The following is a 72089-nucleotide window of genomic DNA, read 5'->3' as shown; positions in this document are numbered from 1 at the left end:
ACATGAGGTCTTGTACTTTGAAACCTGTTAGTAGACAAACAACGTGGGGCTCTTGCCTCATCCAGTCTTTTGAATTATTTGTGAAAATGACATATGTGGGTTGTTCTAAGTATGTCTCTGAGAGAAATATCTCAGTCAAGGTCATGTGAACCCACAGAGGACGTTCCGATTGTCTAATGACAAAGTGTTTGGTGGGAAAGGCTGAATCGGGACGAGATGAGTTTAGTCTGCTTCCTGCAAATTTTTCTACTTAGTGAGTCTTGGGTGGCAGGAATCTTAGAGCTCTGGATCTTTCACTTTTAATTTTTTATTCATTTTACATACCAACCAAAGTCCCCCCCCCCTTCCACCTCTCTTCCTGCTCCCCTCCCTGCCTCCACCCAACCCACCCACCTCATCCACTCCTCTGAAAGGTTAAGGTCTTTCATGAGGAATCAACAAAGTCTGGCACATCAAGTTCAGGTAGAACCAAGCTCCTCCCCGCCCCACCCCCTGCATTAAAGCTGAGCATAGCATTCCACCATAGAGAATGGGTTCTAACAGGCCAGCTCATGCACGTGGGATAGATCCTGGTCCCACTGCCAGAGGCCCCTCACACAGACTGATAAAAATATGAAGACATGCTCAATGACTCAAAAAGACATCTGGGAAACCATATCCCCCATTAGGGTATACCATCAAAACAGCATACTCAGAAAATTAAAGAGACAGATACTTACAAATGTAAAATGGTAGAGAACATAAAATGATAGGGCTGCAATAAGGGTGTAAGAGTGTGGTGGTTCCTACAGGCTTCACACAGAATTACCATATGTTCTAGCAAGCTGCTTATTGTTAGCAAAACAACTGAGAGAATTAACATATGAGAGGACAATGTTATTAACTCATAATTCTGTAAGTTGACATCCAAGATCAGGTGCTCACATTGCTTTGCCCTCAGGTGGATGTGTCCCATGGTAGGGAGCAAAGTGTTCACCTCATAGCCAGGAAGAAAAAGCGAAGAGAAAGGCAAGAGTCCCAGCACCCTGAGGAACTTCCGCCAGGTCTGTCCCCTAAGACCCCATCACCTACATGTTGGTTGGAATGAGAAATGAACTCCACTCCCAGCCTTGGGCTCTTGAACACTTGGTCCCCAGTGGTGCTGTTCGGGGAAGTTAAGCACATCACTGGATTCAGGCTTTGAGATAAGCCTTTCACCATTTCCAGTTTGCTCCACCTACTTTGTGCCTGTGGTTCAGAGTGTGAGTTCACAGACCCCTGCCACCTGCTGCCTGCCACCTGCTTCCCGCTTCCTGTGCCTATGCCATGCTTCCTTGCCTTCGTGGACTCCGATCCTCTAGAACCACAAACCAAAATAAACTTGTTTGAGTTGTCTTAGTCACAGTGTTATATCACAGCAAGTAACTAACACATCCTCTCAATAGAACCACCCTCAGAAACAGACAGACAGACAAACAAACAAACAAAAAGCCTTTAACACATGGACCTGGGGGGGTGGTTATAGGAACCATAGCACTGTGTGGTCTGGAGAATCTACTTCTGGGAATATCTGACTGACTCAAGGAGGCTCACCAAGAGGTGTTTTACATCTACAAGCATAGCATCATTACCACATAGACAACAGACTGCCATCCCAATCATCCATCTACAAAAGAGGAAGCAAAGTATGAAACATGCCTGCAATGCAATAATATTTAGTATTAAAAGGGAAGGAAATTCCAGTATGTACTACAACATGTCTGAATCTTGGGACATTACACTAAGCAATACGAGCCAATCATAAGCAGACAAATATTGTATGATTCCATTTATAAACAAGTACTGAGATAGTTCACATGAACTCAACAAAGGACTACTAGCATCTAGAACATATCAAGTAAACAGTAAAATAAACAACCCAATTAGGACATGGAAAAAAGATGTGAATAGATTTTCACTGGTGAGGATGGATCTCCAAATGAAAAATAGCACATGAAACGATATTCAGTATCATTACCCATACTAAAAATTAAAACCGCAGTTACATGCCTTTACACGCCTATCAGAACGGCTAGAACAAAGACTAGTGAAAACACCAACAGGGTGCTGAAGTTTGGTTAGCTGCTGGCAGGAATATAAAATGGTCCAACCACACTGAAAATATTTTGATAATTTTCTATAAAATTAAACTTTATGATCCAGCAATTGTACTCTTAGGCATTTATTTTGAAAGAATGGCAACTTGTGTTTACACACACACACACACACACACACACACACACACACACACACAAAGGTGAATATGCATAGCATTTTTCTTCCAAAGAGGCAGAAAATTGGATGTGTAGATAGTTCAATGAACCACAGTATATTCACACCAGGGAATTCTACGCATATACAAAGCCACTTGGATGACTCCATGAAATTACACCAAATGAAGAAGGGCCAACTCCAAAACATTATTCATCATGTACTTCCATTTATGTAACATTTTAAAAATGACTAGGTTTTAGGAATGGAAGACTGATTAGTCATTGCCAAAGCCAGAGGACAAGGAGGGACTCAAGAGAGGAAAAATATTTGGGGAGTACAAAACTTCCTTGTGCCCAGCTCAAACTTTGCTTAGGCTAGGGTCTCTGGAGATGCTGGAACCTCTATAAGGTGCAGGGCAGCCTTGAGGAGGTGCATGGTGCCTAATGATTAATTTTGGCACTTTCAGATCAGACAAGGGGTTGGGAGTGTTGTTTTCTACACACCTATCTTCAGAGGTTCCTCAAATTTCCACATATTGTCAGAGAAGGTTTGAAGGGTGATGCGCTTAACAGCTCCTGTCCACAGCTAGCATCCAGTAATCACTGCACGGGAATGCAAGCGGTGCTATTCACCAATTGCTACCTGATGAGACCGTAAGTACTGCAAAGATTTCTCCAGCGACCCAAGCAAATCCCTCATATGCCACTGAAAGCACCCTGCTCTGGCCGTCCGCCCTTCAATGTTATTTATGAAATAAAGACATGGTCTTTGGTCTAGAGATTTGCAATGTTGGTTTCGTCCTCGACACAACTGTATTCCATCATTCCCGGTTGTCACCATTTTGAGACTATCTGGAGGCCACTACTAAGGATCTGTGAAATGCTCTCTTTCTGAAAGGCCACAGGATACTTGACCCTGGACTTGTATGTTTACAGAACCCCAAGTGCAGCTATTAAAGCACATTGCTGCCCATTCATACACTGACATTGTTTTGGTTTTTGCCCACATGTATATTTAACCTCTGTTCCCTATGCAGAGAAAAAAGAATACTTTCCCTTTTCTTATTGAAATTTCAATTGCTCCCACAGAGATATCTCTCTGAGAAGTCAGAGGGAATAAAGGCAAAGTAACTCTTACCCAGTTGTTCTCACTGTCTATTCTGAATGTACATGAATTCTGATCTTTTTTTCTCTCTATAATCTGGATTGACTGAAGATGATAAGCAGTTGCCAGGTAACAGGAAAATCAGAGGCTGTACTCCCTTACACCTCTCCCACATCTTCATCAAAGATACTCAGAGTTTAAAATCTAAAATTCAAGATCACATTTAAAATTCTGAAATCAATATCATACTGCTGTTTTGTTCAGTGCTGCTTATTTATTTATCTACCTTTTCAATTTTTTAGACAGAATCCTACTATGTAACCCTGGCTAGCCTGTTTTTATATAATCATCAAACACATGCCTCAGGGCTTTCTTTGAAAACAAGTATTACTGGCCTATGTCCAAGGAAAACGTGCGTGTTCGCAGATACATAACTTTTTCCTTTATGGTTTCAGGGAGTCTCAGACTGGCTAAACTGCCTCAGCCAACCTGGGGACAGTAGCTGTGTGAGTTAGAAGTAAAGCATTAGGTGGTCAAGAGAAGGAAATAGTCAACTAAATATGCAAAACAAAGAAGTTTCTGTCTTGTGCCCCGAATTTCTAGACATTGCAAAAGATGATTTAAAAATATTTACCCCAATATAGAAATAAAAATTAATTCCAGCAAACTCCTGACTGGATTTTTTTTTTCAGAAAGATGAAAGTCAGAAAGAGTCACAGAAAGGTACAGGCCCAGACATGCCCACTCACATGTATGTAATGAATTTGCTGATAAAAGGCACAGGCCCAGACATATTGTATACTCACATGTATGTAATGGGGTTGCTGCAGAAAGGCACAGGGCCCGACATGCTGCACATTCACATGTATGTAATGAGGTTGCTGAGGAAAGGCACAGGGCACAGACATGCACAGAACCCTGCACCCACAGCTGCTGCAGGAGGACCTGGAAGCCTCCAGCAAGGTGATTTTCAGGGCTGGGAGGAAGAGGAGCCGAGCTGGTTATGGACTTCTGGGTTTTGTCCAGTGCCGTGAATCAGACATCAACAATGGTAGTGTTCCCAGGTAGGAGAGAGTGGAGAGGCCTGGCTGTGTAATCTACACAGGACCAGGCAGCTGGTGGTGCCCTCGAGATGGAAGAGCATCCTCTTTGGAGTACTGCACCTCACTTCACAGGCAGTCAAGGAAGGGAGATTAGATGTTTTTGTTTGTTTATTTGTGTGTTTTTGTTTGTTTGTTTGTTTGTTTGTTTTTGAGACAGGGTTTCTCAATATTGCTTTGGAGCCTGTCCTGGAACTAGCTCTGTAGACCAGGCTGGCTTTGAACTCACAGATGGGATTAAAGGCCTACACCACCAATGCCTGGCTGAGATTGGATGCTTTTAAACCAAGGGTTATCAATGTCAAAAATCCAAGGAAAAATCCAAACAGCAGAATTATCTCCAGAATTAATGTTTTGGAACAAATAGAATTTGAAATTATTATTAAGACTTAGTTAGGCCTGGCAGTGGTGGCACATGCCTTGAATCCCAGCACTTGGGAGGCAGAGGCAGGCAGATCTCTGTGAATTTGAGGCCAGCCTGGTCTACAAAGAGAGTTTTATGACAGCCAGAGCTATTACAAATAGAACCCCTTCTTGAGAAAACAAAACAAAACAAACAAACAAACAAAGAATTAGAAATAATATTCACAGATCCTCAGGAAAATCCAAAAGCAGAAGGAAAAAACAAAGAAGAGATAATTGGGCAAAAACTATTTTTGTAGACCAATATAAAAGGATATTCTGAAAATATCCATGAGTTGTAACCAAAGCAAAGAAAAAAATTAAGCCAGGCATTTTAAGCACACGAGCAGTGGTGGCACATGCCTTTAATCCCAGCACTTGGGAGGCAGAGGCAGGAGGATCTCTGTGAGTTTGAAGCCAGCCTGATCTACATAGCAAGTTTCAAGACAGGCTCCAAAGCAATTCAGAGAAACCCTGTCTCAAAAAGAAAAAAAAAAAGAAAAGAAAAGAAAAGAAAAGAAAAGGAAATGAAAGAAAAAAAAAAGAAAGAAAGAAAGGAAAGGAAGGGGAAGGACGGAAAAAAAATTAAACAGACAAAAACTAAAACATAAATATAATTCTTAAGAGGGAAAATTAATCTAATTTAATCAGTTCTTGGGCATCTATTTACCACCTCACCACTAAGGAACAAAAGGGAAGTCAGCCTGCTCCTGGGTAAACCAAAGAATAGTCCCGAACCACATTCGGTCTCAGAGAGTATGGACTGCCAGAGATGGTCTACAGCGACCACAGACATTTCTCTGACCAAAAAGTCACAAGTCGAAAACAAACTATAAACTGATCTCAACCTTGACTTCTGCTTCCCTATGAACAGTTATTTCTGTTAGGATTTGTTTCTAATGTACAAAAGAACAAAAGAAAAAAAAAAAAAGAATAGACCAGACATTCCTAAAGATTCAGGTATCACCAATTGTTAAAGAGAAAAGGGAATGTTTTTTTAAAAAATACTACGTCCCAAGCACATGCTGGGAACTTTAATGTCCCATCAGGGATGGATGGGAAACAGACACAGAGAAGTTAATCTTCATACTTGATGTTACAGTTCTGGCAGATGGCAGAGGGGCTCCAGGTCTCCTGGACTAGAGTGTGGCTCTTTTAATCACTCTGTATTAGTATTTCAAGTTTATTGAATGCTGTGACTCCAGGCCTGCTGCAGGAAACACTACCGACACAGTATTGCCTTTCTGAAGATGAAACTTGGTGGGAGAAGCCAAGAAGATTTGAATTGCATAGCAGTGGCTCCTAGTCCATTGAGAGTTAAGTAGTTTAGCTCAGTAGATAAGGAAAAAAAAAAAAAAAAAAAAAAAAAAAAAACTCTACAGGGGCTGGAGAGATGATGGCTCAGCAGTTAAGGGCACCTACCATTTCCAGGAGACCCAGATCTGCATCTACATGAAGGCTCATGAGTGGCTGTCACTCAAGTCCCAGGGTATCTGATGCCCTCTTCTGGCCTCCATAGATAACAGCACGCATATGGTGCAGGCAAAATTTTACCTGCAGGCAAAATACGATATTCATAAAACTAATAAATAGATGTATTTTCTAGATGGGAAAAATAAAAGAACCTACAATCTGTACAATCTACAAATGCAACAAGAAGAGCCTGGACTAGAAACCAAAAAAAGAAACAAAGAGGAGTGGTCATCTCCACCATGAGACAGGCGGCTTATGTGGTGAAGAATTGTCTGACCTGGGTCCCTTGCTCCCAAGAAGTGGTCTCTAAGCCTTTGGAATACCCCATGGCAGAAGGTCTTTGCTTACCTGCATACCTTTGGTAGCAGTAGACAGCCACATGGTTTCGGCTCGACTTCTGGAAGGACTGAAAACTAAAAGTCAACCATGTGGGCAGTTGACCATATCTCCGTGTTCAATTCACAGGCCCAGCTCTGGACTCGCAGACTACTGAGCAGCCTGCTCAGTGTTCTGTGCAGTGTTTAGTGAATGCTGCCACACACTGTTCCGGGGCAGGTCAGCCCAGTCCACAGCATCCCAGGTAGCTCCCCAGGGCAACTCTCGTGGCCTACACAGTGCTTGGCAGTTTCTAATCTGTAGTTTTTCACTGTAATGACCCATAACCATTAGGATACCTGCCAGGATTTCATGAGTCCCCTCAATCTCAGGAAGCTTTTGAATTTGAGAGTGGGGTTTTAATACTCTTTTTATACATGCTGCACAGGGATGTGCACTTCAATGACTTTGTAGTTCTATTGACTCATTCTGGAAAATATGCCTTCCTTGACTTCAGATTAATTCTTGTGAAGGATGGGGACATAATCTAGCCCTCCCATGGGGAACAGTACACAGGATAATACAACTGAGACAGTAAATCAATAGACCTGTTATCATTGGTTGCATGCTATCTATTGTGAGGAGTTCAGGGGAGGTTAACGCTTCGCTTATCTATAGAGGGTAACAATTCAGCCCTTGAACACTGCCAGACATATACAGCTTTGATTTCTATGTCTGCTAATTACTAAGGTTTGGGGCAGATTTAATCTCTAAGCTTTATGATGAATTTTATAAAATAATATTTAGGTTACATAGTTGATACAAACATTAAATAAGACTCCATTTAACTCATTACCATTGATTAGTTTTCACTGACATTGGTTTTTACTATCAATCAACTGTGCAAGCGTGAAGAGGGGGTTAGCATATTTTTGCATTCCATTAATCTTTTCATTTCTACTATGGCAGATTATTAAGTGGCTAACCATATTAACACAGTATAGCTTTAAAACCTTAGCTTTCTACCTGTCCTTAATTAGGATGGCATTTACCTTGTTTTTTCTCTGTTTAAACACATATCAACTAATTGGTTGGTGGCTGGCTGATTAAGTCACTCATATGCATGCTACTAATCAAAAATGGACCATAAGAAGAATCCCATGTACCTCACCTTGATGTCATCTGCCACAAGCTCCTCATAACTGTGTCCTGCTGTTTGGACTTTCAGCCTCTTGGACTACTAACTAGCTAAACAAGCATTTGCTTCATAAGTTTCAGTTTCTGATATTTTGTTACAGTAATGAAAATGGATGAACACACGCCTTACGTGTGCTTCTTACAGGGAATAGACTGCATGACACAAAGGCCCCTGGTTTGTTTTTGTACCCAGTCTTTAAAGATGGCAGTATTTCTAGGGCTGTGTGTCCATAATGGCACTTCAGTTGTATCTGTAAACGATCGTAACCATATTGTGTAAAGTCAGGAATTTTGAGATGGTGCTCTCGATGATATGATATGAGTGGGTTGCCCAGTCATCTGCCCACACTTACGCTACTTCTCTGTGAAGTGGGTTCAGGGTGGTTACTATGTTCTGTGGAAACTTATACAGGTCAAGAATTCTGTAAGGCCCCAAAAGGTGGTGCTGACTGTGGCTCTGAGAGGTAAAAGGGTAATTATATACCCTGCACAGATCTTTTCCCCACATAGCCTAACTCCCAACCCTTCTAGAATAGAAAGGGCCTAGTTTCTTGCCATCAAGTGATGGGTTGACCTCAACGTAGCGTGTCATTCGGGCTGGCCTCTGACGATGGCAGGTTAGACATTTTTAAATGGCAGGGGTGCTAGAAATGACATTATGGGGGCCATGGGTAGCCTTTGTCTCGGCAACAGTTCTCTTCTCGTCTGGTTGTATTGATTCCTGTATCGGTTGGGATAGATGCGAGGGACACCACTACGATCATGGAGGAGGCCCCGGGGTCATGAGAGTGGGAGAGCTAGCCCTGTCAGCTGCAGCAAACAAGAACAGGCTCTGCACACTGGGCAGCACACTAGAGCTCACCTTGTCAGGAATGCAGGGGAACTAGTCCTGAGGGTGTGAGAGCAGGACAGCTGACCCTGCCCCTCCCATCTTCCAGGTGGTGGTGGCATGGGTGAGGGGAAGATACCCTCCCACTTTCACCCCTTGCTATCTGTGGGAGGTGACAGAGCTGGCCCTGGGGTCAAGAGAATAGAGAAACTAGCCCTGCCCCTTACTGGATGCAGCCAACAAGAGAGTGAACCCTGCACCCCACCTAGGTAGCACACTAGAGTTGACCCTGTTGTCAGGGGTCACAGGTGAGCCAGCCCTGAGGGCATGGGAGCAGACACCCACCTGTATGCTCCCCTACCCCCCCCCAAAGCAATCAGGAGAAAGGGCCCTGAGCCTTGCCTGGGTGAGACAGTAGGGCTGGCACAAGTGGACTGGATCTAAGGGCCTCAGAGCAGAACTGGCCCTGCTCCCTGCTGTAGGCTGCACTGGGTGAGCTAACCCTGCCAGTGCGGGAGAGCTAGCCCGGTAGTAATGATGAGGGAACGCGTTCCAGCTTACCAACCCAGCTACCAGCTAGGCCCGGAACCAGGACTGTGAGTTGGCCCACCCCACCTCATCTATGAACTGATGGAGCATGTGAAGGGGACAAAACGACAGATCCAAAACTGCAGAATCTCCACGACACAGGACAACAACAGGCTATCCAAGATGAGACCTAGAGAGAGCCCATTTTTGGTGGTGTAGCAGAAGCCAGAGGCCTTGAGCCAGACCAGTAACTTGTGGAAATGAACACTTGCAAGTAAAAATGGACTAAAGGGTTAACTGTGTGACTAAACAGGCCATGCTACAGCTTCCATGACTAGATTCTTCTCTCTTTCCCCCCCCCCACCTCTTTTTGGTTTGGTATTTGGTTTTTCTTTTAAATTAGGTTTTGTTTGGGGAGTCTCTAGCAAGGCAGGGGCAAATGAAAGGGAACGGAGAGATACATGGGAGTGGAATGCATGATATAAAATCCACAAGGAATCAATAAAAATACAAAACAAACAAACAAGCACAGGGGGCTCTGGCATCTTACTGGTGGTCTCTGATCTGGCTTGGTTTTGTCCAAGGCACCTCATTACTGATGCTGGTCTATTCTGGGTAATGACTTGGCTCAGAGAAATCCCAGTTCATAATGTGCAATCCTAGATGCATGGTCATTTGGTGCCTCTAAGGAAGCACATTATCACGCCGGAAGTAACGTTTTCATAAGGAACTGAATTCTCTGCTGCAAATGGGATGGCCTTGTTCCAGATATCCAAAGGTTTAAACCTTTCCCATGTTTGCTTGCCACATTACAGCTTTCCCCATCAGTGACATCTGTGATGTCACGGGGCCTCTTGTATCACACAGGGCCTAGCAGCAGAGCTCAGTAGCTTACAGTAGTATTCTGACCCCTAGTCAGAGCCAGCAGTGTTGTGTTGTTCTGTGGACTAGAAAAGTTTACTAGATAGGGAATGGGCCACTTTGGGACCTTAGATGGCTCACCAAGTACATGTGTCTCTACTTTTGTTAGAAAGGAAGCACAAATCACAAATTCATCTTTTTCTTAGGAGAGGATGCCCTCGCTGTCTCCGGACCACTGTACTTCTGCAACTTTACTCAAGTACTGATTTCTGGGTTTGTTTCTCATACTGGGGACAGTTGCCTCCCCAAGGCTCTACCTGCCTCATACCCACAGTACCCATTCAGTATGATGTCTTCAGTGTGATGGACCAGTGCATTTTCCTGTTAGATGTCATAAATTCTAAGAGTATGATGAGGATAAAAGGATAGAGCTGAGTGAAAGCTGCAAATGAAGATTCTTGTTAGTTAGGGTATTTCTCACCAGGCAGAAACCATGTGGTACTACAATCTTTCCTGCCTAAACAAAGGCCACACTGGCCATGTTGGATGGAATGCAAGGATCTGTGTACATGCACACATCACACATATATCTACATACATCCAGAGAGGTTTTTTTTTTTTTTTTTTTTTTTTTTTTTTTTTTCCCAACACTCATTTCCAAGAGCCAGAATCACTTTATGGCTGGTGGTGCTGTGTTCTAGCAACAGAATCTGGTCTGCTCAGAACCTTGTAGAGCCTCAGCACAGGGCTGAGTGAGCGAGCACTGGCCACCCCCAGGCTTCTCACAGGAGGCTAGCCTGCTGAGAACAAAAACTATTCTCACCATGCCAAGACTGGAACAATTAAGGGCTCTGCTTTAGGTTTTTTGTTTTGTTTTGTTTTGAAATAACCACCAATCAGAGGAGGGAGTTCTACAAGCAAAAGTCAAAACATTTTACTGTGCCTCCAAGCAGTTCTGAAGTATGGGAATTACAGACTAAGTTTAGCTGTGTGTCAAGAATTATTGGACTGACTGAGTGATAAAAATATTGTGGGTTTTTTCCCATGCTTTGTATGATTGACAATTGCATAATTAAAAACATCCCATCTGTTTGTAACAATTTTATCAGCTCCTAACTTTGGAGCTCTGGCTCTTTTTATCTGTTTTGATCAGGAGCTCATGTCCAGTGTCTAGAACAATCCCTCCCTATTCAATGATTGTTTAATTGTCAGCTTGGTATACCTTACTGCCTTTAAACAGAGATTCCAACTGTCCGTTTCCTCCTGCCCAGTGTACATATGGACTTCACTGTGGGGCTGTGCTCTTGACCTGCCATGGACTGTAAGGTGAGGTGTTTCTGCACTGAGTTTTCCATTCCTCATGAGAAACCTTAGCAAGTGCCCATTGACACAGCAGTGACAAAGGAGGTCAGGGTCAGGGACACTGCAGAGGAGCACAGCACAGTGAGTGCACTGGGCTCACCCTGGGCCTGTCCCCAACCTCCTTTTCAGAGTGTTGCCAACATATTTGTGCATGGATCACCACCTGTACTCTTTACAAAACATCTCAAGTCTTTAAAAGAATGTTATTTCCTAGCCAGGGCTCGCCAAAACTTTTGCAGCTCTTGTGGATTAGGGCACAGGTATAATATTAAATTACTCTGGGATTAATTACTCTTGTCCCTTATGCAAATATATATATAATAGCCATTGTTCTTATTTGCTGAGTGTTTACTAAAACAAAAAGCATTCACATACAGCATCTCACAGAAATCTTACAATCCCATTGAAAATGAGAAATTGGGCTGGGGATGTAGATTGATTGGTGGAATGTGGAGTAGAAGTATGATTCATAGGACACTGAGTTCTAAGTCCCTGAGTGGTGATAAATGGAGATACTGAGCTATTCTGCTGTGGAAAACAGAACAGCGGTGTGCTACGCATGCCCGCCCCCAATTCCTACATTAAAGCCCCTTTCCAAGTGGACACAGGCATGGGCATTTAGAAGGTAGATCATGAGGCTGAACCCCTCATGAACAGAACCCACACCCTTGTAATGAGAGAGATTCTCTCTTTGGCATCTGAACAAGCAGCTAAGCAGCCTATATGCAAACAAAGGGCTCTCAGCAGGAACAGATGTAGCCAACTCATTGATCTTAGAATTAATGCCTTGATGGCTGTAAGAAGTGAATTTCTGATGTTTAAGCTACCCACTTTACCACATTCTTAAGAACAGCCCACACTGATTGAGACAAGGTAGTAACTAAAGGGGGAAAAGATCTGTATTTCTCTTCACTGACTGCAGACAATTCTGGGGGCCTCTTTCCTCTCTGTCTTGCAGAACCACCTCTGTTCTGAACCCCCTTCAAGAACATTTGTGACGAAGTCTTAGATGATATTTTTCCTTAGATCAAAAGACAGATGTATTTACTCTCCAGTAAACAAGATGTCTCCATCTGGAACAAAGGCCAGGTGGACTTACTGGGCCTTTTCAAAAATGTAGGTTCCCTAAGCTCGGGGTTCTTTTCCTACAGCACTCTACTGCCACCAGGAATTGGGATTCAGAGAATCAAGACAGGTATGCCGATGCACACGTGTTCTGTAAATGATAAAGTTCAAACAATAAATCAAACAGCTTAGCCAATCAAGGAGCCCTGGACAACACTGAACTTGGGCTAGACCTACCACACAGCAGTGCAATATATGCTCTTAAGCACCCATGAAGATTCCTTTACTAGAAGCCATTTTTGACACCACGAAACAAACTCCAACATGGTCAAAAAGATGGGAAAACTGACTTTCTTAATCAGGATTTAATGAGCTTAGAAATTAACAGCAGAGGAACCAGGTGTGGTGGTGTACATCCTTAGTCCCAGCACTTGGGAGGCAGACTCAGGAGGATCTGTGTGTTCGAGGTCAGTGGGTTAAAAAAGAAAGCCATAAGGGGACTCTTCCAGATGATTAAAAATGAAGATATAAACACTCAGACTTGTGGAAAGCCATCCCAGTAATCCTTCAAGGGAAATTAATGTCTGTAAATGCCTGCATTAAGAATAAAATCTCATCTACACCAACAAAAACCACCCAAACCACCTCACATCAGTGGAGTACTTTAAGGCGTATAAGAGAAAACTAAATTCACACTAGAAGAAATAGTAAAGGTAAGAGTGGAAATTAATGATGCTGAGAATGGATAACCAACAAGTCTGAAAGTTGGTTCATTGAAAAGAGTCCCAACAGTCACCATTTTTTTAGCTGATTAAAACAAAAAAAAAAAAAAAAGAAGAAGAAGAAGAAGAAGACTTGAATGGCTAAAACAGGTGATGACCTGTTAACCCTAGGGAGCACAAGGAAGATGCACTGGAATGACGTTGCCAGCTTTTCCTGAGTCAAACTGAACACAGCCTTCCCTTTCTAGCACACACTGAGCCATGGGAGAGACACACGGAAAAATCTAACCGAGGCATTGCCGAAATGTTCGCACTTACTAGTCTTTTCAATTGTTGAACTTCAGCATGGATGCTTACCTAACCAAGAAGTTTCCCTATCTGTAGGAGGAAAGAAGTTGGTGCTAACAGACTGGAGAGCCAGAAGAAAAACAGTAACAATGTGGCAATTCTGTAGAACACAACATTCTATAGGCACAAATATCTATAAAAATGACATCACATTGATCATTTCAAGGATAGCAGCGATTGAAACCATGACCCTCATGGGCTGGTGCTGACGACGAAAATAACTGTTCAGCCTGAGAATGATGGAAGCTCTGCTTTCTGCCCATAGCACTTTGGTTATTTTGTAGCATTCAGCAGCAGTTACATGCTTTTCCAGTAAACTCCAGCAAGTGGCTCATTTTTGATTCTGAGAACTCTATTTGGGAACCCTTAGGTATTTACTTAGGAAAATACAGCTGTAAAACCATACATTAGGGACCTATAGGGATGAGTCCCCTGATTGAAAGGGGTCCTCAGATGCCATGAGTGCTTGGCAAGTCTTGCTTTAAGGGCTGTCTGTGGTCCATCATTTGATTGCCTAAGTGTACAGCACCGCCATAGGGGCCCACTTTTAGTTCATTTTGTGAGGAATGGCAAAAATCAACCTAAGCCCCATGCTGTCTAGTTTTGTGTCAACTTGACTCAAGCTAGTTGTCTGAAAGGAGGGAACCTCAACTGAGAAAACACCTCCCTAAGATTTAACTGTAGGGCATTTTAATCAGTGATTAAAGGAGGCTCAGCTGACTGTAGTTGGGGCCATCTCTAGGCTGGTGGTCCCGGGTTCTCTAAGAAAGCAGGCTAAGCAAGCCATGAGGAGCAAGCCAGTAAGCAGCACCCTTCCATGGCCTCTGCTTCAGCTCCTGCCCAGCCTGAGTTCCTGTCCTGACTTCCTTCAATGATGGACTATGATGTGCAAGAGTAAGCCAAACAAACCCTTTTATCCCCAACTTGCTTTTGGTTATAGTGTTTCAACACAGCAACTGAAACCTGACTAGGACAGCCCCATTCATGGTCTTCTGGAAATCCAAACCCCTTCTCTAATTTCTGTCTATACAGGGGCTGCATGCAGTGTTCAGGTTCAGTCTCACGAACACTTTCTTCCTGCGATATCTTCAGGCAATGCAGAGCCGAAATTCCCCAAAGCAAAGTCTTGTGAAGACTTAAGATGACAGAGAAGTGGCACCAAGTGACACAAATAATGGCAAACAAATACGCTTCCTGCTCATAAATAACTTTCATTTGCTATTCTTCTTGAGTCTCAACTTCCTGTCCTAGTTTTACCTATGCTCCATCTTGTTTGATTGTTACTAAGTGTCAAGTATTCTTCTCACACCTGTTTAGGAAAATAACCCTAACTCTTCTGAAGACATTGGCAACTATGACTCTCAGGCATTTAGGGTCCAGCCTTCAACCTTCAACTTATCCATGCAGGATTTTTGCCTTGAAAAACACCTGTGTCTGGAATGTAAGAGATGGTGAGTTACAGAGATGAGATGAGGAGTTACCCATCTTTTGAGTGGCAGCCATCCCTGAAGATGTTTTCACACAACTAGCTTGTGTCAATTTGACATAAAGCTAGTCAGCATGGGGCTTAGGTTTATTTTGCTATTCCTCATATGTGTATGTCCATTAAATATTCACTAAGGTTGAACCAACTAAAAGCAAGTTAAGGGAGAGGATGACTAATTATCTCTAGGTTGGGTCATGGGAAAAGATGAAAAACTTGTGTGAAGAGAGTCCTTTTTAGGAGAAAAGACGTCTCTCCCTGGGATAGTATGAAAAGTGACAGGCGCAGCTGTAGGCGGCTGGAGGGTCAGAAAGTCATTTACTGTGCAATGACTCCCATTTGCTCAGTAAAATCAGAAACACAGTCCTTTGCTAAACAGGGGCAGGGTTAGGAGGCACTTTTGCCATGTGGTTGATGATGATCTTTTCCAATATAACTCACCTTTGTGTAAGACCAGAGGAGAAATAGGGTAGTGTGGATCCTTGGCTGTGGTTTTGAGGACATAACAGAACACAAACACATGAAGACAAAAATTCAAGTGACAGAATAAGAGGGAGCGATAGGGCTCTTAAGTATTCTACACTGTAAGGACACATTTGTATTTCATGTTGTAGGAAGGAATTTGCACATACATGTTGTTCACAGCTTAGCATGTGCACACTGTACTGGTTTGTTCTGCACTACTCCCCGGCCCCAGATCCACATGGTCTTGGAGAAGTACAAGGTTGACACTAGCAGACAGCAAATTCAGCCTGGATGTTCAGAGGATGAGAGAAAGAAGCCAGGAAGGAGGAATCAACACAACAAAGGACATGGCTGGTCACCTGACCAGATGGGAGGCCGGCTCTGAAATGATCAACTGCTTTTTATGTCCAGCTCTCCCAGGAACAGCTACTGCCTTGGAGATGCAGTTCTTTTAAGGTCTTAATCCACTTCCTTCTCAAAACTGCCAGCGCTCTGAGTAAAAGACAACTTTCAAGATTTAATTTTGTGTCTGTTTCACTGGTGTTTGTAGTGACAGTACCAATCCCAGCGTTTTTGTTAAACAGAAGCAGAGCAATGTACCAGCTAAGTGGATATAGAAAACTGGGCACTTCAAAGTGGATATGGATAAATTGGAGGTATTAGGAGTAAGATATTACACAAGAATACAAAGTTGCCAACTAAGAGCACACTGTTCATGTTTGAGCTATTATTCAGAAACAAGCTTTAAATCCTAAGGTGAGCAGAGCAGGGTAGATCTAAGTATTTCACATGGTTTGCCTGTATTATGATAGACACCATAATACATCCTAGCATATGAGCTGTGTGAATTGTTTCTGTGGTCTGAAAACATGACACAAAAAGCATGAGGAACCCTGAAGCTACAATATCTGATTAATGATCTACAGGGACAGTTTGGAATTTCCACTGTGGCCAGCTAGGGAAACTGAGGAAAGCTAAGAGTCACAGGCTTTTTGAGAGAGTGACATCCAGGAGGCAGGAATGTGGTGTGACAAAGTTTTGGGAAATACTTAAATATTTTTCACTGCAGACAATTTTAATTCTAACACTGATATCAACATTTACTTCCAATAAACACCACAAATCATTCATGTTAAAAAAAGAATCATTCCTTTTTCTGGTGTAGTTAGAGAAAATGTAGAGATACTGACAACCAGGAGACAGGAAATGTGAATGTAACCTCAGTGTTTGTCTTTGATGGCTCAAAATGAACAAGATTTGATACTAAAGCCTCAAGTGCTGCTGTGTGTATATGTTGGACAGCTGTGACAGTTAGGTTTGAGGACACCTTCAGGGGCTAGTTCTCACCTCCTAACTTGAGACAGCCTCTTGACTGCTGATACATGACCAAGTTTTCTTCCTGTATTAAAAATTTACAGTGGTGACGGGATAAATCTGTTAATAGATATGCTGTGTAGAACAATGTAAAGCACCAGTAACATGTTCTTTCTAGAGGACACACTGTCCATTTGGGGAAAAGGATAATGCCTCTAATCTGTCACCGTGTCTAGCTTTACTTTATAAAAATTAGCCTTTACAAAGAACTGCATATCCATCTAAAGAGATGCACCCATCAATGATTAAGAAAATTGTGTTTGCTTTTCTTTCTGTCTGAATGGGAAATTTTCTTAAGCTACATTATTATGGCCTAACTGGGGAAAAAAAAAAAAAAGGTGAATATTTACAGGTGTCTGGAACAAAGCCTGAGAAAGGAAGTATTCTTTAAAAAGAAGTCATCCTAAGATGATAGACAAAATTGATACTTCTTAAGCAGCAAGGGTTAAACCAATACCAGCATCACTTAAATGAGCAAACACTAAGCTTTTCTCAAATAAAGTCTCTCATGATGAACTAGAAATCATCTAGTCATTTATTTTTTGTTATATACCAGAGATATAATGAACACATTAAAAAAGAAAAAGAATTTTCATACCAACATATTTTTATTGTGTTTCTACTTCTGGACTCTATTTTCAGAAAATAGAAACTGCCTTTTCATTAAGCTATGGTTCCTTTCCCTTTAACCTAAGCTTAGTTTAAGGAAAACTTCATTTATACAATTATGTAATTAACTTTAATCTACACACAGCAATTAAATTATTCAAAGCCTCAATACAGTAGCTAACTTTTTGAAAATGATTTTTGTACCCAGTCTACTTTGCAAAGTAAAAAATGTTATGTGCTATTAACAATCACCTTCTTTGAAATTTCTCTATGCAAGTATCAAAACATATTTATTTCTTTCAATTTTCACTTTCTATTTTTGAGTATGCATTAGAAAAGTAAAAATTACATATAAACAGTGTCAACTATTAAATTTCTAAAGTAAAAATAATTGATTATCACCTATGTGTTTAATTTCTGCAATGACTAATTTTTTTAAACTCAAAATTGCTAGCCATGTAATTTAAAAACTGCACTGTGAAGTACCTATTTATGGGTGGCAACAACATAAAGGCTAAAATGAATGTATAGAACATGAAAACTATAAAATGGCATGGTTCCATAAATACAAAAAGAGCTGCATTCTACCTGTCTCCAAATGCAGACTAATAGTATCTGTAAATGACTCAAGTGTCAAAGCAGAGCCAGATGACTAGGACACGGGGCCAGAAGCAGATGTGTGGGAACTAGGGCACACTTCGGCTCATGATGCTCACCCCACAGAACTACTGACACAAAACACACATGCCAGAAATGAACATCATAGATGGAAAGGCGGTCTCAACAGTGCACACTGCTGTATCCCTACGTTCAATTACATCTAGAAGAATAAAATGTTAACATTTCAGAGAACTCAACATCTTTGGTTTTCAAAGAAATATAATGCTTTTAAAATTAAAAATACATCAATCTGCTTTAACAAGTCATACTCAGGCTAAAAGAAGTTTTACTCAACAGCCGAAGGTCAAGATCCTAAGCATGCAGAACTATCTTCAGAAAACTTGGAATGTAACATGCTTAGTTCAGCTTAGATATCATCAATATCTTCATCATCATCTCCAATATCATCAAACTGGATTTCATCATCATCCCCTGGACCAAATGTGTCTGTTTCATTGATTTTAGCATGTTCTGGAAGTTCTCCATATGCCTTCAGACTTCTCGCTTCATCTGCATTATACTTCAAGATTACATCAGCTTTGTTATCTTGATAGTCTCGTAGACCAATCAATATAATGTCTGAGGTATTTATCCAAACCTTTTTTCTCAACTTTCCTCTGATGTGGCATAGCCTTCTTACACCATCGAAACACATTGCTTCCAACCGTCCATTTCCCAGCATTTTGATCACCTGTGCATATTCTTGCCCATCTTCTTTAAACACCAACTCTCTTTTTTCAGATTCATTCTCATTTTTACCTCTGCGCCTGTTTTTGCCTCCTTTACCTTTATTCTTCGGCATGATGGTAAGGGCAACTACAGGAGTCGGAGTGGGAGAAGGCTCGGATTGTTGGCTGTGACTCCTTCCCAGGAGCTACTACTAGGATGGGCAGCAGGAAGTATCTAACAGTGGAGATCTGAAGCAACTGTGTAGCTGCTGGAGAGCTCTGGTAAATTGTAAGTATAGAAGATCCACAGGCAGAAAACAGTGTTCCAGAGTCCTGGCTTCTGCTAGCTGCAAAAACAAAAATACTTTTATTAGTAAAAGTTCCATGTAAATATTAAGTCACTGTGGAGAACAGGCAGGCCGGGCCAGTTCTGGATTGCACTATGTTGTTTGGAATATTGACTTCCAACCTCTGCCCACCCATGGCTTGCTCTGTCTAATGAAGCAATAGCCTTGACCTGAGCTACTCCATTTTCAGTGTAAGTGCCAAGAAAAAAATGGCACCACATCTTGTTTACACAAGTAAACACCATCATCTGCTAGCACAAATGAAACACAAACTGATATTTTGTGCCAACAAATAATGAAACCTATCAGAGTACAAGACACATGAGCTTACCAAGCACAAAGATGGAACTGCCCTTCCTGGGATTGAACCAGAAGGTGCACCCAGAGGCCAAATGTAGCAGCATCATGACTAACCCCTTGGTCACCTGTCACAACTAATCCAGGACACCAGCTCCAGCACAGCTTCTCCTAGCTGACACTCGACCACTTCAAATGCCTCCTGAATGGCCTGCCTCCCAGAGCTGTATCTGCTGTTCTCACACTGTGGTCTGGCGCCCCCTTTAGGCCTGTCCTGCAGTAGCTCTCTGCTTTCAGGACAGCCTCTCTGAACCTTCCTTAACGAAGATTCCGCAACCCATTCAGATATAGTGAGGAACAGAGTGTGATCTGGGAGTTAATATTAGTAATTAAGGTTGGAATAAAAGAAACTAATAATTATCCGTGATCAGCTATCAAGCAAATCTGAATTTCTTACATCAAATAAAACTAATGTGGGCTATTTATTGTATTCAATAAATTCTGACATTGTATAATGACATAAACATGCCCATCTCTGCTTCTGACAAAATACCCAGAACAGATATTCTTGACAGTTTATTAAAAATTTAAATATTGTCTCCTTTTGATAAATTTATGCTTTTGTTTCAGGTTTGAATACTTTTATGTGTCTGTGTACATGTATTTGTGTGTTAAGAGGCAACACATGCACATACAAACATGTTCATGTGGAGGCCAGAGGTCACCACTGGATGTCTTCCTCAATCCCTCTCCATCTCTCACTGAACCTGAAGCTCATGGATTCAGCAGGAAAAGCTTGTGAGCATGTCCCAGGGATCCTCTTCTTGTCTCTGCTCCCCAGTGCCAGGCATGCTGGGAGAGTAAGCCCAAAGTGCTGGGGATGGAGCTCAAGGCCTTATGCTTGCATAGAAAACACTTTCCCAAATGAGCTATCTCCCCAGCCTCTGGGGATTTTCCAGTTCTTTAGGGGACTTTACATACAATGCCTGCCTCCTCCCACCTTTTCAGTCTGGGTCTTGCTATGTAGTTAAGGCTTGCCTGGAACTTATGATCCTCCTGCCTCATTCTCACTAATACTAGTTTATATGTATAATAGAGGTTTAAGTTTCATTCTATTCTCCATACTGAAGTAATTTGTCCCTATATCAATCTATTTGAATGTAGCTTTATGACACATCTTGAGATGTGTAGTCCGTGTCCTCAGAATCTTGTTTTCTTCTGTGAGATTCACCTGGCTAGTTTAGAATTCTGCAGCACTACATACATTTTAAAATCAGACTGCCAATTTCCACAAATAGAAAACCTACTGAAATATTGACTGGAATCAAATGCCATTCACAGACCAACTGGATAGGATTAACATTTAATTTAATCTAAATGTCTTCAAATGTTAGATTACTCCCTTTATGTAGAGATATTTTAAAGTTCTCATTTGATTTTTTTGCATTTTATTTCTAGATTTTTTTATTATTTGCATTACCCAAAAATGTCATTTAAATATTTGAGTATTCTGATATTTATATAGAGATGTCCAGTACTTTTACTAAACTCAAAATTCCTATTGGTAGTGGGTTTAGGGAGGACGACAAAGAAGTTTGGGTTTTACAAATAAAATCTATAGATAATTTTCTCACTGGCTTTTCAAGCTCTGTACTTTATTTCTTCTTCCCAAAGTTATATTGGTGAATTTTCTGTCATCTGTTTTTAATCCCAAACAAATTTTCCTGCTTCCTTTTTATGGTTTACAATTATTGAAAAACAAATTGTGTGTTACCAATTCCTAGAAATTCGTTGTCTGACTTTATGGCCTAGTACATTTGTGCAAGAACATTTTCTCTGTTACTACTTAATTCAGCTGCTGATTTAAGGCACATACCACAATGTACAGAGCCTCCTATAGGCATGCTTCCTCAGAATCACATCAACAGTCTCTTCCACTTTTAGCACTTCAACTGCTTCATGGAGATGGAACCCATGTGAGATTAGTGAAACCTGGGTGTGATACACTGGCCCTTTGCTATTAAGTATACCTCCATTCTGTGATTCAGGGTAGTATCCCACTCATTTCCTCAAAGTGCCCTTTCATTACCATAAGCAATCACATGCATATGAGGGTTAATTGGTGCTATATAATCCTTACAACTCTGTAGTTAGATCCTAAGCATAGTGCTCAGTCATACTGTCCTACAACTACAGCAATAAAATATATTTATAGCCATGGCTATTCATGAAGTCTGGCTGTTTCTTGTCTCCTTTTCTCTACTTATGCTCTCTAGGGTACCATCAGAATAACCCACACAAGATGATATCAAGTCCCACAGCTACTTGATTTCTTAATACCTTGTCATTCCAGGTCATCAGTAGTGACAGTTGAGCAACAGTGCCCATTTCTCCCTATATTCCTCAAATATTGCACAACACAATCTAGGGTCTGATGCTGTTTCAAAGATTCTGCTTTGATTTCTGGAGCTAATCAAAGTATCAAATTCCCCTAATTCACTAAGGGAAAAGACAGTGTAGTCAAATTGAGTAAATTAGAAGAGAAGGAACATTTATAAACATTCAATAGCAAACTACACCATAAAGAATAGTGCAGTACTCTGTGAGGTGGTGGCGGTGTATGCCTGTAACACTTGGGGGGCAGAGACAGGTGGGAGTTTGATGCCAGCCTAGCCTATAGAGTGAATTCCAGGACAGCCAAGAGAAGAGTACCATTCTCTAGGACTATAAGCAATAGAATTTTGTATTTAGTGAAAGTGGGAACAATAACTGGTGCAAGGTTAAGATGTTTGGGAAGAAATTCTGACACCCTTGTTGACACTTCTGTTTTTGGCCTAACTGCCTGTAACTGTGAAGTTTCAATCTCAGCCTCTGAATTCTGGGCTCTCTGTGGATTCGTAAGTCTATCCTGATGCCAGTACCACACGCTGTGTAAATTTCTGCAGTAAATTTAAAAATTATGAGGTGTGACACTAAATTTTATTGTTGAGGTTTTTGTTTCCTTTTTTGCTGTTTGAGATCTTTCCATATTCATATGATTGATCCATCTGTCAATTTCTACAAAGGAAACTGAAACCTTGGTACAAATGCATTTGATATACAGCTAATGATTTAAGCTTTTTTCATATATACACAATATGTAGATCTCTAGGCCCCACACGAGGTTATGTCTACCATTATTCACATTATTATTTGTGACATTATGAACAAAATTTTTTAGTATCACATTGTTGGAAAGTGACTACAATGGAAAACCAATCAATGGTGTGATCATTTCCCAATTTTCTTTTCATGGTATCATGCTATTTCTAATAAAAACATGTTCACATTAGGGATGTAAACTTATTGTCTCTGACTTGCTGTCATAGTACTCTACACATTGTCCATATTATCCCATGCCTTGGTGTCTGCTTTATGTTATGGGAACTCTCTGCACAACTGTGTGTGACTTGGGACAGAAATGTTTGTTTCTTATGTCTCCACTTGGCAATGGGAAGGACTATGATAGCTAAATAGAGAACTTTGTTTTATCTTTGACCCTTAGCATTCAGAACATTTGCTTGTGCAGTTTATCCCCTCAACTAGTGTGGAGGAACCTAAGGGGCAAAGACCAGAGTCTTATTCAATTTGTTCGTCCAGGGATCAAGAAGAGCCAAGTAAACACATCTTGAGAAAATAAGGACATCATACTGTTCACAGCAACAACACTGAGGGGCCAGAAAATAGCAAAAGATGCCCAACCTAACTATTGATAAAAGAGATGTTCGTGTATTAACAGAATTCTTTCAATCTATACAATTAGCATAAGTTAAGTCAGTAAGATCAAGTGTGAGTTGGGGAAGCTGGCTTTCCTTTACCAGTTGTGCTAGAAATGTGAACATGCTCAGATACTACAATTCTAGATTTGGTATTAAGTACAGTAACATGAGAGGCGGTGTCCATGGACCACTTGCCTTCTTCCAGTAACACCCTGACTGCCCTTTCCTGGGGCTTGTCTCAGTCATTTTTTGCGCTGCTAAATTTGAGAGCTAAGGTGTCATCTTACTTCAGACCAAAGCATGCTGACTTCAAACTTATAGTAAAAGCAGTTGCCCACTGACTGGGTAACCCACCTTAGATGCAACACAAACTTACTCTGCACAGCAGCCATCTAAGCCGCTCTAATCATTCTTGCAGGATTTGATGGCAAGAACATTCAACAAAAATATGGGAGGTTTATGCTGACTACTGTAGAATGAGTAACAAAGTATGAAAAAAAGCTAACATCCCGATTTTTTTTTTTTTTTTTTTTTTACAAATAATTAAATTGGGCCTATTGAAATGAAACATTTAAGTAGCTCAGTGTACAGGCACATGCCTATAATTCCAGCACTTGGAAGGCTGAGGTAGGAGTATCATGAGTTTGAGTCTCAAGCCAGCCTGGTTGACATGGAGAGAACCAGGGACTAGGGGAATGTTTCAGCCAAGAACAGAGGACTTTGAGTGTAATGGTGTCAATGTAAATAAAGCATACCCCCATTTCAACTCCTTAGTTTTCAGAAAATTTAAGAATAAAGAGTGCAGAATCCCAGTATTAAATATGGCTTCAAACTCTGGCTTTACTATTACTAGTTTTACAATCTTAATTTCTCCATGCATTTAAAAACACTGTCAGTTGTTTGTTTACGCTGAGAGAGGTATGTGTCTTTCTGTGTTTTGCTTCCCTATGGTTGCCATTCATTCTTAGAGCTGATGTGGGTACTATGAACCCTTCATAGGAAAAGAACAGTGCTGGGCAGGGTGTAGCTCAGTGTTTCAGGGTTTGCCTAGCATGTGAGAGGGCAGCACCACAAAAGCAACCTGAACTTCACAGAGCTGTTAGTAATGTCCTTTTTTAAAAAACCAACTGGGACTGGTGAGAGGGCTTAGTGAGGAAAGGCCCTAGTTTCCAAGCCTGTCCACTGGAGTTCAATCCCAGAGACCTACACAGTAGAAACACTGAACCAGGCTTACCTTTGACACATGGGTTAGACCTATCATTTTATGGTTGCCTTGTGTAATGTATGGGCTGACTGGGAAACATCTCTTACATGCTCACATACTTGAAACACTCAGTCCCAGGTTAGTGGCACTGCCTGGGGAGGCATGGTACCTTTGGGAACTATGCCACTGGGAGTTTGAGAATTTATAGTTTTGACCCACTTCCAATTTAATCTCTCTGCTGATGGTTGTGGTTTAAGATGTGATTTCTTCCCTTAAACACAAGAAAAAAAAAAATATCCTGACCAACAGATATTTAAATTGCAACACAGAGAATTCAAGAAACATAAAAACTGAAACAAAAAAGCAATGTGGCTCCTGGGTGGTGCGGTAAACTGTTCTTGCAGGCTCCGATATTATGTTAGCTTTCTGTAGCTACAAGAAAACACTTAAAATAACTAATTTAGGGTTATGTTTTGGGGGCTCAGTTTTGAAGGTTTCAGTTCACATATCAGAGGCTGGTACCACTGATTTGGTCTACCACAAGAAAGCATAATTGTTGACTTCATGACCAAGAAGGAAGAAGGGGGCAGGGTATACACTAGGATCCCAAAATTGCCTTGAAGGCATCTAAATGATCTGGCCCCGCCCCACATACCCTGCTTTTTCATCAGTGTATCTATCACCTACCTACCTCCTAGCAACACCTCTACCCAACATTTCCCTCACTGCAGCCCAGAAGACTCTTAAGTATCGACAATTAGATTGGTTGGGAGTGCACTGGAACTATTGAAAGAATTTGTCTGTAATTAGACTGATGGGGAACACACTGGAACTACTTAATACACTTTATGAGCTGTCTTTAGTAAGGCGAGAAATGCTGAATTAAGAATGAACTCCCTAGGGGAAGGATGAAGCTCAATGTTAAAGTTTGTCTAACATGCCCAGAGCCCTAAGTTTCTTCTGGGGAGTGGGGAAGCATGAATATATGAATGAACATGAACTGGCTCCAAATCCAGTGGAGTGAGGACATTCCAAAATAGTTACTTAGAAATGTAACTCTGACAACTATGAAAGCAGAAGTTAATCAGACCTAAAGAGGAAATTGGAATGTGTAGTTAACAATATATACAGTGGCCTTTCAAAGGACACTCTTAATTGGGCTCTTCTGAATTATGTCTCTCATATAAAGCTGTCACTACCCTAGAGCCTATATGAGGCTAAAATACATTATTATTATTCTTTCCAATGTTCTTGGATGCACAAGACATCTCATGTAAACCCCAGTTAGGCCCAAGAACTGAGATACTTTTCAATTGCTTCCTACCTAGAATACATACTTAACACTATCAGTTCAGCTTGCTTTCCAAGACACATGGCACTTTAAATAAAAAAGATAATCACACGTGACAGAAGATAACCTGGTAAATATAGTGTTTGAAACATGCATGCTACAAAAGCCCAATATTTACAATGGTTAAAATAGCACTACCATGTACATCAAAAATAAAAGAGCAAGATTTTGGTGTATTACATTTACACAATCATTACTTATCTTCTCTATCATTCTACAATGTTTATTATATGCCAAATACAGAAGAGCAAGAAGAAAGTTGTCTTATATAAAATGGACAAATAATGCTGTCTTACATAGAAATGGAACAAATAAAGTGTCTCATATAAAATGGAGGAAAGTACCCTGAGCAAAACCATGAGACACTAACATGGTGTCTAGAAGATAGAGATGATCATTCATAGATGAAAGGACTGTTTTTTTGCTCTCCACTGAAAGGACATCCCAGCGTCTTATGTGTCCACCTGGTACTGCCCCATTGTGTTCTCCCAGGGCCCCCTTCCCACACGCAGTCACAGCTGCCTAGTCTTTTACAGCCTCTGAGCTGACTCTTAAAACTCTCCACCCTACCAGTCACCTTGCATCAGCAGACACACCATACATCAGCCACCTAGTCAAACCACTGACATATTCCTTTTGCTAAGGACCTTTTCTTTTATAGATTAATCTTACTTCCATATTTATATACTTCTAATCTAATCTTCTAATGGCAGCCAGAGCAGTCTTTTTAACAACAGAACTCTATGTCCTTTTGGGGGTTCAGTGTCTTTGACCATTCTCCACTGCTCTAGGAAAAAGCTTAAATTCCTAACATGACTCTCTAGAAGCAGTTGCTGGCGTTTTATATCCATTACCCGTTCACTCTTCATTCTCCCTTTTGTTGGTCTGGTGTCTTTAGCTAATTCTGCTCAACTGTTTCTGCTGCCTTACTTCTATAAACCTCAGAAAGCAGAATGAGAGAGCTTCTGCGCCTGTGGAGGGGTCTGAAAAGTAAACAGCACCACCTGGTGGCCACAGGACTGTTGGGACAATGAGGTTTTCTAAAAAAGGCATCAAGTTTCTTCTCATTACCTTCAATTTCAATTTTGTTACACAAAGCCTTACAAATGTGGATTTAAAATACTGGCCCACAATACCAGGCTTACAAGCCCAAATCTTAACTCCACTGTGCTGAGGAACTTCTATGGGAAGATAAGCAACATGGTCATGTGCGCGTATCACTCCAACCTATGTGTGTGCTTTTATGTTCTTCTATATGCCTTTAATCTTGTCTTATATCAGGTCACCATTCACTGTATTTAGGGCTCACTCTAAATTTAGGATAATCTCTTGTGGGGATCCTACTTCCAAATAAAGTATTATCCACAGGGACAGGAATGAGGTCTTGGAATTGTGTCTGAAGGTATACAACTCAACCCATTATACAAAGGCAATATATTTGAGCATGAGGCATAAAGGGAAAAGGATGGGAAAGACACTGTTTTATATTTTTATAAGTTTAGTTTCATAGAAAACCCTAAGTGCTCACCCTCCTTCTATCTGCTATGGAATGCTGTTTTGATTGAAACACATCATGAAAAATCCAGCCTCAAATAACTACAAGCCCTCTGAAAGATTTTCAGAAGCCTCCATGGGTCTTCAGAAGATACTCTAAGAATCACTGCTCTAAAGCAAATACTCTATGTATATGTACAGTATGGCATGAAATTATGAAAAGCGGGACTGGAGAGATGGCTCAGAGGTTAGCATTGACTGCTCTTCCAGAGGTTCTGAGTTCAATTCCCAGGAACCACATGGTGGCTCACAACCATCTGTATTGAGATCTGATGCCCTCTTCTGGCATATAGGCAAACACGCAAACAGAACACTCACACATTAAGACATAGATCACTTAAAAAAAAAAAAAAATGAAACTAGCAGGCCACATATATGTATTATATAATATACACACACCTTCTATTTTATTACATGTTCGGCTCTCTCTAAAGTGGCTGCCCCGGTTACATTTCCACTCACAGTGCATAACAATTTCTAGCATTGCTATACTTTTAATATTTCATCTGTTTGGTGATATTTAATTGTGATTAAAAGTGATATTGCACTGAGCATTGGTGGCCCATGCCTTTAGTTCCAGCACTCTGGAGGCAGAGGCAGGCAGATCTCTGTGAGTTTGAGGCCAGCCTGGTCTACAGAGCTAGTTAAAGGACAAGCTCCAAAGCAATACAGAGAAACCCTGTCTCAAAAAACCAAAAAACAACAAACAAACAAGAAAACCAAAGTGATATTGCACTGATTTTAACCATTACTTGTCTTTTGTGAGATTATACTTACACCATTTCCCCTTTCCTCCCTCACAAACCTCTCATACAGTACTGAGATTTTAACCTTACTCCTTCTTTCCTGTTTATTTGTATTATTGTATTGTTATCTTATGAAGAAAGAAGATGGTCTGTACGGGTGTGGTGTCCACTTCCTTTCCACACCCACCCCTGCAGTCAACCCCGAGGCATCAACCCTGGGCCTTGAACAAACTCTACTGGTGAGCTAGGTTACCAGCTCTGAGGTTCGTTTAAAGGAGAGCTATTACCTGTTCAAGAACACAGAACATACATTTTTCACTGCCAAATTTTCACTGTCAATTTTAACTTCGCTCACCAATGAAATAATATATTTGTTTCTGGCCTATTCCTCAGGAGTGTAGTCTCCCCAGTCTCGATGAAGTTAAGACTGTAACCTCTGGCCTCCATTCCTTTGTCAGGAGCTTTGGGCGCCCCAGGCCATAGCACATCTGTCTCTCCTTTAACATGTCCTACCACACCCTCACTCAAGACCAGGCCTCACTCCTAACCTACCTTGCCTGTTTTTTTCCTTCTCATAAAACTCCCGTATTAATCTTCGAGAGCCTGAAGCCCACCCCTGCCTTTTTCTAAAAAAACAAAAAAAAAGAAATAAAGAAAAATAAACACCTGACGAATGGAATGGGAGAATATATACAGCAAGAAACGCCATGTTGGTCATAGACAAATCAGTAACTTTGCTGTTGATGGATCCTTAAATCCCTAATCAGTATAATAGAAACAATGACCACTTATTGGTGGAAGGGGCCTGGGAAGGGGTACAGAACAGATGTTTGTTTTAATTAAACCGAAATTTAGCTCGTGCTTACTTACCACGTGCCGGCCACTCTTCTAGGTGCCTTTTCCGATAATGAATTCATGTAATGGTTTGACTCTTTACACTAAGGCAGAGAGTTTAAGCATCCAGGCTACCGTCAGAGGGCCGGGAGGTAAAGAGCAGGGATTAGAAATCCCAGTCCTGTATTCAGCTCCCAGAACATACGCTTTTTGCCTAAGCTGCCTCCTCCAAATACAATTGTAATTTATGAGACGGCCTCCTGCAAACTAGGTAGCACTCTAACACCGGCGATTAGTCCCCGCCGCTCCTCCCCGGCCCAAACGAGCTCCTCGAGCTCCGAGTCCCTCGGAGCGTCCCCAAACTCGGTACTCACGGTGACAAAACGCGGCGGAAGCCCTTCCCCAGCGAAGCCCGGCGAGCAGCAGGACGACGCGCCCTTTCTAGGCAACGGCCGGCCACGCCCCTTCCCGTGGCGTTCCTGCGCGGGCCCCGCCCCTCGCCCAAGGAGGCGGCCTACGCACCGCGGAGGCCTCGCGCGCTTCCACGTACTCACTCCAACGCCTCGCCCCGGGACGTCACATCCGGGTCGCTGGCGCCTGCTCCGGGCCCGCCCCTTCCGCTTAGGCTCTCGCTGTACTTCCGGTCAGCGAGGCCTCTTCCTCCGCTGTCCTGCCGGCTCGATCCCCTGCGGCTCGGATCCTCCCAGTGCGGCGCAGGTTCTTCAGCGTGTCTCCTCGGAAGCCCGCGCTCGCTCCTCGTCGCACGCGTCGCTGAGTCTTGCGGGCAGGTGGGGGCCGCAGCTCCGTTGACGCCGCCGCTTCGCAGGGATGCCGCGGCCGGGCTCGGCGCCGCGCTGGTCGGCCGCCGCGGGCCGTTGGGGATGCAGGTTGCTTCCGCTGCTGCTGCTGCTGCTGCTGCCGGGCCCGAGCGGCGCCTCCGAGATCACCTTCGAGCTGCCCGACAATGCCAAGCAGTGTTTCTACGAGGACATCACCCAAGGCACCAAGTGCACCCTGGAGTTCCAGGTACCACGGGCCCCAGCCACTGTGGGTGGCTAACCTGAGAGTCACATCGGTTGCGGAGGCACCCGATGTTTTGGGGCTTTTCTTTTAGGAGCTTAGAGAAAAAAAAGTATCCGTGAATTCCAGACAAGCTTCTTGTGACGGTGACATTCTCCGGTGTCATTCATTGAATTTAAGCCCTACTAAATAACTTAAAAAAAAAAAAAAGAAAGAAATTGTGGTTTATTTGTTTTTTTTTAATTTGGTTTATTTATTTTTTAAGCTGTTCCTGAACACAAATGCTCGGCTCCCTACTCCTGTAATCCACAACGCTAATTTAATAAGATTTGCTATAACTCCATGATCTTTTAGTGTCTTGGGGGTTTGGTTTGGGTTTGGGTTTTGTATGACACCGGGACTCTTGGTTACTGCAGTCTTGATCGGAAGCTCTCTGTTAGACGATTTTTAAAGACTGTCTGTCAAAGGTGTTGTAAAAAATTGTGATTAACCAAAAGGCCCCTTCTCAGTTTTGGGACAATGTAAAACAAGAACTGATTTCATCAGTGTGATTTCTTAAATAGTCTAAAACAGTCTACCATTGTTGTTAATAGGCTCATTTAACATTCCAGCAACTCTTGAATGCTAGGGCCCTCATGGTCACCTGTCAACCTCTGGCCTCTGCATGTGCACATACCCTCTCCCACACACACACACATACACATAATTGAATGTAACAGAAGTATTTCTTAAAAGAAGCGGTAATAGCTTAGACTCTGTTAGTACAGTGCAGAAGGAGGGGGAAAAAAAGGTAAAATCAACAGGCAGGTCTTGGTCATATGTGTTTATATTGGTGGTAGTAATTGGTGAGGGAGGGAGAGGAGACTAAGAATCAAAAAAAAAGCGAATTCTCAATATATATAATTACAAAGGAATTATAAGCTGCAAGTCAGAATTTTCCTTAAGTTCAGCATACATTTCTCAAATTTTTGTATCTGTGGATACTATAGTGCTGTAACAGGTTTAAAAATCTGTTAAGTGTATACAGTATGCCAAATGTTTCATATATGTTAATTCTGAAAAAAAACTAGTATGAAATAGAGAAGAGTGTCTATTCCTTTCAGTTGGTGAAACAGAATCCACAGATGGGTTTAGATCCTAGGTCACACTTAGAATAGAAATGGTAGCCTCAAGGTGAACTCTATAGTAACTGCCTTATAGGTCACGCAGGCAAGATGCTGGCAGGGGACACAGTGGAGCAGTGAGGTTTGGTCTGCAATGTGGCAGAGGGGGAAAAGGCATACTAGACAGGTAACTTGGAGAGTTTCAACAGGCCTAACATTGGCCTTCGGTCTTGTGCTAAAGTTTGAGCAAGTGGCACTGAAGTACTAAGAATAGTTCTGCTCAGTGGCTGTGGAGCATTTTAGGAGATGGTTTTGGATCAGTTTGTCCTGCTCCCCCACCCCCGCACCCCCGCCCTATAACTAACAAGATTTGTAGTTGGTCTCGTTGATTCCCCTGTAGCCCAGTTCCTGCCCCAGAGCTCTGCTGTTGAGTTTAGTTACCTATGCCTATGTCAGGCAAAACTCAGTTCTGCATTCCTAGTTGCAGGGTGTTCCTTACACACTTGAATGGCCCTGATCTGAGAGAGAGTACATCTGGCCCAGACTTCAAAGGGGAAGTGCAAAGAAGCCCATACCTGATCTCTCCAGAGCTCTGTCTGTGAGAGCTTTTGGCAGTGATGTTTAGTGTTACATTTTCTTGTAGTAAACTAGATTTATAGGCATTTGCATTTGTGCTTCATTGGCAAACAAATTCTGTTAAACCCCATTGTCATATGTTAGGCGGGGAGCTTGTGAGGTCTGTCTGACTGGTAGGAAGTGTAGAGAACAGTCACGAGCAGGAAGTTGCTGTGGCCCAGAGGTGATAGATAGGAGGGAGTGCAGGCTGGTAATGGCAGATCTGCACATTTGATAATTTATAGTGACTTTTCAAATTTAAATGAGTTTTTTTTTTAATTGAAGGATGAAAAGAGATAGGACACTCCCACCCCCACGAGAAGAAATTGCAGGTTGTGGGGTCTGACTGATATCTAATACACTAAGATTGCAGGGAAGATTAATGGTAAATATAATATAGTGCTGGGACAACACAGTCCCTGCTATCAAGTTGGGAGACCCCAGGTTAGAAGAGATTGGAATTTGGGACCTGTAGTCATTTGGGACCATAGTATATCATGGATTAGTAATGGAAAATTTAGGATAATCAAGAAAGTGTTGTGATCATGTGAATAGGTTGTGAAAGCTGAGTTTGAGATGATACCCACTTCCAGTCATAGGTGACCAGACAAATTTAGAAGGGGTACTATTAACTAAAATAAGGTTGCTTGTTTTAAAATTTGATGGAACAAATGTGGCTTTTCCCCTCCCCCCAAGGTTTTTTTTTTTTTTTTTTTTTTTTAATTCAGAGTACTATGGTCAGGTATGAATATCTAAATATAGTTGAATGAAGGCATTTTTCTTTGGAAGAAAGGTTATTTACTTTGAGAGAAGGATAAATGCCCAGTTTATAAAATGCTTTTAAAGTTTGTAGCCTCAGACTGTTATCTGGCCCCGTGTCCTGGCACATATATAATCCCAGCTCCTTTGGAGCTGAGATGGTGGATTACAAGTTTGTTATTGGCCAGGCAGTGGCAATGATTGATTACCTTTAATCCCACCCAGCACTTGGGAAGCAGAAGCAGGCAGATTTCATGAGTTCAAGGCCAACCTGATCTACAGAACAAGGTTTAGGATAGCCAGGGCTATGGAAAAATCCTATCTCAAAAAACAAAAACAAAAAAAAAAAAATCCTTGAGCTGGCTGGAGAAAGAGTTCACCTGTTAAAGGCTCTCAACTGAAACAAGTTTGTAGTCATCCTGGTGAGTTTAGCAAGATCCTGTTCACAGACAAAAACAGGCTAGGATGTAGTTCAGCAATATAATACTACATGGCCCTAGTCTTAATCCAAAGTAATCATTCATTCATATTTGTATTTATGTATGTATGTATAACCTTATATGCATACACCTATAGCTCTTTAAGCACAAATTATATCTCATGTAATTGAAATGATGTTGTAGCATAATTCTATTAGTTATTATCTCAAGTGACAAAAGGTCATATAAGTAATAGAAATTTCTTCGAAGTCTAACTTTGACCCCTTTGTTTTACTGATGTATAATGTCAACAGTATGTTGGCCAAGAGAATTAAAGCCTGAAGATAACAATCCTGTTCCACACACTCTCCTGGGTAGGGATTACCAAAACCCTTGTCTCTCACCCATCACAGTTGTCTGAATGGTTAATGTCATTATGTTTCCTTTCTGCTGTTAGCAGGGAACCTCTTTACTTTCTATAAAGCTTTATAGAAAACTTTGTGTTTAATCTCCTGATGAAAATCAGTCTGTGTAATTGTGGTATACAGCCTTGCTGTCATTTTAGCAAGAAACATGGTTGACTTTTCAAATTCATTAGCTGCAGTGATCTCTAAATCTCTTACAGGTGATCACTGGTGGTCACTACGATGTAGATTGTCGATTGGAAGACCCTGATGGTAAAGTGTTGTACAAAGAGATGAAGAAACAGTATGACAGTTTCACCTTCACAGCCTCCAGAAATGGAACATATAAATTTTGCTTCAGCAATGAGTTTTCTACTTTCACACACAAAACAGTGTATTTTGATTTTCAAGTTGGAGAAGACCCACCTTTGTTTCCCAGTGAGAACCGAGTCAGTGCCCTTACCCAGGTAAATCAAAAAGAGTACAAGAGCATTGATTAAAAAGGGGCAGGATACATAATTTAATCATGTATTTATTCCTTGATGAAATTGAAATTTGAGATTGTCTAAAAATCTGAATTCTTGCAGATTAGACATTTGAAAGATAACTTGAGACTTCCATGATAAAACCCAGTGTTAAAAGATTTTATGAACCCTTTAAGTGTAAAGAAGCAATGTTTCCTTTACATTGCTGGGACAGATAGCAGAGACAATCAACTTAGCAGGGGACAGGGTTTAGTTTGGTTAATGTTCCAGCTAGCCTGTGGAGAAATAGAACACTCATGGCTAAGAATGCTTAGTAGAGGAAGGTTCCTCACCTCCACAGTAGCAAAGAGAGAAGAGGGACCTATGATCCTAGGTATATCCTTCAAGGTCGTGCCCCTAATGACATAACTCCCTTCCAGTAGGCCTTGACACCTAAAGATTCTCTCTTCTGCCATCTTGCCATAGGCTAGTGGCCAGCGCTTTAGCATTTAGCAATTGGCCTTTTGGAACACTGAGGATCCATACCACAGCACTAGGAAAATGAGTTGTAAAGAAAAGTAGAAAGGCTAAGCAGTACCAGTGTTCTAAAGCGTTTCTTTCATCTGTGAAAGAATGTTGCTACAGTATCATAAAATGGCTTTATGGATGGAGAGTGGCTTAGCAGTTAAGAGCACTTGCTGGTTTGTAGAGGACCCAGGTTTGGTTCCCAGCATCCAGATGGTAGCTCATAACCATCAGTAACTCTGGTTCCCTGGATCTGATGCCGCCTTCTGGCCTTGGGGCAAAATGCACCATGGTTGGCATACACACACGAAGAAAAAACTCATACACTTAAGAAGAAAAAAATCTTTAAAAAAAAAAAAAAAAGAATTGCTCTAAATCGTTAGAGAGATTGAAATAAGATCATTCATTAATAAATGCTAATATGGGACTCACTGTTTTATTCTTTTAATGTATATGAAATTTTTCATTTTGAGGGTTTAAAAATAAACCTACATTTTAAAAATTATAGGAATACATGTAATATAATTTTAGTTTTTTTTTTTAGCATAACAATTATTAACTCATGCTTCTTGATATAGTCCAAGGGGTTTTTACATGCTAATTGCTTACCTTGCCTATCAGAAGGTCTTGTTTTGTAATCAAGCTAGCCTGCAACTCACCACGTAGTCCAGGTTGATCTACTTGAACCTGGATCTTCTTGCCAAAACTTTCCCGGGACTCATTACAGACATGCGTACCTGGCAGTAAAACTTAATTAAATAGGTTATTTCCTAATGTCTTTATACGTTAGTTAAAATTAAGACAGTCAGATATGTCTTTTAAATTTTTCCTACATGGTTTGTAAGATAAAATAGTAATGAATCATGTATTTTTTATCCCCAGGGTTAGATTTTCAACAGTAGAATATTAAACCCTGCTATATATAAAGAAAATGTATAACCATTTAAAATCAGATGAAAAAGTAAAGTGTCATCCTAGTGGAAGGTCACAAGCCAATTAACAATGATACTGAAACTCAGTGTACATATTGCTTTAGTTACTGGACTGACAGAGACTTCTTTATCAAAGAGATATCTGTTTGGAAAAAGGTCATTCAGGAGCTAGAGTGATGGTTCAGCATTAAGAGCACTTGTTGCTTTTTAGAAAGACCCAGGTTTGGCTCCCAGTACCCATGTGGTGGCTAAGATCATCCAGTACTCTCTTCTGGACTCCTTTGGCACCAGGCATATACATGGTATACATGTCCAAATGCATGGAAAACATTCATACACATAAAAAAAATCTGAAGGATAAAGGACGTTATTTCGCCACTTTAAGATTCAAAAGTTAGCTAAAGTCATGGATAATACTTTCACCTATTTAAAAGTTTCAGGTAACTTTGATTAGTTGGATTTGGGTCCTTTGCCATATTTGGTTTGTTTTTAGAGTATGTTGGCTGTGGCCTGTGCTCCTATTATTGAACTTACTAACCCACTGTTGTATTCTTTTAGTTCTTAAGAATCTTCTTTTGAAATGTAGTAACCACTGACCTTAACTAAAAAAGAAAAATGTTCACTTTTATTAGTTTGTGTCCCATCTACCACCTTAGAAGTGCCATAACTGGCATGCTGGTTTGGGGAAAACAGACCTGTATCAGTAGTTGTCTCGGGAATGAGTAGGAGAACTTCGTTGCCAGGGCAACTGATATGAATGAAAGAATGATTGTTAGTTCACTACAGCAGTGATAAACCAGTGACAAATTGAGATTTAAAATAGCAGAATAATGTGATAGGTACAGAACTATGAAAGACGTTAAACTAACTGAAAATATTTCTGTTTAGATGGAATCTGCTTGTGTTTCCATTCATGAGGCACTTAAGTCTGTCATCGACTATCAGACTCATTTCCGACTGAGGGAGGCTCAAGGCCGAAGCCGAGCGGAGGATCTCAATACAAGAGTGGCCTATTGGTCAGTGGGAGAAGCCCTCATTCTTCTGGTGGTTAGCATAGGGCAGGTGTTTCTTCTTAAAAGTTTTTTCTCAGATAAAAGAACCACCACAACTCGTGTTGGATCATAACTGCACTTCAGATGCACCGTAGCCACTGTAATATTACTGTCCTCTAATTCTAGGTACTGAAGAACTTAACATTGGCAAACATTCTAAAACCCCACTCATTCTTGCTGGGAGCGATGTACAAGGCATATCCCCATCGAGAGAGGACACTTTTTTTATTTGTAAAGGTGGAAAAACTTTGGACCTTAATGCAGCTATTCATATGAAATATCTAACACCAATGATCTACTTTTTCTTGGTTTATATCTACTCTTCATACACTAAACTTTGATATTCTGATTCCTTTTAACCATTTAAAAGTACTTTTCTTAATAGGTAGTTGATACTTTTAGAAAAAAATCTTAGATTTAATGTCTGTGTATTACAGAGGAAGAAAACTGCCTTTTAATTGTTTATAATGAATAAAGTTGTGTTTTTAAGAAAACCAAATGTGATTAACTGTAGCCAAGCCCTATTCTGCACTGCTTAATTTTGTGGGGGAAAATAATCTACCATAAAACTGTTAGTTAATATTGATCTAATTTTCATAGATATATCATGATATTATTTATTTCTTGCTAGTCTGAAAAATGTACAGGTTATTTGGTTTTTTTTTCTCATTCTATGATTTAGAACTAGCTATGTTATTTGTTTAGAAGTGTTACCAACACTCAGAAAAATAGCATAATGGACCTTAAAAAGTCACTGTTGTAACTGTTAGGATAAAGAATGAGACACTACAGTGTGGGTAAACGAAATAGAAACTTGTTTAGTGAGTTGTCTGTGTCATTGCATTCCCAGGGCTTTTACAAGGAAAGAGGGCGGAGAGTCACTTGAACATTCTGGTGAACTAGTTCTAGTCACATCATTCACAGCTGCAGTTGACAGCTGGGATCCAGTATCTCATAAGTGTCATACATACATGTTGTCCTCGCAGTGTGATGCACTGAGAAGTTAAGTTTCTATCTCTTCATTTTTGTCATTTCTACAGTCTCTGGTTAGCAGCCCTAAAGTTAAAAGTATAGAGTGCTGTGAATATTTCCCATTTAAATTCTTTACAAATGGTTTGTACTGTTTGTCTCTTACACCTTGTGTGGATTAAGCTGATTGAAATGAAATTTTGATCCAAGTATTCAAGAGTAGACTACATAATGATGGAAAATCGTATAGATAAGCAGGCTTCTCTGCTGTTTCCAAAAGAAAAACCATGTCAGTTGCTTTTCAGCCATGCCTCTGACCTCAAGTGATGAGACACTCATGCAGGGGAGGCTTCAACATAAACACCATAGGATAGTGACTGAGTAGCAATTCTAGTCACTTAGTCATTGCTGACTAGAAATGGACTCTTAATTCTAACCCATCAATAAAATGCATGCTCAGGCACACACACACACACACACACACACACACACACACACACACCCTTTCCACACACACACACACCCTTTCCTGCATGCAAGGGCAAAGTGAAATCACATTGTCTTACGTACTAATTTCAGATGTTGCAGTGTAGAAAGAGTAAACAGGTTTTCAACCTTTTAGGATTCTTGAAGACCAGTTCACTACTCCTTAAGTAACATTTACAAAAAGATTAAGATTTAAGATTTTTGCAGATTTATCCATCTGAGTTCTTGTATTGAAGTTGTCCTGTGGCTCTTTAAAATGTCCCATCTACTTTGCTGTGAGTGTCTTAAGCACCAATGTTAATGTGATTGCTAAGCATGGGCACATGTAAAACTCCATATCTGGTTGCCAGTGGGCGATTTGGATACTTACACTGTAATTAAATGGAGTCAGGCATAGATTTTGTTAGATTTGGCATAAATAATGCCCTCATTTAATCTGTGCCTCTTGAAAGTCATGATAGTAAGCTATGACTATAATAAATCTTTTTTAATGAAACTATGTGTCAAACTTGAAATCAGCAGTTACCCATTGTCAGAAATAGTATGGATTTAGTTTCATCTCTCAATAGCTGGCTAAATTTTGACAGCTATCTATTCAACTGGTATGAAATATAAGAAAATACTTACTTGGGCTGGTGAAGTAGGTAAAGACCTCTTCCAGAGGTCCTGAGTTCTACTCCCAGCAACCACATGTTGGCTTATAACCATCTATAATGAGATCTGGTACCCTCTTCTGGCTTGCAGGAACACATGCAGACAGAACACTGTGTACATAATAAATCTTTTAAAAAAATATATAAACAAATGCTGTGTGAATTTTTTTCCTCCTGTGACATGATTTATAGCTTATCTTTCTGTAATTTTTATATAAGTTGTTGCAGGAGTTTGAATTTTCCAAATATTTTTATTTCGTCATATGACTATGTATTTGAACATCATAGTTGTATTTAACGTAAATAATGGAAAGCAACTTGATATTTTAGTTAATACCGAAATTTCAGCTGTTTGAAGATATATTTTAAGGTATTGCTTTGCTAATAATCTAAATATTCTTTCGTTCTATTGAAAACTGTAGTTTGTGGCTTACAACTTTTCCTCTGGGCTCAGTAATCACCTTTGAAAATACAGTGGACTGAAAAGCAGTTTACTGAAAGGTTTCATTTATGTCTCTGTACTATCCATCTCTTGTTTCAATTTCTAAGTGTAACATTCATAGTTAAATAAGGTAAAGTTGACTATGAGTTTTGTTTTAAAAAATTAGACAAATTAATATATAAATAATTCAAAGGATTTTTGTTTACTTTTGAAAAAGAATTTTCTCTAAATTAAAGATGGTTCCACAGGATTGCACCAATCAGTTTCATGTAAAATAAAGAAAAATTAAAAAAATCAGCAAATTGACTTCACTTGTTTCTAAAACTCCTTAGAAATACTCACCCTCAGCTCATAGACCTGTTTTAGGCTGGGCTGCGTTAGTAATGTGTTAAATGGTTTCAAGGGGGGAAAAAAACAAAAGTTTAGAGATTAGCCAGTGTATAGAAACTAGCCAGGCGTTGTGACACACACCTTGATCCCAGCACTAGGGAGACAGAAGCAGGCAGATCTCATGAGTGTGAGGCCAGCCTGTGCTACACAGAGAAACCCTGTCTCAAAACACCAAACAAACAAAAAAAAAAATACACAGTACTGTTCTGCTACAATAGTGTTTGTTTCTTATTTCATAGAGGAGGACATATGAGGAGAGACTAACCAAAACATTATATAAAAATGTTGAGCTACTGCTTCATTTTTCATCTTCAGTCCTTCGTGAAAATGTTCATGGAAGACAGTGATACCATCAGTTGCTCTGAGAAGGTTCCTAATTTTTAAGTCAGTTAACTTAGATTGTTTAAAACTTAGTAGCCTTAACAAGAGACAGTCTGCAGGAGGGAACTTACATTGCTACAGACTGGCATATATTGAGTACTCACTCTGGGTGGTGATGAACTGAAACTATTGTGCCCTCTGCAATTGCTATATGAACAATTTCTATTTTGACACAAGGCATTATATATGTGTGTGTGTGTGTGTGTGTGTGTGTATCTTCATGTATATAACTACTACATATTTTATCCACCCCAGTTCTGGTCTCTTGGCCAGTCTGCTGTTCTAAAGTTTTTATTGTAGCATTAGTAGAATCTAACTGTCACACAGGTATATAACAGATATGAAAACATGTGAAGGTCTGTCATCAATATAAATTACCTGCCAAAAGTTTGAAAAATTAAGATAGTCTTACCTCAGGGAACAAAACTATTAAAAACTCAAGGTACTACAGGAAGAAGAATGTACATAGGTCAAAGTTTACCCCCTGAGAAGTTGGACCTTGTTTTCCCACAGTGGATGCCCATAGTCTGTGACCATGCCAGTAACAGATTTCATTTCTTGTTCAGGAATATATGGCGTGGCCCAGCTCTTGTTGATATAAAACTAAAAAACTATATTTTTTAGCATTGTTGAAAATAAAGGCAATATTTCATCTCTTACATGACTTTATCTTGGAGTTTACAAATTTGGGAAGAAAATACAGATAAGTATTTTCCCTGAATAAGTATGTAAGTAAGATGGTTTAATATGCATTTCTCTGATAATGCTAAACTCCTTGACTTTGGCTGTTAGCCATTTTATTTGTTTGATGGTAGGGAAGAGGGGAGGAATGAAGACTACCTAATTTTTAATTATCAGGGGGTGCCATTTTCAGGTGAATGCTTTATAGGCCAAGTCTGTGGGCTTTTTCATTTTTGTTGAGTGTGTCCTTTGCTGTGAAGAAAACATTTTAGTCTGATTTACTTCTACTTGTTTATTTTTGCTTTGACTGCCTGTATTTGTGTACACTAAATGCCTGTTAGGAAAGAAGAAAGGGTTTAGCAACCTCAGCTTCCAACTAACTAAGCCAGGGGAGGAAAAGGCAGAAAAAAACGAACTAGAAAACAAAAACTGTAAAAATCCATCAATAAAAAATGATCTAGTGAAAAGATCATGGTTGTCAAATTTCTAGGCAGGGAAGTGGACCTAAGATAAAGGGAAGTCACATGAGGCCTCCTATACTTCTACTGCTAATACTGCAGCTACTAAAGAGTTAGGAAGAATGTAAACATCTTAAGACAGTAAGCTCAACACTATAAAGGAAATAGAATTTAATTTCTAATTGTAGGGACTTTTTTTTTCAAATACCTCATTAATCCTAATTTCATTCCACAGGATTAATTGAATTAATTTCTTGAGAATCTTGTGGGGCTGGAGACATGACTCAGCGGTTGAAGGCTAGGCTCACAACCAAAATATAAGAGAACCGTGTTATGCCCAGAAAAGAGTTCATTTTGGTAAATTGCTTATACATGGTTCTTGTTGAGTGGAATGCTTTCTAAATGTCTATCAACTCAAGTTGGCTGGTAGTCAAGTCCACCATTCCTGCTGAATTTTTACTTGCTTTTTTTTTTTTTTTTTATTGATGATTGAAAGAAAAAGACTCAAATTGCCTCCTGTAATAGTTGTAGGTTTTTGAATTCCTCTTTTCAGTCTGTCAAGTTTTGCTTCATATATTTTGAAGCTTTCTTATTTGATGCATACATGTTTAGGGCTATTGACTAACTGGCTCCATTATCATGCCATGCCCTTTGTCTCTATGATACTAACAAAATCAATCCAGTGTTGTCTGGCTAGTCTTAGCATGGCGTATTAAAAAAAAACAAAACAAAAAAACTACTGATTTTTAACCAGTTGAGTCATGTATTCAAAGTATGTTTGGTGTTTAATTTTACTTCATTTTAATTACTAGTAAAAATTGCATTTATGGTATACATATCTTTTGTTTCAAAACTCAATTTTATTTGGAAGCTATTTAATAAGATTCTTTTTTGTGTAGCAGCTGTACTTAGAATTTCAGTATTGTTCATTCCTTTGTAAAGGTCTAGACTTCTGCCTGCTGTCATTCTCATTTTTTTTTTTTTTAATCTAAAGTGTTCCTGTAGATATAGTACTAGACCCTGGTATATTCATATTTATCTCATTTATTTTCCTGGGGTTTTTTTTTTTCTGTGAATCTTACGGATATGTTTGTTGATGTTTCCACTGTTTTTATTTGGCTCATGCCCCTTATCACGTACGTACGTTCGTGTGTGTGTGTGTGTGTGTGTGTGTGTGTGTGTGTGTGTTTGCCCATGTGCACATGCACCAGGGGTCACTACTCTGCCAGCATAGCTTAGTGGTCAGCTAGTGATAGGTCAAAGGCTGTGTTCACACACTTCAGTCTTGTAAAACTACTCTGGTGAATATGTGTCTGTGCTGAGAAATGTATCCAAAGCTCAGGCTGTTTAACTCTGACTTCACTCTCTGTTGATTCAGATTTCATCCCTCCATTTTCAGTGGCCTCCCATTCAGCCAGTGATGTACAGAGTTCTTGAACTTTATAGTTCTCTTCTGCATAAACATAGCCTTATGACTGTAGTGTAGTGAGACCTTGAGTTCTCTTGAGTCTCCCTTGTATGTGCAGGTTTCCTTTCTGGCAAGCAGAGAGAGATACTGACTGGAGTTTACTGAGATCTTCAGTGGCTCTCATTTCTAACATCTAGACTCATGTAGCCTTAGGCAAGCCCCATTTATTCCTTTTAAGTTTGTGATTTTTTTTTAAGCACTTATCACTATGTATTGCTATCCAAATCAGGTTAGCTTGGCTTCCAAGAGAATGGGTCCTGATTTTTATTGTCAGCCCATGCTAGTGACCTATAGCAATGAACAGTATTCTGTATGATGGTATCTTCACTGTACCATTACTAGAAGTCTCATTTACTTGCTGAATTTGTTGTTAATCTTACACTAATAAAGTAGCCTATTTCCCAGATACAGGCAAAAGACACAGAAGTCTTGGATGTGAGACTAAGGGCTTTATCTCATCACTCTACCAGCACTGCTTGCACGGGTTCCTCTTGCCCACAGAGTTCTTAGAAGTGATGTAAGAGACAGTGAATGAACCTGCAGTGAGCCTGAGGAACCGCTACCTTCGGAGCAAGCACTAAGCTAGTCTTTATCTGTCTGCCATGGAGTGAAACATTAACATCCTATCTCAAGGTTGCTCACATAAACACTACCTCAAGAAAATAGTGGCCAGGGCCTGGCATTGTTAACAGCTGTCTTGTGATCTTCACTGATACCTCCTTTTTATATCCACTTGCTATTTGTGTTCTCTTATCTCTTCTCTATTAAATATCTCCACCAGTAGTTTACTTTATTGGTCTTTTTCAAGTAATATTTCTTTCAAGTACCTATTTTCTTATTGAGCCTATTTTGTTTATTTTTTCATTAAATTCTGGTTTTATTTATATTTTTGTTCTTTATTTGAATCCATACTCCATTTGTTTTCTGGGTGTGAATGTTTAGATAGTCAATTCTCAAACTTTGTTTTCTTTTTTCTTCTTCTTTTTAGAAATTTAAGTTTATATGTGTGGGTGTGACCAATTTAACATTTCATTCAAGCAACGCATTTATGTATTGTGATGATCAATGCTACATTTGAAGCAATTTAAAAGAGTGGGAAAGTTTATGTCACTTTACCCTGGACGTTAATAACTTTTAGCTCATTAGAGTCCTTGATGTAAGTGTCAAATGGGGAAGTAGATGTGGTTAGATCTGTCAGTAGTTCTGAATACTTGGGAGGAGTGGCAAGTATTTACTGATACAAGGGAAGTTCTGTGGTTGATAGAGTGGTGAACCTTGCACTTACCTGCGTTCAGCACCTTCATCTTACAGCAGGGATACACATGGAGGAAGGTGAAGTTAGTGATGATAGGTGGCATTGCTTTTCCTTTTTGTCTTGCCCTTGATGATCTATCCCTTTCTACTTGTTTACTAAATAGCTTGGCGCAACAAATGATCAGCCTCACAAACAATCACAGACTAGCTGTTACTTTACCTAATGAATTTACAACAAAGACTGAGTAAAACTAAAAGGTGTTTGTTCCTTCATTAGGAGAAAATTGGGGACATGTTGCTACCAAGGCTAATTTTCCATTGAGAACAAAAGCAAGGTTTGCAACATTATCCAAGTTGCTATAATACAGTTTCAAATCACACCTCATGTATTTAAAGATGCAGGCCTTATTGCTGCTTCATTGCAAACAGGTGACTCTGAATTTCTGGAACTGGTTTAGAACCAGAATACCAATCTCGGTGTACAAGTAGTACACGTAAGTGGTTTATATTTTACTATGGGAGAAGAAGAGAAATGGGGAGGGGGGACACTGATTCTAAGAAATTCCAGAGGAAGAGGAGCAAGCAAAGGAAACTGGTAGAGAAGAGGCCTGAGCACAAAGGCCAAGTGGGGCAACATTGGAGAGGACAATGGTCATCTTTGACAATGGCCAGAGACAGATGGAGCATTAAGCAGACAGGGCTGAACATGAGATCAGCCATTGCATGGCGGCAATTTGAGTAGTGACTGTCTATTAGCTCCCAAGGTCAATGGTAGAGCCGGGTGGCTGCTTGGAGAAGAGAGTAACTTGGAGCTTTGTGTGCCTCTGAGAACATACCCAGACTCCCAAGCCCAATTTGCTATTCATGGGCTCCCTGGATTTGGTTAAGTTCTGTTCCTCGGCAGCAAATGAAAATTGTCAGAATTTGCCTGGCAAGGTGACACACACTCTAATCCTGGCACTCGAGAGACAGAGCCTGGATCTCTGAATTGGAGGCCAGTTTGGTCTATGTTAAGTCTCAAACCCTGAGACAAATGGCCGAGGTACCTATTTAACATATCGTTCACGAAACATCCAGGAGGCTCTTCCCTATATAGTCCAAATGTTTTGGTTACTCCCCTTTCTTTTACCTTTTGCTGTGTTGGCTGGTGGTGCACCTGGGTCCCCTTTCTCCCCCCTCCCCCCCCCCCGTCCCTTCTCCTCCCCCTCTCCTCACAGCCCACTCTGGACTCTCCCAGGTGTCTCTGCCTCTTACTATGCTCCTTTTGTCTACAATAAACTTTCTCCTCCACCACATTGGAGCAGTCATGTCCGTTGTATTATTCTTAAATTCCAGGACAGGCAGAGCTATCGTGAGATCCTGTCTCAAAATCACCAGGATGTCAGAATTAAAAGGGCGAGGAGAGAAAATCTAACTGAACTTTTGAGGTATGACCAACCAGCACTGGAACCTGTTCAAGGACTCTGGAAGGTTTGTAGTTTTACTTGATTTAGTTTAGTTGGTTTTGTTGTTGTTGGTCTTGGGCCTTATTTGGACTGCAAGGAACAGACAGAAGCCGAATTCTTTTCCGGGTTTCTCCTAGCCTGGAATTTGGGACTTAATTTAAAAGGAAGAAAACAGAAACCAGGGAGCCAAGCCGGCTTTTGCCTGGGTGGTAGTTCCCCAAGGCATTTCCCCTCCTCCGCCCTTGGCCATCTGCTTCCTCCTGGGGATAGTGCACCCCACCCTGCATTCGCTGGTGGCTCAGTCCGCCCGGGCAGAGCACGACCTCCACCACCCTGAGTGCTCCATGGCCAGCCCAGGTCTTTTACGCTGCAGGCTCAGTGGGCGTGGCGTGCCGAGTTGCAGTGGCTTCACGACAAGATCTCTGGCAGTCACATTCTAACTTTCAGAGCTCTGCGACAAGTCACCTGTCCGATGAGGGCTTGCTCAGTGGAAGAGCCTCGGAGCCTCGTGGCCGCTCAGCGCTGCTTCCCAGGCAAGTTGCCGGCGACAGGGAGCGGGCTGGTTGGGGAGTAGCATGCAGCCGGTTGTCGGTCCGCATTGTCTGCGGGGCAGGCCCGGTGCCTCCCTCCTCGGACTGCCTCTTTCTGAAGGGAAAACCCGCGCATTTGTTTGCTAGTCATATGTTTCATCTTGACTAGGAAAAATTTTTTAAGACATGTAGTCGAAGCTAGCCTCCATCCCTCTGTAGTCCAGGCTGGCATCAAATTCCAATCCTATCCCTTTGGAGTGCTGGGAACATAATTTTGAAAGACACCCGGAACCAATGACCCAGCATCTTAAGTGACTTTTAAGAGCTCTTTTGCAGCTTCAGCCAGCCATGTGGAAAGTTTTGTGGGTGGTTCTCCACCCACCCACCCCGGCTTTTCCAGAGCTAATTTGAATGGAAGTCATTTGGGCTGGCAGCTGTGAGCTGTTTCAGTATTGCGTTAGTTAGGACCACTCAAGTTTTCTAGGACAGTAAACTTTTTTTTAAAGATTTAAAAAAAAAAAAAAAAACTTTTCTTATTTTACATATCGATCCCAGCTCCCTCTCCCTCCCTCCTTCTCTTCCTCACTCCCTCTCTTCCACCCTCCCATGCCTCCTGACGACCCTCCCCTCCCACCTCCCCACCCCCACTTCACATGTAGGGTGATGCCTTCCAGGAGGGGTCATCTAAATCTGTCAAGTCATATGGAGTAGGGACTAGGCCCTCCCTCCTGCCTCTAGGTTAAGGGAGTATCCCTCCACGGGGAAGGTGCTCCCTGCGTCCTTTTGTGCACCAGGGATACATCCTGGTTCCACTATCAGAGGTCTCTTAGACTGCCCTGGCCTTCTAAGGACAGTAAACTTTTAAAAATTATTTTAAAATATGATCCTTACCTAACGTTTTAGTAGTGTGATGGACAGAATTGAAGTTAACTCCATTGTATATCATTTATATCAGGAAATGGATGAACACGTATAGAATCTTGAGTTATATTTGAGGCAAAGTCAGTGCTACTTTGTGGAACATTTCTATTGCACAATCACATCTCATGTGCTTCTCGTTTGGTGGGTTTCTTTAAGTCATCAGTTTAACAAACGTGCAATATTGAATCCCACCTTTGAATAAGGCCCCCTCCAGGCCAAATGTCCCCATACCATACCTTGGCTCCCTTTATTAAATAGCCTCTTTGAAAGGCTTGCCTCTGGGCCTCCTTTCCTTCTTCTCCCATTCTTTCTCTCCCCCTCCCTTCCCCCTTGATGGCTCTGGGTGACATCAGGGACAGTCTTGTGAAATCTGGTGTCTGTGCACAGTTCTCAATTCTCATCTTTCCTGACCAGGCGGTAGCCATTGTCATAGATGTGCTCCTCTTAGTAGTCCCGTCAATCCAGTGGGTTCCTGAAAACCATAGAAAACTAAGGGTTTCTTCACACATATACCTACAGGATTGGCTTAATTTATCATTTAGGCAGAGTAAGAAATTAGTAACTGATAAAATAGAACCATGGTAACAGTATACTGTAACAAAATTGCCCAAATAAGGGTTACCTGGATACACACCCTGTACTACTCTCTGACAGTTATCTGATAATCTACATAGTGACTGCCAGGCAAGGAGCATATACAGTGTGAATATTCTAGATAATGACTGCCAGGCAAGGAGCATATACAGTGTGCATATGCCAGAGAGAAGGATGACTCAGGTCCAGGTGGGACACTGCTCAGAATAGCAAGAAATTAAAAATAATAATTACACATTTCTGGATTTTTCCCATTTAATACTTTTGGATTGTTGCTAAACCCCTGAAACTGAAGAAAAGCAACCCTAAGTAAGCAGAGGCTGCTATATCCTGTGAAACTGGTATCCATAAAGCACCTGTAGATTCAACTAATGTTAGAACTGTACAGCCACCTTCCTTTTGAGTAGCGTTCAGACACTATCTTGCCTTGAAATTAATTCTTTTTCTTAAAACAAATCATCTTTTTTGTTTGGATATTTATTTTTTTATACAGGTTTTCATTTTGTCTTCTAAATATAGAAAATTAAAGAAAAGAGCTGGATATGGTACCACTAATCCTAGAACTTTGAAATGTGCCAAAAAGAATAGGCAATAATTCGGCAGGGGGTAGGGAGGAAGCCTAAAACACAGGATTTCCCAAGTTAAAAATACAGATACCTAGATGAAAATGGATGAAAATCAATTTTCCGTTTCTGGTTGTTGTTTGTTTGTTTGTTTGTTTTACTCTGATACAGGCGTTTTTTAAAAAATAATTCATTTAACTTTGTTTTATGTGCATTGGTATGAAGGTGTCAGATTCCCTGGAACTGGAGTTACAGTCAGTTGTGAGCCGCCATATAGGTGCTGGGAATTGAACCAGGGTCCTCTAGAAGAGCATCCATGCTCTTAACCTCTGAGCCATCTCTCCAGTTCCAAACAGAGGCATTATTAATAGATTTACTTATTCATTTATTATGTATACAGTGTTCTGCTTGCATGTATGCCTGTACACCAGAAGAGGGCACCAGATCTCATTCCAGATGGTTTGAGTCACCATGTGGTTTCTGGGAATTAAACTCAGAATCTCTGAAAGAGTAGCTTAACCTCTGAGCCGTCTCTCCAGTCCCAACTTTCTTCTTTTTCACTCAGAGTCCCAGGCCCATGGGCTGCTTAACCCATTCAGATGGTTCTTCCCCCTTCAGTTATGCCTCTCTGGAAACACCCAAAAATGTGTTTCCTAAGTGAACCCAAAGCCAGTCAAGTTGACAGTGAACATTAGTTACCATAATCTCTAATAGAATATTGGACAGCCAGTGTACAAGATCGCTGTAATAGGGAAATACACTCACATTACTCATACTGCAAACATACAGTAAAAATGTCTTCATAGGTCTTGCTATAGGAAACACTAAGCCAGTTGGATGAGTAAAAAGGGACCCATGGGGACCCAAAGGCAGAAACACTGAAGGACTGAAGGAAAAAGGCTTGAGATGAGGATGGAGCAGAAGGAGCAATCTAGGACATTATTTGTCAAATTAAAAGGTTTGGATTTAGCCGGGCAGTGGTGGCATGCCCCTTTAATCCCAACACTCAGGAGGTAGAGACAGGGAGATCTCTGTGAGTTCCAGGACAACCAGGGACACACAGAGAAACCCTGTCTCAAAACCAAAAGAATTCTAAATACAATGGGCCATTCCAGGGTTGCAGATGGGAATCCTGATCAGTCTGCCTGGTATATTTAGGAAGATCCATCTGGCAGCTGCTGAAGAATGAACTACATATTAGGAGAGGGTGAAATGAAAACATATTAAAAGGGAGATGTTGTCCAAAATAAAAATAAGGTACAGCAAGTGTAATGATTTCAGAGGTATTTCGAGGTTGAAGAGTCAGGATTTGCTGATAGAGAGGCAAAGTGGAGTAATATTTTATCACAGCAACAGAAATGAAGCTAGAACAGATGGTATCAGGGGTTGCCAATAGTTGGATGCTCTATCTTTGAAAACTAGCCAAATAGGGACAGATGTGTGGAGAAAAGAGATGAGGTCCTGGAGGGCTACTATATTATTCAAATAAAATGGTTTTCCCCTTAAAGGTACAGGTTATTATCTGGAGATCTTTAAGCAATTTAAAAACAGCATCAGTTTCCATTGCAGAAAAATCTTTCTAAAAGTAACCCAAAAGGGAAGAGATGTGGAGGCAACGAGACCAGCTGAATCATGGGATTTATAAACATCTAAGGAGGAACGCTAGTCTTTACCTCATATAGACACAAGACCATGGAAAGGACAGCAAAGTTTTGAAAGAGTTTAGGAGACATATTTGCAGGAATTAAAGATTGGGAGAAGCTATGGGGAGAATAGGGGTGTGTGGGGGTGGTTTCCAAGGTTTTGTCTTGGTAAGTAGATAGTAGATCACTATCATCAACAGAGAAGCAGAGTGTCTGAGGTAGAACAGATGAAAGAGGAAAAACTGGTAAGTGTATCCATTAGTCCATCCACCCATCTATTTTACACATATTAACAGCATATTATGGGCCAGAGATTATTGACTTGACCTAGTAAGAACAGTAGTGGTCAGCTGTTTCAAAAGATGCTATGGTCCCTGTCACTGGTGTTTATTTTTGTGATCTTGCAATATATATACACATATACACACAATATATACACAACACACACACACACACACACACATATTTGTAAAAGCCAGAAATCAACTTAATGGAGTTGTCCCTTAGGATGGTTACCCACCTCAGCATTTGAGGCAGGGTCTCTTACACTGGAACTAGCCAATTCAGCTTGGCCGGCTAGCAAGCCCCAGAAGACCCAGCACTGGAAAATCAGAGTGGTAGGAACTTGAAATAGCAAGCAGGAAACGAAAGTGGTGGAGAATACTGGGTTTACTTCCTCCTTTTTATGCAGTCCCACATCCCATCCCAATTCAGGGAATGTAGCTAATCAGCTATTCACAATACACAGGCCTTCCCACCACAGTTGAATAATCCCTCACAGGCATGGCCAGACTAAACTAGATAATTCCTGATGGCTATGCTGGGGTGCTTGGCTTCTAAATTATTCCAGATCCTAGTTGACAACATTAACCTTGTGATTTCACCTTGTCAACTTCACATGAACACACATTGTTTTTAAGCCATAACCTTTCACTCTTTGTCTCTGTAGGCTCACAACTGTTAACAAACAATGGCTTAACATCCATTGTCCAACATCAAAAGATTTCAGAGTCGTTAACAGTCCCTATACTTTGAAAGTCAAAATTCTCTTAATTGTGAGTTCAGATAAAACTTTAAAACCAAATTTCATACTTCTAACACATAATGGTATAAAGTCAACCTTTTTAAGATTTATTTTATCTTTAATCTTGTGTATGTGTGTGTGTGTGGAGGGGTGTGCTCACGCCTACAGGTGCTCTTAGAGGCCAAACATGTCAGAGCCCCTGGAGCTGGCCACATGTTGTGAGCCACATGACTTGCATGCTGGGAACTGAACCTAGGTCCTCCATCAAGAATAGTATGCTATAACATACTTTTCTAGCTATAACAGTATGCTCATAACCCCTGAGCCATCTCTCCAGCCCTCTCAAAGTTAGCATTCTTATTCCAAAAGAGAGAAACTGAGCACAGCAAAGAATACCCAGATAAAAATCAAACCAAAATCCAGGAGGGTAAACGCCAAGTCCTACAGCTCAGTGTCCAGTATAGAGGTGGTGGTCGTACTGTCACAATTTAGTTGGCCAGGCTCTAAAAGTCTTGGGTAGCCTAACTCCTCCAGCTTTGCCACCTGTAGCACACAGCCTCCTCGCTCTTGAGCCCCCTCTACTCCATACCCATAGATTTCCATGGCAGACAGCTCACAGTTTTGCCATCACCAACATCCTGGGATCTCCATTGAATGCTAGATTTGATCTTTACAGTTTCACACAAAGGTCTCAACACTTCTTGCAAGGACTCTAATCCTGCCACATATTTGCCTGTCCCTCAGCTGCTGTCTGAAACTCTGGATCAGGACTCTATGATCCCTCAACTTTACATCTTTCATGCCTCCAAAAACCAGTACCACTGGGATGTTCTGCTGACAGTCTGAGAAGTAGCCTGTCCACATTGGACTACACTTTTTGTGTGTGGATATTTGCACTTGAGTATAGGAGCCCATAGCAGCCAGAAGAGGGTATTGGATCTGTTGGAGCTGAAGTTATAGGCAGTTGTGAGCACCCAACATGGATGTTGGGATCTGAACCCTATACCAGACATTTTCTTTTGGGTTACCAACCAGCTCCCAAATCATGACATAGAGACTTATCATTAGTTATGAATGCTTGGCCTATCTTAGACTTGTTTCTGGCTACTTCTTTTAAATTAACCTGTTTCTCTTTATCTGCCTTTTGCCTTCAGACTTTTTACCTTCTTTTTGTATGACCTACTCTGTGTCTGCTGGCTGTTGGCTGCCTGGCTGGCCCTTGGTATCTCCTCTTTCTCCCTCGTTCTCTTCATTCTTCTCTCCTCTCTTCTTCTTGAGCCTAGATTTCTCCTATTTTTCTGTCTGCCTGCCAGCCCTGCCTATCCTTTCTCTGCCTACCTATTGGCCAGTCAGCTCTTTATTAGACCCATCAGGCACCTTAGGCAGACAAGGTGAAACAAATGCAACACATCTTTACATAGTTAAACAAATACCACATAAACAAATGTAACACATCCTTACATCATTAAGTAAATGCAGCATAAACAAGTACAGCACACCTTTACACAATTAAAGTAACATTCCACAGCATAAACAAATGTAACACACCTTTACATAGTTATGTATTCCACAACAGAACCCGACTCCTCAACAAGTCCAGTATGCGTGCTTAATTACTAAGCCATCTCTTACCTCTGGCCCCTCCCCACCCCCATCCCACATGTGTGGACTTTAACCCTATAAATTTCTAGTGCAAAATGATCCTGAAGTAGCTGGGCCTCTGATTCCTGAATGTCTCTGAGAACCGTGTGTTCCTGGTCCTTGCTCCCTGCTGCAGGTGGCCCTCCTGAGTGCATTCCTACCACCTGGCACCCTGCATAAAACAAAAGTGCAGTGGTTCCTAACTGTCTGTCTGTCCATCCTGGCTTCACATCCTTCAAACCCAGCAAGTCTTGGGTGTAGAATAACTTTCCAGCAAAACCTGTAAATAGCAATAAAGCATTTATTTATTTATTTATTTATAGCAAAACGTTAGTTGGACAAGAAGCCAATTTACACATTTCTGCCACAAGATGGTGCTATTCAGATATGAAAGGTAAAAAAGGTTCTCCAACTCAAGTCATACTAGGATTTTAAATGTGTTAAATTTCAAAGGTACTTATTTAAATATATAATCTTTTCCTATGATAAGCACACATGCTCAAAGTTTAATGTTTATATGTATTCTATCAGATTATTGTTGATTATTATTTTACTCACTATTTAAGAGCACCTAACCAGGTGGTCAAAATGTTTTAAAAAGATGAACATTAACTTTTAACCTAATGACAGGAAACTCAGGTGAGCACTCCGTCAGCTGAGCTACATCTCCAGCCTTCCAAGGAAGACTGTATTAGGATTCCTTCTGGAGCAACTGGACTAATACCAGGTAAGTGGAGGCCGGGAGAATGATGAATTTCACAGATTGGCTTGCAGGACAGAGAGGGCTAAGTAAGGCAAACCAGACTGAGGATTGAGAGGGTGTCTTCCCGGGGCTGGGGATGAATCTCGGAGGTAAAGTGGTCCCCTAGCAAGTCTTAGGTGCTGGGTTCAGTCTCAAGTTTGGAAAAACAACAATAATAACAACAACAGTAAGTTGATAAACTCTTGCGTCTCAAGTCTTTATTGACTTCTGTAGGCAGAATCCATCCTCTGGACATCCAACTGATAGGGTATGACCCAGCTACATTATGAAGGCTAATCCCATTCACTCCAAATTTACTGACTTAAATGTTAAACACCTTCATAGACTGGCATTGGCCAAACCCCTGGCTACCAAGGCCTAGGGAGCCAACATCTGAAATTGCCCATCACAGAGAGCTGAATCTGGAGACTAAGCTTTGCAAGAAGGGGATGTGCACACCGATGCTTCCATGTTTAGTCAATAGCAGGACTAGATGCTTGCAGCTGGAACACCCCTGAGGTGTTCTGGGAAATTTCTGCAGAAAGAGCAGCTCTGCAGCTGTGACCTGCTCTCCTTCCTACCACAGACATCTTCAGGGAAAGGAGTGAGCCTGGGGCTCACTGGCTGTGAGGCTGCACAGGGATAATAACATGCAGATATGGTATTTCTCCCCAACAGGCACAACCTGTTACATTTCAAAATGAGATCTGAGGCAATTTGCAGAAAGGTCTCCTCCATTCCTATAAGAGACCTTCAGAGGTTCACCAGTCCCCCCCATATCATACACACGCACGCGCACACACACACACACACACACACACACACACACACACACACACACACCTGTGTCTATACTATTACTTCTGCTTGTCTCTGCCCGTCACTTCATGCATGAATAAATTTTTCTTTTAATACTTGCTCTTTTCTACTGATAGACATCTTTGTAAATGATCCTCTCTAGGTATCCTTCCCCTCTACCAGACTTTCTTCATTTTTCTACCTTTTTCCTTTGTGACAAAACTTTTCCAAATGGTTTTCTAGGGCTGGGAAGGTAACTCAGTCAATACAGTGCTTGCAGGAGGACCTGGGCTTGATTTTCAGAACTCATGTGAAGAAGAAAGAGGGGGAGGGAGGAGGAGAAGAAGAAGAAGAAAGTTTTATCCCAGCAAACTCAGATCTCTGGAACTTGCTGGCCAGCTAGCAATAGTTAAGCTCCAACTCCCTGTCTCAAAAATGAGACACATGGGCTTTCTTTCTATATTGGTTTATTCCGGCTTCTTTTTGAACTCTATCTAAGTGGTATTTTCCATCGTTCCCCCTGTGCCATGACTATGTTCACCTCATGGTACTTCTCTCTGCTCTGTGTTTCTCCGTGCTCATCCCCCTGGGCTGATCACAAGCACTTGAAAGCAGTTATACACTCCCTTGAACTGGCTCTTCCCTTGACATCTGGGGCAGCAGTATCCACATTATTCCCCATCACTCAGACTCCTTGGTTGACCTTCTTAATGTTGGAGTGCCTAGGAGCTAAGCCCCGGGGCACTTCCTTTTCCTATCTATACTCTTATCTTTGATGATCGCAAAAGGCCTTTAGGTTTTAAAAAACAATATGTATGAAGATAGATGACAAATATGTATTGCCAGGGTTAACCTCTTTCCCAAAGGCAAAGTATCCGGCATCAATTCCTTTCAGTCCTGTTTGCAAAACATGTCACCAATCCAGCCACTTGCCTTGCAGTCACTTTGTCTCAAGCCACCATTATTTTCTGCGAAGTTTCTACAACGGACTCTAGTGATCCTGCATCTGCAGTTGCTCTCTTCATTCTGTTCTAGTGCAAGCACTGAGTGATCCTGTGAAATCAGTTAGATCAAACTGCCTTCTCTCTGCCTTCTTTTGCTATCTGCTCTTGCCCAGGGGATGGCTCAGTTCATGTTCTACCTGTACCCTCACCTCCCATCACTTCCCAGATGCAAGGCATTCAATAGCCTCAGGACCTGTATGTCTGCTGCTCTCTACCCAGAAGGCTCTCCTTCCAGGTTTCTGCATGGATACTTCTTGTCCTCATTAGTCTTTATTCTAGTCTTTATTCCCTCAACAGACTCACTTAAACACAAAAAATGTCTATTCATCATTCTGCTCTATTTCTCCACATGTGTGTATGCATATGTGTAATCAAGTAAAAAAAAATTTAAATGACATGAAATTTAAAAAAAAACAAACAAAAGGATAAGATCTGACATGACACGAGACAAAGAACCTATAAAGATGCCATTGAGTTTGTTTTCTGTTGGCCATTACTGCTCGGCATGCAGACTACCGTTAAGAATAGTGTGTTTCCCCAGTGAGACTCCCTTGGAGGAACTAAACTTTAATTCTCACATTGCTATCAATCGGAGATAGCTTCCGTGTTAGGGATGCAGCCATGTGCCCTCTTCTTTCAGCTCTAGATTCTATGTTACAGATCCGTCTGAGTTCACATGTGTGTTGGTCATTGATTTGAGGGCCTTGTTTTCCATTGTCCTCCATCCTCTCTGTCACTTCCACTCTTTCCAGGTCCTCTTTCTGCCTCCTCTCTCCATAGAGTCCCTGAGTCCTGCAGGGAGGGATTTGGCAGAGACATCCTATTTAAGGACGGTGTTCTAAGGTCTCTCACTCTCTGTACGGTGTCTGGTTGTGAGGTCTCTGTTTTTGTTCCCATTTGCTGTAGAAGGAATCTTCTTTGATAGAGACTGAACAAGGCTCTAATCCATCGGTTCTCAATCTGTGGGATGGGACCCCACACACTTTGAGGGGTCAAATGACCCTATCACAGGGGTTACCTAAGACTATCTGCAGGCCATATATTTACATGATGATTCATAATAGCAAAACTATAGTTATGAAGTATAATGAAAATAACTTTATTGTTGGTGGTCACCAAAAGTTGAGAACCACTGATCTAATCTATTCGCATTGCTGAGTGTCATTAGGAGTCATTTTATTGTTATACTTTATTTATTTATTTGTTTATTTATTTATTTATTTATAGAACAGTAGTATTTGGTTTTGCCCTAGGTCCCCGGGCTATCTGGTCTCAGGTTCATGGTCACCCAAGCAGTGTTTTGTATGGGTTCTGTCTTATGGGATAAACCTTAAGGCAAATCAAGCTTTGTGCCACTGTTGCACTAGCCTATCTTGCAGGCAGGACACCATTAAAGATCAACCTATTAGTGTCTGGCTTGGTGTTTACATTTCTCCTTTGGTAGCCCAGGTGCAGTGAGTTGTATAGGTGTTGCCTTTAGCAATGGTGAGTTACCATCCATTTGTCTTGGCAATAGCCTGGTCTCTTTTGGGGGTTTCCATGAGACCCCTTTGGCCAAAAATTCAATTAGATGCAACCCAATCCTGGGACTTGAAGCTTCATTTGGTGATGAGATGGTCAGTTGGAGCTGTCTTCATCATTATTTGGTTATTTCATTTAGCTCCCCTTCATTCATATATATATATATATATATATATATATATATATATATATATATATAAAACAGCTTCTGCTGTATTAGATTTCCATATTGTTTCTCAAATGGCCATTAATTTTAGGTGTCTGTCCCTTGTTCTCCCCCTCATAATCCCTCTACCCTCTCCTTCCCCTCTTGATCCTCCTGTTCCAGTCCCCCTGCTATCCATCCATCCATAAATACTTAATTTCCCTTTTCTGGGGATATCTATCTGCACCCACTTACTCTATACCTAACTTCTGTGATTCTATGGATTGTAGCTTGGTTACCATTGACTTAATGTCTAATATTCCCATATAAGTGAATACTTATTATATCTGCCTTCTAGGTCTGGGTTACCTTACTCAGGATAACTTTTTCTAGTTCATTTTCCTGCATTTTTTTTTTTTAATGGCTGAGTCCCATTGTATTAATGTACCACATTTTCTTAATCCACTCATCTGCTGAGTGACATGTCAGTTCTTTCTGAACTCTGGCTATTAAGAATAAAGCAGCCATGGACATGGTTGAGCAAGTGTTGCTATGGTGGGATGAAGTCTCCTCTGGGAATATGCCCAAGAGAATCGCTGTCTTTTTATAAGATGTGAAGTAAACACAGACATACGTGGTGAGCAGTGACCTCATGAGACCCTCACCAGTAACAAAAGGCAGCAGTGATTCCTAGCCAGAGACGAATGGAAAATCAATTAGGTTTTATTATTTTCAATGTATGTGGGCTACATTTTAGAGCGGCACTTTAGACTACCTCTTGGTCACCCAGCACCTTGGAGCCAGACTTAAAGTACAAATACCACAAGTGACAAGCAGTGGTCATTACTGCCTTCGCTGTCCAGAGGAAGCAGAAAGGGATTTTAGCCTGTGTAGACATTAGAATGAGATTGCAGATTTCCTACCACCACCACTTCTTCTAAATCTGAATTATGTGGAATTTTGTCATTGTATTATTTAGGTCATTGTGGATGTGACTGTGCTATAAACAGAGAAAGTTAACCAATAAAGAGAAAGACAGACCCAAGGATGTGTGCAAGCTGGAAAAAGGCATAGGTTCAAAAGTCTAGTTTATTTTTTAATCTGGTCTTTGAGCATAAATAATAAATAATATATCCCATAGCTTATATTTCAAAATATGAAAGTAATATTCATCTATTCGAAATTATCTTTTGATAAAAGAATTCCCCTTGAAGTTAACATTGCCAACACCTTCTGAAGTTATTTCAATTCCATTCATGTGGATGACTTTTCTTTCACAGCTGGTTTAATTCTTCTAATTCCAGAATTGCAGATCACCAAAAGAATGAATGGAAATTATATCATCCTAGGTTGGCCTTACTGGAAAAAGCTGCAGATCTTAGTCCCTAGACTTTGATCCAAACTGAGACGTTAACTTTACTCAGGTGAATGTCCTCTAAGATTCCGAAGACTATCTGGAAAAAGATGTCTTTTATCCTAATTTCTTCCCCCACCATAGCAATGCCCTGAATCCTGAACACTGACCTTTCAGATCTTTTGGTGCTGACTCTGTAGAGCAACTGTCAGTCATCTTTGGGATGTTTGCATCATTTGTATCTGTGTTTGCTACCAAAAAGGTTCTCTTGTCTCTGGCAGCCCTAGTGTAACTCAGAAAAGCCTGATAGTTTGATTTCTTGATTGGCTGCCATTTCTTTCTTAGGCCCATATGTCACAGTGCATTTTATTTTTTCAGTTTGAGCTAGGTTTTTAGTGCTTTGATTAAGCATATAATATTCTGCTTTGTTACCTCCTTTTTAGATTGAGAAGAAATGTGAGACTCAAATAAACCTCCCTCTTCTGCCCCGTAAGTCCGCCATGGGTGCTGGGAAGTCTAAACTAGATAACTGCCCTCTTTCTTGGCATAGAAGACGCAGTGAGGATGCAGATCAAGACTGCCATGAGTCGGAGGCCAAGAACTCTAAGGATTTGTCCTTGCATGGTCTTGTGGAGCATAGCAATAGAACAGAGCAGCGGATGGAAGAGCAGTGGGGAGCGGAGGCGAAGGGAGAGCTGCCTGAGGAGGAAGCCGAAGAAGAAGTCTTCCTCAAATTTGTGATACTGCATGCACAAGACGACATAGATGAGGCCCTCAGAGTCCAGAATCTACTACAGAATGACTTCGGTATCAGGCCTGGGATGATTTTCGCCGAGATGCCGTGTGGCAGGCTGCATTTGCAGAATCTAGATGATGCTGTAAATGGGTCTGCATGGACAATCTTGTTACTGACTGAAAACTTCCTAAGAGACACCTGGTGTAACTTTCAGTTCTACACCTCCCTGATGAATTCTGTCAACCGGCAGCACAAGTACAACTCCGTCATACCCATGCGGCCCCTGAACAGCCCTCTCCCTCGGGAAAGGACTCCCTTGGCGCTACAGACTATCAATGCCTTAGAAGAAGAAAGCCGAGGCTTTTCTACACAAGTGGAGAGAATTTTCCAGGAGTCTGTGTATGAAAGGCAACAGGCTATATGGAAAGAGGCACGGAATGTGATGCGTGCACAGTTTGTTGCCTGAGATGAAACATACACCCAGCTGCCTCCTGTTTTGTAAACAAAATGATTCATCGTCGTTTGAGAAAGCAGCGTCTAAGAAATGCTTCTATATGAGTGAGTCGGCTTTCAAGAAACCTGTGGAGCACAAGAAAGGTACATTTCTGCCGTCCTAGGATTGTGGTGCTTTCTGATGATAAACTCAAGATGGTCAGTTTCTAGCACTTTTTTTAAAAAAATGGTGTGCATAATTTGCATAGTTCATGAATATTCTTTTTTTTTTTTTTTTTTTTTTTTTTTTTTGAGACAGTGTTTCTCTGTATTGCTTTGGAGCCTGTCCTGGCTCCAGCCTGTAGACCAGGCTGGCCTCGGACTCACAGAGATCCTCCTGCCTCTGCCTCCCAAGTGCTGGGACTAATGGCGTGCACCCCCCCCCATATTAAAAAATCTTCAAAAGACATGAAGAACACACCTCTGGCTGTGAGAGGTCTGACCACCTTTTTTCCTACTTCTCTCGTGAATGTTACCACAGAGCATCCTGGTGCTGCCAGCCAGAAGCATGGATGGCCAGATTGGGACTTGTGCAGTGTGGATGCACACAAGTAGGAGGTCAGACATAGACATCAGAATGGTCAGGCTTTTGAAAACGATCCAGCCACATGTGGTTTTGTTTCAGCTGGAGTTTGGAACCAGTTCTTGCCACGAATTATCAATCCTTTTGAGAGCGTGGAGCGTGGTAGCTAGGGACTCTGTGCAATGTTCCCTGACCTTGTCAGTCTGCAACCAGGGTAGTTTTATTCACAGAACTTGGGGTGGGTGTGATTTGCCAGTTGTTTGCCTTAAAATCAATAACCTCTCATGTGAGCCTTTAGAAACGTCCCTCACACAGTGTTTGACTCAGGGAGTGTTTCTTATTTAGGGTGGTCTGACCATGGGTGTGGGTGTGATGTGTGTGGTGTGTGTTTGTGCAGAGTATGGGTTTTTACCATCTTCACGTCTAGCGCCTAATGTACATACCAAGCTAGGGAGGCCCACAGGGACCTGTACCTTTCCCTCATAGAACCTCAGCCCATTTGAGACTGAAGCACTCCAAACAAGTACAGGCTGAGCATGTGGCTAACCGTGAGTCATGTCAAATAATGAGAAAGTGCCCATTGGGGGCCAGGAGACCTACTTACAAGCCAGACTCTGCCGCCTAGGATGAATGTGCCAGTGGGCAGCTATTCCCCTTTGTCTATGAAATGAAAGGGTTGGATTGATGGATCTCTAAAGGGCTTTTGTCCTCTCCCAGGATGGGAAAAACTGGAAGCCAGAAAGCAAAAGCAAAGCTCTAAATGTTTATGAGGTGATACATAGTGTCATCATTGCAGAAGACATAGCACAATCTTACAATGAATGTATATTTTTGTATATTTGTATCATGATTGATTTTTAATGGTAGTCACAGAAAAGAATCTATACATGCTTATTCAGGTTTTTGAGTTTGTTTTTATTCAGGATCTTACTATGTAGTTCTGGCTGGCCTGACACTTGTTGCATAGACCAGGTTGGCATCAAACTTAGATCCACCTTCCTCTGCCTCCTGAGTGCTGGGATTAAAGGTGTATGCCACCACTGCCTGACCAGCCACCCCCCCCCTTTTTTTTTTTTTACTAAATGAAGAGCTAAATATTAGGTACCAAGTAATTGTAAGTGTTGAAGTTAGCAAGGAATGATCATCAAAATATCATGGGTCTGTGTTTATGTGCAAAAAAATAGCTTTAGATACACGCATCAACCATTCTGAGATATTCTGTCACATGCCAGCTAATTGTCATCCTGGGTACTCTGTGCCACTCACCTGGAGCTGCTGTGGAAGGATCTGAGGTATGCCTGAACAAACAGCTCTCCATGACCTAAAGAAGTACACATTATCCCAGTATACTTATCCCAGGCAGAGGCAGGCAGATCTCAGAGTTTGAGGCCAGCTTAGGCCACAGTGTGAGTTCCAGGACAGCAGGGCTGTTAAAAGTATAGTTTATCCAACTTAACAAGGCATCCTAGAAGGTGTGGTGACTTAATGAGGTCATTCAAGGCCCGGATTCTTTTATACAATGGAATAGTATACAGACTTTAAAAATAGTAAAATTCTGACATGTGATAAAACATAAATGAACACTATATTTAAAAAGAAAAATATTGTATGATTCTACATATCTGTGGTAAATTCATAGAGACAGGGTAATACAGAGTTGGGGCCATAGAGGGAGAAGTAGGATGTTGGTTTGGACTGATTAGGAGGCTCTGGTAAAGCCCTGGTTGTGTACATTGTGAATGGACCTAATGCCATGAAACTGTACACTTAAAAATGATTAAAACAATATCTTTCCACAGCCGCATTTTGCCACAGTAACTTTAAAAAGTAAACAACAACAAAACCCAAAAAGTACAATGTGATGATACATTGTTCATGATTTAATAAAGCTGGAGATCAAAATGCAAAGCCAGCCACAGCCATAGAGCCAGGCAATGGTGACCACACCTTTAATTCCACCAGCCACTCTAGTTAGCTTATATAGAAGCTGGACAGTGATGGCACACACCTTTAGTCCCAGGACTCAGGAGACAAAGGCAGACAGATCTCTGTTAGTTCAAGGTCACACTGAGCCCACGAAATTGATCCCACAAAGGAGATCTCAGCACTTGGGATCCCATGCCTTCATTCCCAGCTCCAGAGAGGAATGTAAGATATGAGTGGGGCATTCAGTGTTCAGTTTACGATTCCACATTGCTGTTCATCACCAAAGGAAGTCAGGGCAGGAACTCAAACAAGGCAGGAACCTGGAGGCAGGAGCTGATGTTGAGGCTATGGAAGGGAGCTCCTTACTGACTTGCTTCCCCTTGCTCGCTCAGTCTGCCTTATAGAACCCATGACCATCAGCCCAGGGATGACACCACCCACAATGGGCTGGGCCCTCCCCATTAATCACTAATTGAGAGAATGCCCTACAGCTGGATCTCATGGAGGCATTTCTTCAACTGAGGCTCCTTTCTCTCTGATGACTCTAGCTTGTGTCAAGTTGACACAAAACCAGCCAGTACAAGGCACTAACAGATTTGGTGTCTGGTGAGGACCAGTTGTCTGGAAATGACACCTCCTTGTTGCATCCTCACATGGAAAAAGAGGAAACAGGTTCCTGGAAGCATCTTTAGTCGGGGCATGAATTCTATTCTTGAGGGCAAAGCTTTCTTCCCCAGTAGTCTCTCAAAGGCCTGGCCTTGAAACACCATCACATTGTGGATTAGGTTTCCACTTTGGAATTTTGGGTGTTCACACATGTAGTCAGTCACCTATAAACCTTGCTGAATCTTAGTGTTTTCTAAAAATAAAGATAATATCCACCAAAAAAAAAAAAAAAAAAAGAGTCACTCTGAGGATTGTTGAATGTCTCACTAGCAGGCTTTCTGTTGCTGTGATAAAGGACTGACTAAAACCAACCTGGGTTTGTCTCATCTTACAACTCTCAGGTCACAGTCATCACTGTGAGATGTTAGGACAGGAACCCAATGCAGAAACCTGGGGTCAAAAACCGAAGCAGAACCACAGGAGAACAGTGCTTATGCTCTCCAGGCTCTTGTTTCTTAATATCCTCCAGGACCACTTGCCCAAGGGTGGAACCACCTCCAGTGGGCTGGGCCCTCCCACATCAATCATTAACCAAGAAAATACTCCACAGATTTCCCTACAGTCATTTTTCAATTGAGTTTCCTTCTTCCCAGATTGCATAACACTTGTGTCGAGTTGACAAACAAAAAACAAACCCCAAAACTAATCAACACACACACACACACACACACATCTATGTTACTAGCACTATCATTATGTAGCACATTTAACTCACAACATGAGAGGGGGAAGAGGGAAAGAACATATTTAATCCTACGCACAACCCTGCTCTTAGAACTATTGCTGCTTGTAGGGAACAGCTTTAAAACAAAAGAGAAGCTGCTTAGACTTCTTTGCAAGTGCACTGTTGAGAAAGAAGAGCTCCCTGATCTACCGGAGTGTGCAAGCTGTTTATTAGTGGTGGGATTTTTGCATGGAGAAAACTGGTAGCAAGGATGGTGCTTCAACAGGGTCCCACCCATCTAACACATTGGGAAAGTTGGGCCATAAACTAGGAAAGCAGAGAAATGGCATATAGGAGCCTTAGTCTTGAAGCTGTTCCAGGGAAGAAAGAGTAGCTCGGGTAGGATGCCTTCAGCTCAGCTTTGTGGATTAATTCTGCACACATTTGCATTTGGGGGAGATGGGCTATAATCCATTTGATTTAGCCATTTACGGTGCTCAGTCCAGAGAAGTCTTATTTAGGAATGGGTAGAAGTTGGACTGTCTCCCTTGAGTTGCAAGAAGAACAGTCATGCAGCCCCTTTGCCCCTGGCTCTCCTCTCTGACTTATCTTCCAGTTCAACAACTTCATGCTGGAGTTTTCCCACGGCAAGACAATGTTGTTTACCTCAGCCCTTGACTTTGCCTTTGCAAACCCCAAGGCCTTGGGGTGAAGCTGGACCCTCCTGACATCATGAGACATCATGCTACTATTTCTAGAAACAGCTTCCTTGGACCCTCACACCATCTCACTGCAACTCCAAGCCAAAACCCTGAGCTTGGTTGGTGGTGGTAGTGGCCATTCTTTCAAAACCCCAAAGAGCACAATTATTATGTCTCCTGCTAGTAAGTTGTGCTGGTTTAAATGAGAAATACCACCACCACCCATTTGAACATTCAAGCACTGTTTGGGGAGGTTTGAGACATGTGCCCTTGTTGAAGGAAGTATGTTACCAGGAGTGGGCTCATACCATTTCCAGTTTGATTTCTCTCTGCCTTGTGCTTGTGGCTTGAAGATGTGAGCTCTCTGTTTCCTGCTCCGGCTCCCATGCCCCTTCTCTGCCCTCATGAACCCTAACCCTCTGGAACCATCATCCAAAATAAACTCTTTCTTCTGTAAATTGCCTTCATTATGGTGTTTTATCACAGCAACCCAAAAGTAACTAAGACACAAACACTAGGGTTACCTGTAGATAAGACCTTGCCAAGCCATATCTGCCTAACAGAGGGCTCTGCAAAAAAAAAAAAAAAAAGTAAATCAAGGTACTCATTGTGGGTGAGAGACTGAACTGAGACCCAGAGCTGGAGGTGAAAACAATAACAAAAATCTTCATGTCATTAAAGGAACGATGTACCACACTACTGAGCTAGGCCAACCCATGTGCAGCTTTGGGTGAACTAGGCCATCTATGACTGAATGGTATAAGGAGTAAGGTTTTTCCTCCCGCCCCTGGTCTTGTCCCACCGCTGTGCCAGCCCCAATTAACACACTGAGACTCTGTATTTGATATAATGCTGTTGGCCAGGTACTAGTTTCTTATCGGCTAGCTCTGTCTTAATTATTAACCCATTTCTATGTATTTCCACGTGGTCTTATCTTACCGGGGGAGAGGCAGCTGGCGGTTCTGTTCTCTCCATACTCTCCATCTTGACACCTACTTCCTAATTCCTCTTTCCTCCTTGTCTCCTAGTCCCACCTATCTTGCTTTCCTATTGGCCAACAGTACTTTATTCATTAACCAATATGAGAAACATATATACAGAATGGCATCTCCCATGGCTTGGGGCTTGCCATGGGGCGTGGAGGAAACTGATGCCATGACTCTTGCTGGGAGATGGGAGCCAGTGTGTTGACCTTGGCTGTCACTGCAGCCTCTGTGGCTTTCCTTCTCTGCACAGTTACAACACATGACTGGCTACACCTTCCTCACAGTAGTTCAAAGAGCAAAGAGGAAATCTTAAAGCTGCAAAGTACTTGATGTCCTTAAGCCAATGAGCAAGCAAAGAGCTAATGATCCTGGTGTTGCTTATGAAAGCTAAGTGAAAAGCTTATTAGATTTTGACCATTAATACCTGGATAAGAACACTGAACACACACACACACACACACACACAGTATTTGGCAACCCCCATTACCAATTAGCACATTGAATGTGCATTGAGGTAAGTATCATTGCAAGAAGCCATTAATTAGTAACTTGGATCATAAAAATCACTTGACTAAACCCCAATAGGCCAACTTGTGAAAGCACAAAATCAGTTTGTTGCTCTTGCCACTCCTTCCAAGTACTCCTGTTTGAGCCTCCATCCATACTCCTTCACACCTCCATCCTTCCTGTCGTCAGTGAGAATCGTTTTGGAAAGCCACCTCCTTTACCTAACTCAGCACTTCTCCTGTCTCTTCAAACACAGAGAGTTCTGAGTCATTTTGCTCCAGAGTGAATGATGCTTATTAGCAAATAACAGGAATCTGTAGGTTCCTGGGCATTTAGCTTGGTTAGCTCAGTTGTTAGAGGGCTTGTATAGATGTACAAAGCCCTGGGTTTGATCCTCAGGACATGGTGTTGCATGCCTGAAATTACAGCATTTGGGAAGTGGAGGCAGAAAGATGACTTTCAAAGTCTTCCTTGGTTATATGGGGAGTTCAAGTCCAGCATGGGATACAAGAGACCCTGTAGAAAAGAAAGGAAGAAAAAAAATATTTGTACAGTTTTATATTAAAAATGTATCTTATTATTTGTGTGTTTTATGTGTTTGTGTTTGCATGTGTGTGCAGGCATGCACACGCACACAGGTGTGGGAGTCAGCTGACAATCTTTCAGAAGTTGGTTCTCTAGGTGGAAGTCCAGACCACTGGCATCCAAATAGCCTTTGGTGGTGACAAGGGCCATGGACATCAGCACACATCCTGGCTGTGGTAGAGCCATGGGACCCAGAAATGGCCCTCAGCTGCAGCTCAGGCCTGAACATCACCATGAGAAAAAAGTCAGTTCTCTCCTTGCATTATGGGTTCCAGAAATCCATCTTAGATCATCAGGTTTGCCTGCCAAAGTGCATATTGCCAGCCCCATAGTTCCCATAATCTACTTAGGACTGCTCCTCCCAGCTATTTATTCAAACTACAGGGGTTTTTATTTGTTTCTTTGTTTGTTTGAGACAGGGTTTCCAAGTAGCTATGGAGCCAGTCCTGGAACTCACTCTGTAGACCAGGCTGGCCTCAAACTCACAGAGATCTGCCTGCCTCTGCCTCCTTTACTAGGAGTAAAGGTGTGTGCCACCACCGTCTGGCCAAACTACAGGTTTTAAAACAAGGACATTTCAACAAACTGTCTTCCCAGAGGATTTTTACAGTTATATTGTAAGGATACAAATCCAACTGTACATATTTCAGTGATGGTGGTGGTGGTGATGGTGGTGGTGGTGGTGGTAGTGTGTGTGTGTGTTACACAGTATGTGCTTGTGTGTGTGCCCACATATGTGTGGAGGTCAGAGGCTGGGCGTTGGATCTCTTCTATCTGTCTCTACCTTAACTTTTGAGACTGTCCCTCGCTGAACTTGAAGGTCCCTGATTAGGCAAGACAATCTAGCCAGAGAATTCCAGGAATCGCCTATCTCGGCCTCCCCAGTGTTAGGATTACAGATAAACACCATCACTCTTGCCTTTCCACATGGGGAAAATGCAGGTCCCCATGCTTGCACAGCAAACACTATACTGACTGTGCCAATGCCCCAGCCCTCAGCATTTTATTTGTATTTGTGAATAGCACTATGACATGAAAATGTTCTGAGGTTACACTGAAGTGTACTTGCACAAATACACTCAATCGGGCTGTTTGCTGTACACTGTGAATTTTTTGCTATACAAACTATACCTCAACACAAAAACCTAAGGCAGAGGATGTAGCTCAGTGGTAGAGCATTGGCTTAGCATGCATGAAGCTGTGGTTTTGGTCATTACTGTTACAAAAATAAAATAGATAAGTAACTCAGAAGATGAAGCCCAAAAGAAGACTTCTGGGTTATAATATCCACACACAACTCATATAGGTGGTCCACAAATGTTGCATCAATTTGCATTCCCATCAGCATAGTACCACCTATTTCCCCATAATTTTCCAAAAGGGTGCCCTCAAACCTTTGAATCTTTGATAACATTAATAGTCGAAAAGTAGCAAATAGGCATTTGTTATTTTTGTTTTCTTTTTTGAGACAAGCTGTGTAGCCCAAGCTTTCCTGGAATTTACTATGAGGTCCAGGGTGGCTTCAAACTTAAGCAGAAGTGAGATTGTCTCTGCCTCCTGAGTGCCCATCATGCCCCACTTACCTTAAGGGCTTAATCAGAATGTTTTACAGTGAGATTGAAATTTCCATGTGTTTTGAGGGCTTCGACATTATCTTCTCTGTGAAATACCTGTATATATCCTTTGCTTGGGCTCTGGTGGCTTCTATTTGGTATTTTCTTATTGACTTGTAGCAGCAGATATCTATTTAAATGTTGGCTACATTAGCCTTAGCCTGTGTGTGATGAGTTGTAAATATGTGTCTAAGCATGTATTACAACTTTTCTCGTGATATTTTTCCCATTCTTGGTATTTTTCATTTGCAGAAGTAGACTTTATCAGTCTATGTTGTAACACAAATAATAAAAACCCAGTGACAGATATTGGGGTTCAAGTTGAAAAATCAGAGAAGCAAAGCAGCCAGCCACTGGCTCTTGCCTCTACCTCAGGCTGAGTTGGGTGACCCTGTCTCCACGAATCCTCAGAGGCAACATGCATCCTGCACTGCTCTCCACCAAGCCTCAGCCTGCAGTCCTCTCCATTGCCGTCTCCTCCGGCAATATTCCTCTCCCCGCCCAGACACATCACTCCTGTCTCTACCTCTCTAGCGCTGGGATTAAAGGTGTGTGATCCCAGGTGTTGAGATCACCTTTGTGTGAGCTGTTTCTCTTTTAGACTGGATCAATTTTGTGAAGCTCAGTGTGGCCTTGAACACACAGAGATGGATCTGCCTCTGTCTGCAGAGTCCTGGGATTAAAGGTGTGGCCACCACTGCCTGGCCTCTATGGCTATGGCTGGCTTTGCATTTTGATCTCCAGTTGCTTTATTAGATCAGATACAATATATTACCATACTATGCTTCTCTTTCTCCTCTTCCTTCCTTCCTTTCTTTTGTCTCTCCTGAGAGTTTTGTTTTTTTTCCCCTAGCTTCTTTTTGTTTTCAGGAAAGACTCATGTGGGTATTATCCAAAAAGTATTCTCAGGTTTGTTCTAACACTTTTGTGGCTTTATTGTTTCTGTAAACTCACATGAGATTTACTGGGTGTGTGACTAGAGATAACGTTGTAAGTAACCAGTAAATATTTTCACCAAGTAAATTACCAGTCCTTTTTGCGATAATAGATCTCTTTCTACTAATTTAAGAGTCGCCACTATCATCAGCTCATTTTGGGTCTGCTCCGGGACTCCGTATCTTTTCTATTAATTTGCCAATGTATGCAAGCATCACTCTCATACTGTGGCTATCACTGTCCTTAAGGTAAGATTTAGCATCTTTCCTAATCCTGTTATTTGCGTAATTTTACTCTATTATAATTGGCTTTTTACTATTGCATGCGGAAGCTAGTCATTTAAATATAGTAATATTAAAATATGCTGATGTAGCTACGAAAGTCCTTGTAATATATGCAAGAGCTAGAGAGATTGGTTAAGTGGTTAGAGCACCTGTGGCTCTTGCAGAGGGCCTGATTCAATTCCCAGGGCACATACAGGGGCTAACAACCTTTTGTGACTCCATTCCCTCGGGATCTGACACCCTATTCTGGCCTCTGTGGACACTGTACACACATGATACACAGATATACACACAGATAAAACAGCCATTCGATGAAATAAAAATAAATAAAATCTCAAAAAAAAAAAAAAAAAAAGGTAGGAAGATGTTAATTGGATCCAGACTTAGTGGTGCTTTCCTTTAATCCCAACACTTGGGAAGCAGAGGCAGGGGGATCTCTGAGTTCAAGGCCAGCCTGGTCTACACAGTGAGTTCCATACAACAGGCCTGACGCTGTACTTTAGATGCACCTTGTCCTTTTATTCATGCCAGAATGCAATGAAACAGGAAGTCCAACATTCTTTTTACAAATAAGGAAACAAGGCATGGACGAAAAGAGAACAACCAGAAAAACTGGACTCTGAGTCTGAGCTCTTGGATTCAACAGTCTAGATTTCTATACCATGTCATCTAACAATCAGGAACCTGCAGACCCTCTGGAAGCGGCGGCTTTCTTTCTAAAGGGGGAATAGAAAAATACCCGTGTGTGATGCTGTCGGCTACTTACCCCTTTTCTCTCCTTCCTTACCCAAGAGTACAACACCCTGTTAACAGCACAAAATTCCAGGCCATTGTGCTCTCAGCTGACCTTGCAGCAATGTGAGACTTAGTCAAGGCCACTGGAACCCAAGGAGGGGCATCAGAGAACGTTTCTTTCACAGCGAGAATTAGTAAGAGGAGCCGCTAGGAACCAGTTTTCCTTACAGAAACTGTTCTGACACCTGATACTACTGATCTGAAAGCAGTGTGTCCTGGACACTGAGGGCGGCTTCAGAAAGACAGGGCTGACTGAGGCAAGGACACCTTGGAATTATGAAGTGTCAAGCTTTCCTTATTTCTTAAATCACATTTAATTGGACATTGAGTTAACAACTCTAGAGGCAACAAATATTGCTGAGCTTGAAATTAAACTTTGGGGCAGTAAGTAAGATACTAGCAAGTAGGAAGTGTCTGATAATGAGTTATTATCATTTTCATTGATGTTTTCCGGGCATAATTTTTTAGTTTTGTAGATTTTTGGTCATTAGTAAGGTGTGGAGGTTTTCTTTCTTTTGAGGTGATCACTTCTCAGGCTGGAGAGAAGGTTCAGCAATTCAAAGTGCTTGCTGTTCTTGCAGAGGGCCACAGTTTGTATCCCAGGAATCCCATCAGGGGACTGCCTGCAGCTTTAGCTCTGAAGCCTCCCTGGGCACCAGCACATAGGTGACAAACATACACGTGGAAGTTTAAAAAAAAAGTTACAAATAAAATCGCCACTTCTAAATTTACCAAATGAAAACACCTTAGTCATAGCCCATACACTGTTAAGGGAATTGTTAGGGTCAAAGCCTGGGTCCTGACAACCCCAAGGAGCTCCATTCAGCCACTCGTCCTCAACAGGCCAACTACAGAGACCAATGATAGTGAAATGTAAAGAGATAGTTGATGGGGGATGTCCTTCTGTATGCTATAAATATATGTTTCTCTTATTGGTAGTCAGAGTCAGAGAGATGCCATGTAGCTACTGGGAAGGTAGAATGCCCAAACATTCTCTGGTAAGCCAAGACCACATAGAGATACATAGATTAATAGAAATGGGTTGATGATTAAGAGAGAGCTAGCCAATGAGAAGCCTGAGCCATAGACAAACAGTTTGTAATTATAATAAGACTAAACAGCTGCAGGACTGGGTGGGACAGAAACTTTAGTCTATAGACAGTGATTCAATGTTGCCACACAGGGAAGAGGAATAAATAAAGAGGTCCTGTGACACCTCCACTCTGTTCACATTCAGGGTCTTAGCATGAAGTTCAGGTCTCAATAGGCCAAGGTGTGGTCCAGACTATCACTGACCCACCCATGGTTTCAACTCCATTCTTATCCACAACTTGTTGACTGTGTGAAATCCCTTTTCCAGGAGACTCTAATTGGCACTAGGCTTCAGCCTTTTCTTTCACACAGCATGAGATTCCTGGGAAAATTCCAGTTCCTTGGGGAACATTGTTTCAATAGTTTCTTTAGAATGTGTCCTTTCCTATCAGCAAAGTTAAAGTCTCTGTGATGCTGATTCTGCAAGATTGTAACAGAGGGCCAGTGAGATAAATGACTCAGCAGGCAAATGAACTCAGAGCAAGCCTGACAACCGAGTTCAATCTCCAAAACCCACATGAAAGGTAGAAGGAGCAAGCTGAGACCACAGAGTTGTATTTCACAGACTCACCATGTTACAATGTTCAACATGTTACATGTGTTCAACACACACACACACACACACACACACACACACACACACACACACGCACTAAATAAATAAATAAATAAAAACAAAAGAAGATTTATAGTGGAGCTGAAAAGTTCTGATTGCCTGGTGGCATGGAATTTGGATAGAAAGGGTTTCCCCAAAACTTACATGCTGTAAACTTGATAACCAGGGTAGCATATTCAGAGATGGATGCTGGGGAGGCAATTGGATTGTGAGGGTTCTAATTTCATCAGTTTTATTAATGGATCCTAGCTGAATTGGCAGTAGAATAGTGACAGAAATTTTAAAAAGGAAGGAGAGGTGGCTCTGCCCCTTGCCTGAGGAGGTGATTCTAGTAGCCCAACCAGCTCAGCTACCACCCAGACACACATCTATCCCTCCTATCACCCTGCTGGAATTAGTGAAGGGACTGGTTCTGTGGAATGATACCTGCAGGATCTTTGTGATTTGGGGCAACAACAAGATAACCAAGAGGAGTTTTGGTGATGGTCCAGTGATGATGGTGTGATAGAGGGCCTTGAACCAGACCAATGACTCATTGTAATGAACACTTTTCCCGTGGGGCTGATTGGACTAAAGGGTATATACTATGTGACACACTGAAGTTCCCGATGCTACTAGGATGAATGAAGAGATGTTGGGAAGATGAGGATCGAAGTAGGCTTTTTGTTTCTTTGTTTTGTTTTAAATTAATTTGGGGGGCATGCTGCAGGGGTGAGGGACTAGGAGGTGGGTGGGATTGGGGTACATGATGTGAAATTCCCAAAGAATCAATAAAGAATTCTGTCTTAAAAATTACCATGGAAACAAACCTCTGGGCATGTCTGGAAGGGAGTTCCTGGATCAGGTAGGTTGAGGTAAGAAGTTGTGTCTTAAGTATAGGTGGGATCCCTGACTGGGTACAAAGAAGTAGCAAGCAGAGCAACAGCTCATTGCTCTTGGCTTCCTCAGTGTGGACTCAAGATAACCAGCTGCCTGATGCTCCTACAACCATGACTTCTCCACCACAGTGGGTTGTCAAGCTTTTGAAGAGTATATTTTGTCTTTGGCTCCAGTCTCCACCTCCTGGTCCCCATGAGTAAACTGTTTTCCTCCTTCATAGGTTTTGCCTTGTCTTAAAGCAACCTGACCAAATGACTACATACCAAACCTCCAAAACCAGGAGTCAAAATAAAATCTTTGTTGTTGTTGTTTCAAGGGAAGGTCTCACTATGTAGCTCTGGTTGGCCTGGAACTCATTATGTAGATCAGACTGGCCTCGGATTCAGAGATCCGTCTGCCTCACGAGTGCTGGGAGTAAACACAGGCACCACTATGCCCAGCTTCATAGATTTTTACTTCATTTAAGTTGTTTATCTCAGACATCTTGTCATACCAATAGAAAACTAACACACCTAGTGACATTGCAGTTGTTTCATTTTGTATTGTACTTCTTATGCTTAAAAAAATGATGCTGGTAAAAACCACACTTATTCTTCTGTTGGCAGCACATACAATTATATATGGCACATGCTGCCATGCTATGGGTTTTGTATGCATTATACTTTACTGCACATTCTGTGATGTTTGCACAGGGACAAAATCATCTGATGGTTCATCTATCAGAGCATATCTCTATTATTAACAGTGTATGACTATGATATGTAAACCAGAGTCAATGCTGTTTGTCCCTGCAGAAAATA

General features: G+C 41.5%; 2 protein-coding genes across 3 annotated transcripts; one reads left to right on the top strand and one right to left on the bottom strand.

Moving 5' to 3' along the window:
* Window positions 1-17374: 17374 nt before the first annotated feature.
* Window positions 17375-29424, bottom strand: LOC127234213 (eukaryotic translation initiation factor 1A). Of its 2 annotated transcripts, none has more exons than XM_051201050.1 (2): window positions 29263-29424; window positions 17375-19144 (listed from the first exon to the last, which is right to left on the bottom strand). In XM_051201050.1, exon 2 carries the CDS (start codon window positions 18929-18931, stop codon window positions 18497-18499), a length of 435 nt encoding a protein of 144 aa, XP_051057007.1. In that variant the 5' UTR covers window positions 18932-19144; window positions 29263-29424; the 3' UTR covers window positions 17375-18496. The 2 variants fall into 2 exon arrangements, with proteins under 2 accessions (XP_051057007.1, XP_051057008.1); XM_051201051.1 differs by lacking the exon at window positions 29263-29424 and adding an exon at window positions 28925-29197.
* A 234-nt stretch (window positions 29425-29658) lies between these two features.
* LOC127234214 (TIR domain-containing adapter molecule 2) lies at window positions 29659-58541 on the top strand. Its single transcript, XM_051201052.1, has 5 exons — window positions 29659-29914; window positions 33430-33675; window positions 36018-36145; window positions 54442-54467; window positions 57865-58541. Exons 1-5 carry the CDS (start codon window positions 29717-29719, stop codon window positions 58488-58490), a joined length of 1224 nt encoding a protein of 407 aa, XP_051057009.1. The 5' UTR covers window positions 29659-29716; the 3' UTR covers window positions 58491-58541.
* The last annotated feature ends 13548 nt before the right edge of the window (window positions 58542-72089 follow it).

Source organism: Phodopus roborovskii, unplaced genomic scaffold, assembly GCF_943737965.1.
Source record: "Phodopus roborovskii unplaced genomic scaffold, PHOROB, whole genome shotgun sequence".
NCBI classification, from domain to species: domain Eukaryota; kingdom Metazoa; phylum Chordata; class Mammalia; order Rodentia; family Cricetidae; genus Phodopus; species Phodopus roborovskii.
Note: the sequence above shows the minus strand (reverse complement) of the source record. Positions and strands in the feature narration are given on the sequence as shown.

What these genes read in the sequence shown, in the direction of transcription:
- LOC127234213 (XM_051201050.1), bottom strand. Translation starts at nt 18,931, where the DNA reads ATGCCGAAGAATAAAGGTAAAGGAGGCAAAAACAGGCGCAGAGGTAAA.
- LOC127234214 (XM_051201052.1), top strand. Translation starts at nt 29,717, where the DNA reads ATGCCGCGGCCGGGCTCGGCGCCGCGCTGGTCGGCCGCCGCGGGCCGT. An exon ending in AATACAAGAGTGGCCTATTG is followed by an intron (nt 36,146 to 54,441) that starts GTCAGTGGGAGA and finishes CCCAGATGCAAG; the next exon opens with GCATTCAATAGCCTCAGGAC. An exon ending in AATAGCCTCAGGACCTGTAT is followed by an intron (nt 54,468 to 57,864) that starts GTCTGCTGCTCT and finishes ATGCAGATCAAG; the next exon opens with ACTGCCATGAGTCGGAGGCC.